This window comes from Drosophila kikkawai, chromosome X, assembly GCF_030179895.1.
Source record: "Drosophila kikkawai strain 14028-0561.14 chromosome X, DkikHiC1v2, whole genome shotgun sequence".
NCBI lineage: Eukaryota > Metazoa > Arthropoda > Insecta > Diptera > Drosophilidae > Drosophila > Drosophila kikkawai.
This window is the reverse complement of record NC_091733.1, coordinates 20,076,386-20,146,787: the sequence shown is the minus strand read 5'-3', so window position 1 is coordinate 20,146,787 and position 70,402 is coordinate 20,076,386. Positions and strand designations below refer to the sequence as shown.

The 70,402-nt window shown below is 41.6% G+C and overlaps 5 protein-coding genes across 7 annotated transcripts; 1 reads left to right on the top strand and 4 right to left on the bottom strand.

The window, feature by feature from the left end:
* Positions 1-27,823: 27,823 nt before the first annotated feature.
* LOC108084315 (uncharacterized) lies at positions 27,824-29,066 on the bottom strand. The gene is made up of 2 exons (XM_017180481.3): positions 28,909-29,066; positions 27,824-28,855 (listed from the first exon to the last, which is right to left on the bottom strand). Exons 1-2 carry the CDS (start codon positions 28,937-28,939, stop codon positions 28,047-28,049), a joined length of 840 nt encoding a protein of 279 aa, XP_017035970.1. The 5' UTR covers positions 28,940-29,066; the 3' UTR covers positions 27,824-28,046.
* A 5,319-nt stretch (positions 29,067-34,385) lies between these two features.
* Positions 34,386-39,487, top strand: B-H1 (homeobox protein BarH1). Of its 2 annotated transcripts, none has more exons than XM_070288270.1 (3): positions 34,386-35,648; positions 38,187-38,415; positions 38,502-39,487. In XM_070288270.1, the coding sequence occupies exons 1-3, from the start codon at positions 34,739-34,741 to the stop codon at positions 39,151-39,153; spliced, it is 1,791 nt and encodes a 596-aa protein (XP_070144371.1). In that variant the 5' UTR covers positions 34,386-34,738; the 3' UTR covers positions 39,154-39,487. The 2 variants fall into 2 exon arrangements, with proteins under 2 accessions (XP_070144371.1, XP_070144372.1); XM_070288271.1 differs by lacking the exon at positions 38,502-39,487 and having other exon boundaries at positions 34,386-35,532; positions 35,614-35,653; positions 38,187-38,316.
* An 11,837-nt stretch (positions 39,488-51,324) lies between these two features.
* Positions 51,325-58,507, bottom strand: LOC108084810 (probable ATP-dependent RNA helicase CG8611). The gene is made up of 5 exons (XM_017181173.3): positions 58,345-58,507; positions 56,442-58,282; positions 55,948-56,375; positions 52,183-52,372; positions 51,325-52,123 (listed from the first exon to the last, which is right to left on the bottom strand). Exons 1-5 carry the CDS (start codon positions 58,411-58,413, stop codon positions 51,883-51,885), a joined length of 2,769 nt encoding a protein of 922 aa, XP_017036662.1. The 5' UTR covers positions 58,414-58,507; the 3' UTR covers positions 51,325-51,882.
* A 608-nt stretch (positions 58,508-59,115) lies between these two features.
* Positions 59,116-67,624, bottom strand: X11L. Of its 2 annotated transcripts, none has more exons than XM_070287959.1 (10): positions 67,552-67,624; positions 64,668-65,715; positions 64,481-64,600; positions 63,503-64,423; positions 63,088-63,436; positions 62,600-62,739; positions 61,955-62,335; positions 61,423-61,899; positions 61,218-61,358; positions 59,116-61,155 (listed from the first exon to the last, which is right to left on the bottom strand). In XM_070287959.1, exons 2-10 carry the CDS (start codon positions 65,577-65,579, stop codon positions 61,084-61,086), a joined length of 3,513 nt encoding a protein of 1,170 aa, XP_070144060.1. In that variant the 5' UTR covers positions 65,580-65,715; positions 67,552-67,624; the 3' UTR covers positions 59,116-61,083. The 2 variants fall into 2 exon arrangements, with proteins under 2 accessions (XP_070144060.1, XP_070144061.1); XM_070287960.1 differs by lacking the exon at positions 67,552-67,624 and adding an exon at positions 65,839-65,966.
* A 340-nt stretch (positions 67,625-67,964) lies between these two features.
* Positions 67,965-69,646, bottom strand: LOC108084262 (nucleoside hydrolase). The gene is made up of 3 exons (XM_017180416.3): positions 69,015-69,646; positions 68,440-68,883; positions 67,965-68,373 (listed from the first exon to the last, which is right to left on the bottom strand). Exons 1-3 carry the CDS (start codon positions 69,255-69,257, stop codon positions 67,987-67,989), a joined length of 1,074 nt encoding a protein of 357 aa, XP_017035905.1. The 5' UTR covers positions 69,258-69,646; the 3' UTR covers positions 67,965-67,986.
* Between the last annotated feature and the right edge of the window lie 756 nt (positions 69,647-70,402).

Here is a 70,402-nt window from a genome sequence, read left to right as displayed (position 1 = left end):
TGCGTAATTCCATAAAATGTTCTTTAGATTTTTAGGCAGTGCCTACCAACATGCCACCGTTATGCATCTTACTAATTGTATTGCCCCCTGTTCCCCCCTGGTTACTTTAGTTTCTGAAGAAGCGGTATTTATAAACTGATTAATTATGCAAAGTGGCTTCCTGTCTTGAGCAAAATATTTCATAGGTTTCCATTGTCTATCTCGCCTTTTATGAATCCATAATTTTTTTGGATAATTTTTCCCTCTATGTTTTTTTTTTTTTAATTTAGCCTACGGTCGCGTCACGTTTTCTTAGGGGAGGACAATGGAGGCCATTCGATCAGTTGATCCATGGCTATTATAAAATCGTTAATAAACGCTTGTCAATTTCCAGCAAAGTGTAGAAAAAACGTTTACAGTCATTAATAATAGCAATTTCATAACTTTGTATAGGAAATCGGAGTTGAGTTGCCTCTGTTTATGGCTGCCTCGTTTTTGAAAACCCCTTCGGGTGTTAGAGACAGATCTCGAACCTTTATCAGTCTCCAAAGAGGTTTTTTTGTTTTTTGTATTTGTCTTGATTTTTGGTTATTTGAGTTTCAACTTGATTGCGTCAAACAGTAGCCAGGGAATAATTAAAAAAAAAATAATCGTTTAGGAATTTTTACAATAAAAAATAGAGTTACCTGAAATCTAATATAATTTTTATATAATTTTTTTAAGGCCTTAATTGAGCTTTAAAAAATCTTGGAAAAATATAAGCCAAGTACCTTAAGAGCCACCTGTTTGAGAGATGTTTTCAAAAATCTAACCAACTCGTTTAACACGTCGGTAGTCGGCAGTCGGCAGTCGGTAGCCAGTATCCCAAAGATACTTTTGTATCTTTGTATATTGAAATGGATCAATGAACCTGAGCGGCCGACCCGAGGCGTTGCTGTCGGCAAAACTCAAAAGTAAAATTGAGAAAAAGGAGGGAAATGCCGAGGATGAGGTTTATTTTCAGTAGTCCACGACGATGCCAAGGCGCCCATTTAAAACCTTTTAAGTCATCGGCCACGCCCACTCCTTAAATGCCGCAGCGGCAGTCGCAGCAGCGTTGCCTTTGCGCAGGCGCCACCCTGACGCCGGCCGGAAACTGAGAGGGGGAAAGGGGCAGACGGACGGACGGACGGACGGACGGAGAGCCGGACTTTGGCCGAATCGAGGTTTCTATTTGACGCCTTGACTGCGGGTGTAAAAACCGAAAAGCAAACTGAAAACTAATACCGAAAATGCCGAGGGAAAGTTGCTGAGCTCCTTGACTAATTCGATTGCAATTACAGTAAAAACTGGCTATGGGAAACTAGTTTAAAAATTTAAAAAAATATAAAAGAGGTTTAAGATAAAGGCTTAAAACAAAAACTTGATAAAAACATGAAACTACAATATGGATATGGGGTTTTTTTAAGGGAGAAGATTTAAAAGGAGAAGATCTTTGTATATATTTTCGTTAACAAATTTAGATATATGTATATACCACCTAAAAAATATATATATAACTTTATTTATATCTAATTTATTTACAGTTTTTTATGTGAAGTTTGACTAAGATTTTTCAATCATTTCATATAATATTTTCCAAAAAATCCTTGAATATTCCAAAATCCATGCATCTTGGCCTCACTGTAGCGGTCTATGTGGGCGTAGGAAGAGAGGGATTTCGTGGGGGTGAGACTGTGACAGGACTTAACTCATAATCCAATTAAAGGGATGGCAGTTGCCTCACTCCCTAAATTCCCTAAAATCCGCTTCCTGTCCGCACCTGTGTGTGTGTGTGCGGCCTTTGGTTTTTAATTTTCTCTGGTGGATTTTAAGTATTGTTTTTTTCGATTTTTATTGTTTTTTTCTTGTTGTTTTGTATATTTGAATATTTTATTTTTTTGGCTTTTTTGGCACGGCAAGCGGCGGCTGGCTATTGATCGATCGACCAATGATTTTGCATAAATTACAGTGGCTTGGAATAAAAATGTTAACTTTGATGGACTCGAACAAAGCCCCGCAAAGTTGAACCCAGCGAATAAATATGAATTACAAAAAGGAAAATAAACCAAATATCAAATGCCCTTTAAAATATTGCAATCAGGTAAGGGAAAGTCAGAGCTAATTCTGACTTTAATTAGAACTGAAATATCGTAATAAATAATTAAAATAATTCTTTTAATGTCTGGAAACAATTGAATAGCTTAAATCTGAAAGTTGAACTCATCTGCGGGCTTAGTTTTCATTGATTCCACCCATTCCGATTCGATTCAGATCGATTCGCTTCGTCTTGCCGCCTCGACTGATGAAGCTGTTATGCTCGACTCATAAAAATCAGTTTGTATTTGGAGATGGGGCCTGGGCTTTTGCTCGGGATGCCACCCAGGCCGTAGCTATTAGATACAGATAGAAATACAGATACAGATGCAAACCGTACCAATAGATACACAGTCGGAGGAGATACACATTCTATGCGTTACTAATTGCTGTATTTTTGCATGCGACAAAACCGTTGAACAATAATTATTCAATTGTGCGTCATCGTGAGTCAGCGGCGGATATAAGCCGGGTATATATACATATTTACTATATATATATACATATATATACTTGTGTATGATTGTTGTTAACAAGCTTTATCTGGCAGTGCAGATCTGCAGCCTTTGTGGCCTTAATTACAATCTTTTGAATACATTTGGCGCTTAATCACGAGCCCATGATCCGCGGCCTTTTTCAGACCTCATCTCTCACCTGCCTGGCAACTTAATTTCATTCTCTGTCGACTGAATCCCTATACATATGTGTATTTATTTGTGCATTTCCTGTATTATTATTGCCACTAAATGGTGGCTTAAGGGGTATGATAGCCAGGTTCATCTCAATAACTTTGTTTAATAATCAATAGATTATTTTAAAATAAAATATGTACTTAATGGCAATTGGCGGGTATCTTGTAGTCGAGGCTCTGCCACGTTTTTTCCTGTTTTTGTCCGCTTTTTTTTTTTTGGCCAGTTGAAAGGCAACCCTGAGCTGCAATCATCAATCAAAGAGCCTCTCTTTGAGCTTTCGGCTTTCAACACATTTAGCCGCGCTTCAGCGGTTTGAAATTTCAACTGGCGACGTCTTGGCCCAGGCTGTACACTGAAAACAACATTTGTAGGTGCAAATTTACCTTCTGCAGAGTGTAGTTATTCTGGCAAAGTCTTTTCTTTCAGTTTCAAAATGTGTGTGCGTGAGCAGCTCCTTCTCTCGGCCAAGTCTAAATGCTTGACCACTGGCCATAATAGTTGAAGTTGTTGCCGAAGTTTTACGGCCAAGCGTCTTCGCTTTTGCGGCTTCATCTTTGCCTGTTTCTTCTCCTTATCCTTACGCCTCCCTCCCTGCCTCCTTGGCTGGCTTTTGTCAAGTGGAAAATGCTGCAGAAATGTGGGGTACTTAAGACCGACACCACCACAAAAACCACACAATTTAATACCAAACAAGGAATTAAAAAACTGAAAATATTAACAAAAAACAATCGAGATATGTGGCGATATTTTGTAACTCAAACAAGGGAAGCTAATTTTTGGAGAACCGAAGTTTATATACTCTAGGAGTTTCCTAATTACAAAATATAAAAAAAAAAAAACTGAAAATTAAAGTTGCTTAAGCTTTCCTTTAGCAACTACTATTACTCTATAATTTTACTTTAATTTATAATTTCCCCCCCAACTATTTAGATGTAATTTAAGTCTTTATTTACATAACTTGCAGAACTCTTACAGGACTCATGCCAAAGACACCCGAGTTGAGGCTTCCTTGCTGAAGAAACCCGATATCTGAAACATTGTATCAGAGCGTAGACCACTTTACACCGATGGGGGAAGCCAAAAATCTAGTAATTCAACTAAAAATAATTAATAAATATAAATTTCCAATGATTTCTCCACCCCAAGCTAAGCTATATTTTGATTTTTTCTCAATTATGGAGAATTTTAATGATGGTACCCCTTGCATATTTTTGAAAAAGTGGTGCGATTTATTTTTGGGGAAAATAACTAATTTTCAAAGGTTCATAACTCAGTCAAAAATGAAATTCAATTTGGAAAGCTGTTCTAAGTTGGTTATTCTAAGCTTAACAGAACTGCCTACTTAGTTTTGCTTTAATACTTACCTGTAATTTTTAAATAAGTTTTTAACAAAAATGAGCAAGAAACTGATTTTCAAAGGTTTATAACTCAGTCAAAAATGCCTCAAATTCAATTTGGAAAGCTGTTCCGAGTTAGTTTTTCTAAGCTTATAATAGCCAACCTTTTAGGGCTAACAAACCGCTTCGGCACTGTTCTTTATCAATCCGCTCAGAAGCCCTCGAACTTTTTTTTGTTGTCGAGAGCTTCGCTTTCAGGCCTTCTTGCCACAAAAACCACACACTTCATCGACAACATCAACGCCCTGGACACTGGGCAGTTACCCCCCCGCTCCGCTACCCCTGGGCCAGGCCAGTTCCATCCCCCTCGGCGGTTGGCACTTCGGACCCCGCTCCGCACTAAATTGGTAACTAAATACTTAAACTAATTTTAAGGTTTAACAAAGTCTATGGGGAATTGTCGCTGACAAGAGAGTTGACCGCAAGCGGTGAGGTGTCTTGGTGTGCGTGTGTGACCAACACCAATACCACAGGGGCATGCCTGTGGTCAAGCTGGGAGACTGCTTACACTGTAAGTTATAAATTTTAACAAATTGAATTGAATTGGAATTGGAATAAATTAAATTATATTAAGGAAAATGTTTTTTTGGTAAGTAATCAAAATATATTGGTAAAGTGTTTGGAAATATTTTAAAATATTTTGTTTAATTTTTTTTAATAATTTAAAATATATTTTTATTTTGGTAAAATATTTAGAAATATTTTTAGATATTATATCCCCTTTTATATACTTCTATAAAATATTATTTATTTGGGTAAAAAACCCATTGGGAATTCAAAATCAAGTTGAGAAATTCAAAGAAAAATAAGCGTTGAAAATAAGCAAATTGGAAATTCAAATTCATATTCTTATTATTTAATTTAATTTGTTTTTATTACTTCATTATTTGAGAGATTCAATAGATTTCTGACCACTGTAAGTAGCTCCTAACAGTTATTTACATTGCACACTAATTTCGCATACGAAATACACATATTTCTATGGTTTCGCGAATGCTCAAAAAAACAAAGTCGAAGAGGAGCACAAAAATTCCAAATATGAAATTCAATAGGGCAAACGTAAGGCACACTGAGGCGCAAGAGATCACAGTTTTGGGTCGTTCTGAGAGATACATAATTACAGCAATGCTTGCATTTAATTCAACATTATTTAAGGCCCTAAGTCGTTACAATTATTTAGAAAAATCACCCTCGCCAGAGTCACATTTTCTAATTCTCGCTGTGATTAATGGCCAGTCACTGTTGGCGCTATAACTACATACATATATAACCCCACCGATATCAGCGCACATACATCTTAGGGCCTGCTAATTATTCATCGGGTTCATCACGTCGTGTGAACTCGGTTTGTAGGTTTTTGTTATAAGATGTTCGTGCACCTTTTTCTCTATATATTTTTGTTGTAATTTTACCGAAGCTTTTTACCGCAAATGTCTAATGAAGGTGGTCCGCTTTGATTGAGTGGGAGCAATTAAGGCTGCTGCTGGTTGCTGGGTGAATGCATTAGATACAGATACAAGTACTGCCAGATACTGGGAGACACTGGGGATAGATACAGTTGCTTGCCGCGCATATTTCTCACTCATAATTAAGTCGTTTTGAGCGCGTTTAGAAATTGTTTTCGCTGCGTGTTCTCAGCCTTTCAGACTGCTTCTTGTTTGCAAAGTGAGCAGCTAATTGCAACAGATTTTCCCATGGAAAACCGAACCACTTGCCCAGGCGAAAGTCAGAGGCACACAGAGAGAGAATCGCGGGAGTATTAAAAGAAGAATTATTAATTTTCGAAAATAAATTCACACAAATATAATACCTCTTCTAGTTGAAATACAAAATGAATCTTTTATCCAAGGTTCAACTATCCTTCCAAGTTTATTTATTTGATTTATCAAAATTAACTTACCGTGTACCTGACACTGCCTCTGGCAATCCCAAATTGGGTTATTATGTGCATAGTTATTGCCAAGATGCCAACGCCTCCGTTCCGTTGCATGCGACACTTAATTGGCATAAAAAAAATGCAGCCTGCTGCACAAAAGGTTTTTAGCCAAGATTAGGGTCAGAAACTGGCACAAATCTCAGCGTAAATTTCCTTACTTAATTAATGGAACCACAAAAACATTAAAAAAAAGAGCAGCCAAGATAGTAAATTCCTATGCTAATTGGCTAGCGAGTGAGTCTTCGGAAGAGTTTTCCCATTGATGGGATTTATTAGGTCACCAATGTAGGAAGGTAAATAAACAATAAGTAGAAAGTTGTAGTACTTAGAGTACTCTTTTTTTTTTGTTAGTTTTTAAATATATTGTTTGTCTAAATGTTTCAAGAGAAATAAATGTACAGGTGAGGTTTTTTATTAACAAAAGAAGTTTAAGATACTGATGAGGTTTCTTGATATAAAACTGATATATTCTTTAACTAAAAAGACTAAGGATTAAAACTAGCAAAGAAAGGCTTTAAAAATAAGTCAAACTAATAATAAATATTAACAATTTGTTTTTGTTAGCATTGACTTATATCTGGTTAGAATTTGTTATCGTTTGCTAACTATTGCTAATTTTTTTTTGGTACTTTTTACCTTCCATCTAAGCTAGAATCCGTTGGGAATCCTAAGCGTCGATGCGTCAAGTAGCAGCTGGGGTTACGATCGTTTCAAATCATCACACCACTTGCTAACTATTGCTAATTTTCTTGGTACTTTTTACCTTCCATCTAAGCTAGAACCCGTTGGGAATCCTAAGCGTCGATGCGAAGGCAAAAGCAAACCTCGAAGAAAATCGGCGATAGTTCTTTCTGCGCTCTGATTGTAACTCTTTTTCTATTAATCCCACATCGTGTAATGGCCTGCGTTCACCCTGTTTGCCACGCATAATTATGCCGAAAGTTATTATGCTTTTCAGAGTATATATATGTGTGGTCATTATCAAAATTGGCCTGAACACGCACAAAAGATCCAAAAAGATACAGGTCGATGCTGTTGGCTATTTTAGTGACATGATCAAAAGCGGAAATCCCTGTTGAAATTTCCATTTAATTTCAGTTACTTCAACTTTTCAACTTTCAGAAAATTGGTCCAACGCATAAATTGTTATGCCTCATAAAGAATACAGAAAACTGTAGCCACCAAGCGTTTCGTGACCAAATATGCTAAACAGTGACAATTTCACAAATACCCATTGTTTGAGCTAGTTGTAATTATAAGCGGCAAATACGGGCACACAGATACAGATACAGATATGTACATTTTCAGATGCAGATACTTGGATGGAGATAGGGTTTGCAAATTCATTTGCGAAAACAATAGGAAATGGGCCTTTTTAAAACTGTTTTTGTTGCCATAACTATGTAACTAGTAAGTCATAAAAAGTACAGTGCCGCCAAAGTAGAGATAATTTTTCTCTAAATTTAAAATAAGAGGAAAATTAATAAATATAATAACTTGTAAAATATTTCACCAGTCTTATAAATCGAAAAAATTGCACAATTGTTATTGCTGTTATTGAATTTCAAAATATAAATATCAAATATTTCCGAAAATATACAAAGCCCACTGTTGGGCTGATGAATTTAATTGAGTTGGACGATTCCGAACTGAAACCCAAACCGAAACTCAAACTCAATTATGCATGCACCCCCGGCTTTACTTTATCTATTGTTTTAATGCGACTCTTTATCTGCTTTAATTAGTTTTCCACTCGATTTTCAGATCTCCCCCATTGTGATGCGGAGAGCCTGGCCCAAGTAGTGCTTCCCCTTCCCGTTTCTCTGTGTGTTTTTTGTTGTTTTAATTTTTGTTTTTTTTTTTTAGGCTGGTTTCGAAAGAAATTTTCGGTTTGGAAATGATAATGTTATAGTTACGCCATTATACTCGCCTGGAAATAACTTCCGTTTAGGCTAGACTTTTGTTTTAATTCGGGCAAACCTCTCCAGCCGGAAGTCTTGTAATCACCTGCGGATCGGAAATACATATAAAGCATAAATATGGTAACACGAAAGGCCAGGGAAGCTGTAACCACATGCTGATGGGTTTATAAACTCAACGTTAGTTTTTCTATTTCTTTTTTGTTACTTGGATTTATCTAAAATTTAAATATACCTATATTATATATAGATAAATATGTATTTAAGGTTCTACAAATTATAAACAATATGTTTTATTTGTGTGTTTCTTTGAGTGTGTCACCCTCACTTCCCTGAACCATTGAAATCCCACATGAATTGTTGGCTAAAATGCTTGAATTTCTCTACTTTGCCAGGCACTTAGCCAGAAATTTTATTTTGAATGTTACTCTAATCTTCGATAAATCACACACACACACACACGCGAATAGTTGACTGGGCACTTCCTATCCGATTCCAAATCCGAATTCGAATCGGATTCCAAGTCCCCCGCCACCCAGGTCCATGTCACATCAATTGAATTTTAATGGAAATCGACGAGGAATAAAAGAGACTAAAGCGCTGTAAAAAGAAAATTTCAGCAACATTCAAGGAGCAGGGGGAGAAAATAGCAAATAATGTATGTTGGAAAATGGGAAAATGGTATAAGAAATTAGAATCAGAATGGCCATAAGCAAGGGATTTTTTTTATTGGTTTTTTAAATGGTTTAAATTGAAGGTCCTTGGGGGCGGTCAAGGGGTCTGGGGTTGAGTCAAGGAATTTGTTAAATATTAAATATAAAGTTTGAAATAATTTCAAATATTTAATTTAAAATAAGGAAATGTAAAGTTCTTCAAGAGAAACTAATTTTGAAGAGTTAAGTTTAAAATGAAGACACAAGCACTTACTTACTGTGTATATTTATGACTTTTTTGATACAGCAAACATTGGTGATATGTTTTCCAAAAGCCTTAGTAGGGTTTTTTTATGTTCTTTACTAAATTTAGAACAGTGTACCTTTTAAATTGCATCTCGCCTGCGTCCCGTTCATTTGTCAGGGATTTTTTTCCAGCCGCTCAGCGGCTACGTTCTGCTTCAATTCAGCCAAATGCTGTTACAGGGGGAGGGCAGAGGGTCCCCTCTTCTGGGTGCCAAACCCCCCACCCCCCGCTGGAAAAATAGTCTAGCCAATCGGCAAAATACCCCAGGACAACCAGGACATCCTATCGCCATTGCCCAGCGTAACCAACAACCTAAAATGGCCAGTTTTACAATTTCAAGTGTGTGTCTGTGTCTGCTACGTTTTTCGGGGGAAATTTCCACGTTCCGGGGGGGAGGGAGGGTGATGATGGCGGCTTTTCCGTCTATCTTTCCTTTTTTTTTTTGTATTTATTTTTGTGTGTTCTTTTTGCTGTTTTTAAATGGGCTTTTTATGCGCGGCAGATCAATAATATATATAAAAGGGAGATAGCCGGGCCGGGGGAGGATGGGATGGGTCAGGAAGCGTGGACAGGATATGCGCGCCAAGCGGAAATGTGCACATTTATTTATCCTGTTTCGATTTCGCTTTGATTTCGGGCTTCTTTTTTTTTTTTTTTTTTGTATGTTCCTGATTGTCCTGGCAACGCTAAGCGAAATTTTCAAATGGTTTGCCCATGGGGAATTCGGAATGGAATTGGGATGGGCATCGGATGGATGGGCACACTGTTTAGTGGCTTGTGACCAGGGCGAGGCCATACCCCCAGGATGCCAGCAGGACCAGGACTTGCGCTCAGGCAGGCACAAAAAATGCTGTAAAATATTTGATACGAGATTTTTCACGGCTGGTAGTTTGCATGTTCAGCACCGTTACTGGCGGCGCCGCTTCGCCATTTGCATAAAGGAATATCTACGGTATATAACCGGGTGGGATCCTGCAGGTCCTGCGTCCGCCTATTTCGAAATTGGGAGAAATGCAATTATGCGGCCCTAAAATACAATCAAAAATTGCCAGGTCGCTGCACAAAATTGATTTTTTCACTTTGCTACCCTATAAAAAGGTGAATTTGTGGGCGTGGCCTATTATGCGAAATATATATAAATTTTAAAATAATTACCTGTCTAATGCTGTTTAAATTATTTGATTATGTTATTTGGTTTAAAAGTTATCACAGAAGAAGCGAGACTAAAGGTCAAGGAGAAGGCTATATCCTTTAGGTAAACGCACTGTCAAGGACTTTTTGAAGGAAAGGAAGTAGGAAAACCCTTTTTTCCATCAGAAATTCAACTTCTTCTTCAATTTTTAGACAATAATTATGAGCAGGCACGTGCCCTGTGCATTTTGTAGCAGCCTCGTGGCTTGTGGCTTCTGGCCTTAACTCCTGACTCCTCAGCAGGCTTTGGGCCTGGCCAGGAGGAGGCTGCTTCCTTGCGCTGCGGGACGATTAATGAAAGGCGGAACGGGGAAATTAATGATCAATGCAAGAGTTATTAATGAGAAGGAGCTCTCCTAGCTGCCACCTTGGCAGCTGCTGCCCTCGGGCTTATCGGAATCTTTTAGCCAAAAGTGGCTACTGTGCGTTCTTCGACTTGGCCCGCCAACGCAGTCTAGAGGAGTTGCCATTGGAGGCCAGCCACCCTGAAGGTGCCAGGGATCTATGATCAATCCGAATCAAAAGGCAATTAGTCGAAGATTGGCAAGGCATGGGCCATGGCCGGCAAACGTCAAAGAGACCACATCCCCAAAGACAAGACAATTAATATGGCCAAGAAGGAAGTAGCTTCTTGGGATTATCATCATTCTCATGCCTTCAATCGAAAATAAATGCTTTCAAAGTACAGTTGAGCATTGAGCTAGTGATACTGCTACTGCTGATACTATATATATTATAGAAATCGATATGGAATATCCAACTTGCCCAACCGACTCGCTTAAGATCAATAGTCACAGCCGCAGTTTGCCAGAGCATCGAACCTAACGCTCTCCAATTACCCAGTGTTGCCTTTTGCCGCCGCAAAATGTTATAAATTATTGTAAATTTGTTAATAGTAAATGTTTAAGCGCTTGATTACATAAAAAAAAACTATATGGCAGACCGCAGATACATATGCTGGCAGAGCTCCGATTGCGAACTAAAGTGTCTAATGAGCTGCGATCGATTTGCGAGATCATTATGATCATTAAAACCGAACGAACCGAGCCGAAACCGATAACCGAAGCGATCTGGAAGCCGCAGGAACAATTACAACAATGAGATTTGTTAGCCATAAGATGGAAGCTGGAAGCACTCTGTGACACTGGGGGAAAAAGGTGTTGAATAATTGAATAAAAATGAATCAATTGGGAGACTTGAGTGTGAATACTGCCAATATTTTACCTTCTCCTCTAGAAATCCTTTTTATTAAAATTATTTATTATATTAAATACTTATTCTTGAGCTTTTAACATTTATATTCAATACTTTTTCTGCAAGTGCACCCTTTTTTTTTTTGGGATCCACACCCTAGTCCGTTCGCCGACTTCGAGTGATTAATGCCCGGCAATCAGAGCCTTGACTACTGCGCAGCCGCCTCCAACTCATCCGGGGCAGCTCCTGCTCCTCCGCGATCTCTGGCCGGAGATCCATTACAAATGAAGCCAGTTGACTTGTTTTGTTTGGCGACTGATGAATGCAGATAAAGCAACTGGCAGAGGAATGCCTTTGAAGGCAGCGCTGTAGGACAAAATGCAACAATGAGTCCGAAAACCACTTGACGAGCGGCTGTTAATAAAACCGCTTCTGGCCAACTGACGAGGGGCATCTGGGGGTAAGCTGGGTGCCTGTGGATCAGGGCATATGAGTGCCACAAAATACAGAGAAAAAAATCAAGGGGAGGATATGTAGGGTAGAGTGTGTTAGACTAGCGAGATACCCTGTCATAGATGTAAGTTGTCTTCCTGTCTACATATTTTCGGTTGCCTTTTAATTAATTATTAATTAATTAAATTAATGAAGACTTCCGGCTGAAATAAGAATACCCTACAAGGGTATGACAACCTGAAAACAGCCTTATTTTTACACAGAGTTTTCACATTTTCACTCTCACAATAGTTCTAAAAAACAACCCAAAAAGTTCAGAAAAAAAGGTATTCAAGAGTCGAAACAATAAGTTACGACCTTTTAAGTTTTATTCCAAACAACTTGGTGGTGGAGCCAGAGCAGAGGAAAGGTATCTGTGGCCGGGTGATTGATGGACTGACTGTTGCCGAGATGAGCAGCAAACTAAATTGAAATTAAATTAACGCATCTTCGGCGCAGTCGTGGAAATGCGATCAAAGTGTGAAATTAACATTTTGCGCTAATCAGGCGGGGCACGCGTTCTGGATCCAGATCCGCAGCTCCCAGCGGGCGATCGCCGGCGATCACACCTTTGGCCACCAGCTGAGTGCTCCGCTTGGAATTGCATTGCCTCGGATCGGATCCCCTGGGCTGGCCCGGGGTCTCTTAAGAGTGCTATTTGTGCGGCGGCTAGAACAAATCCGCCGCTTGATAGGCATCTGGCATCTGGTGTGTTCCAGGACCAGGTATCACCCTGCTCTCTGCCTTTTTTGTTGTAATTTACATTTTATATTTGGCGATCTTATCTCAGCGATCGTATCTGGGGTAATTCGAGAGTAAAAAGAGCAGAGTTAGGGTTGAGCCGGGGTCAGTTGAGTCAGGGGTGAGTACAGCAACTCGAATCTGGATCGCAGGCAGCTAGCATTGCGGTTGCCTCAATAAGAAAGTGATTGCCACAACTCGCTCGCTGGCATTGTCTCCGTTATGTTCACACAATCAAATTCATTTAAGTGCTTAATTACGAGCCTCTCTGCCAGCTGCTCCACTAAGTAAATCTCGTTTGCGACCAGCAACTTGCAACTTGCAACCAGCAACTCGCAACTAGCAGCTTCGTCGGGCCAACCTGCCACTTGCGAGTTGCTGCTAATTGTTGCACAAAGTTTCACCAAACAATCCGCAATGGAAGCCCATCTCTCAAGCGTCATCATCTTGGCCGATTTCCCAGACACAGTTATGGCCATTTGGCTATATTAGACAGACAAGAGATACCTCTTGGCAGTCAAAATCTTTCTTAAAATAAATTAAATAAATTTACTTCTTCTTTATTGATTAATTTATAGATATATTCAAGGGCTTTCTAGTTCATCATTCTCTTGTTTCTCTTAATAACCAGCTAGTGAGTACCTCGTAGTCGAGGCTTTTTTGCTATGACATTCCTACTTGTACAAACAACAAATCTTAAATGCATTTTCTAGGCCTGAAGCTCCTCGGCATCCCTCCTAATTATTATGGTGGCTGTTTGCATTTTCAATTAGAGTGCCGAGGAGCAGCCTTCTCTCCCATTCATAATTATTTTTTTATCGGCCAAGATCTGGCTCGATTAAGCCCAGACTCCATGGCGATGTCAGAGAGAGAGAGAGAGAGAGAGAAAAAATAAAAAATAAAAACTAGGAAAGAAAGCAAACCTGGCTTTATGGGGTTCAAACTTATAATAACCGGTGGATGGACAGGGGAAGCAGGGGGATAAATATATAAATCGAGGGGGAAAATAATTTGAGATTGGCAATTGGCGATTCCCTCATCAATTTGTGCCATTTAATTCCACCAATAAATTCCTTATCGTATTCGAATAATCGCCGTCTCGCAGACAGAGAGCCTCGGAGCATGTCCGACCAATTTAAGTTTCGCTAAGTTTTCTCATAAAAATGTTCGAATATGGGGAAATTACAGTGCCGCTAAATCCAACTGTGCAGCATTTGAATCGCTCTCCCAGCATATTATTCCATTTAATTTCGATTCCATTTCGAGTTCCAGCCATGATGGCCAGTTGCCAGTTGCCAGTTGCCAGTTGCCAGTTTCGTTTGATTGTTTGATTGATGGCAAAGGCATTTAATTTGCAACATTACAACCGATAATCAGTACAATGAAGAAATATTGCAGCGGTCCGGGCTCTACGTTTTCATCCCAACCCATCCTCCATCCTCGAACCTTCATCCTCCATCCAAAATTGTTGCATTTGCAGCGTTGATGGCTGAAACGTGATTTCTATGTTTCCCATTCGCTGGCGATTGCCAGTTGGCCATGTTAGCAATGCCATTGAGGTCCACATCCAACATCCAACCTCCGCATTGGCTTCCAGCAACAACGGTCTGGCTTATAGCAGCCCAAGACTTGGCTCCTATAGGGGTTGTCAATGCCAGCTCCAGATTCGGCCACAACGAAGGAGGAAATAGCTACTCCTTTTGATGGGAATATACATATAATTTAAGGGATATAGTTTGTCTAGAAAATATAGGATTTTTACCAGGTAACCTTTGTAGACAATAAACTATATCAAGAAAGGCAAGGACAGGCTTTGTTAACATTTTTTTTAAGAGAAAAGCAGCTTTTACACATTTTACTGGAATATATTTATATTCAATTTGTAGCAATTTTTAAATTATAAATAAAAATTATATAATTATGACATAAACCAGTTAAAATTAGCAATCTGTTCTATTTTAACTCCCATTAATAGTTTAAAATTAAACATTTAATAAATATATAATTTTAGAAAAATAGTTAAACTGAAGCTTTAGCTTTCCCCCAAGAATTCTCTTAACAATAAATATGAATATTATATTTTTTAAAATTCATAAACCTAAGGACTATTCCCAGCATCATCACCTGTAAAATAAAATAATTTTTCGTCTTATTTTTTTGGGGTTTTGTATTTTGTTTGGTCGTTTCCCTTTTGCGATTCCTTATATTTCTCTAAAAAAAAGCTATAAATGTGGCTATTTATGTTTAATTTTTAAAATATTAAATTACTTAAAACTTGCTGGAAGTAGGATGATTATTAATGTAATGTAACAATGTTTGTTAGCTTCTTTCTTAAATAAGTTTAATATTTTTAAAATGTAACTAGAATACTTATAAATATTCTAAAAAATTTTGTTTTCTATAAATAAATATACAAATTCAACTCTAAATTATATTTAATTTTAAAAGTCACACTTTTTGCTCTCTCTGCCTGGAACGAAGTGCATTTTATTTGACTCCTCGAAAAACAATTGGCCCCTCGCTGGAAATTATAGACGGGCCAAAAGGAAAATGTCTGCAAAACGTGGGCCAAACTGCCCGAGGTTCGACAATTTCCAGGCCAGACTATCGATCCGCTGATCGATCGACCATTATGCGATCCTCTGGCAAGGCGGAGCATGGAAACCATGGGCCAAGAAGTGGCTGCTGCTGCAGTTGGCAATCGGCAATTTGAGGCCAAAACGCTGGACGACCATAATGCGATTGGTGCATTTACTTCTGGGGCCCCGATCCCCGATCCCTCGGACTTGCGAGTCCCCCATTATGACAACTGGCAGGGCGGCCATTTTGGAAATGCCACAGGGGCCGCACAGCAGCTGGAAATGTGGAAATGGCAATGGAAATGGGTTGGGAAACGGGCTCCCAGGAAGCTGAGGAAAAAAAGGGGAAACGGCGGATATGGCTGGCCATAAAATTAACAATTTCCGCGCATTTACAAATAAAAAGATATCTGGTAGGGGGTACACTGGAAAAAATATAAAGGAAAGCAATGCACAGGCCACAATTAGGTATATGTAATTGTATATTGAGCCAAAGAACCTTCTTTCTGTGTACTAAAAATACAGAGTTTGGGGATGCACACAAAAAGGAAAGGAGATCAATTCGTTTTTAAACCAAATTTTATGCGATTTTTGGCAAACCGTAAAGCTTGACTTGTAGAAAACTACAAAAAATAGAATTTATGTTTTACAAATACCTGAAACTCTTTTAAAATATTTTTTAAACTTAAGTTTACATTTAAATTAAATTTAAAGAAGACTTTTTGAAACTTAACATACTGTTTATCTATCAAAAAAATATATTCTGAAAACATTATTTAACTATAAGAAATATTTAAAATTTTGGAACTTTAAAAATATTGTTTAAACTAAAGGTATAAAACAAATTTAAAGCGGAAAATGTATTTAAAGCTATAAAATCAATGTGGCTGACCGATTTTAAATAGATTTTTCTAGTAAAAAAAACCTCGATATCTAATATTTTCTTTTTTATTATTATTATTTTACAAAAATGTGTCCTTACTGTACATAGTTTCCACCCATGGAATCCACACACATATTATATTCGATCAAGTGTGCCAGCAAAAGAAAAACTTTTTATCAAAAATATCAATTTCCCGTCGTCGACGACGACGACATTTTGTGCCCCATGAAAAGAGACAGAGAGCGACTTGGAAAGAGAGGGAGAGAGAGAAGGATACCCATAAATGTTTAGCTTTGAAACGACAGTAAATTGTATGTGAAAGAAGGCTAAAAGCCCACAGAAAAGCCAGGGCCGAGAGGGTTGGCATTAGATAAAAGCCAAAGCCAAAGCTAGAGCTGGAGCGAACTTGGCCAAATGCCGGAAATGTGCGCAAAAACGAGATGGCACTCTCATTGTTGACGCGTGTGAAGGCGGCAGAAGGGGTGTCCTTTGGGAGCCAGAAGATGGGTGGTTGCTGGGTGGGTTTGGTTTTTTTGCTGGCTGGTTTGTTGGTTCTTTCCCGGCTTGTGCGTGCGTGAAACCCCGAAATCCTTCCTCCTGCCAAGTTTTTGGCAGCCACCATTTACATACAGATTTGAGTGTGTGTGTGTTTGCATAAGTGTTATTTTTCTGCGCTAGAAAATCGGAATAATAAACGTAAATGACGACAAAGACGTAAAAACAAACTGGCAAAGTCTGTCGCCCCTAACCTCACTCCCTATATATATATATATAGCTATCTCGCTCTGTCGCTTTCATAAAACTAAATCAGCGGCACTTTGTGCAATTTATATGTTAATATTATTTGGCTTTGTTGTCGAATTTTCGCCCGTAATTGCCAGGAAGTTGGAAGGAAGGCAAAGGAAGGACACACAAGGCTATTTGGGAATGTACATATATGTAGCACATATCATATATATATATCTTTATATCTATAGATATATGTATATATATATATGTATGTATTTGCCTAGCCGAGTTGATGAGCTATAAGATTTCGTTGCGACAAAGTTGCGGCACTGCAAACTCACTTAGCTGCTTAATCCGTTTAAAAACAAGCCAAGGATAAAAGGATAAGCCACATAAATATATATATATAAATAAATATAGACATACATATATGTATTTTAGTTTGCCTTGAAGAACAGTTTATTGATTATATTATAAAATAATTATGTTATAAAATAAAATAAAAATATGTACAATACTTCAAGGTTAGACTTCTTGCTTATACAAATTTTATTAAATTATTTTCTACCCTTAAACATACATTTAAGCTCCTGGCTAATTGCCTACTTAACAAACAAAAGTATAAAATAAATAAACAAAAGCAAAACAAGAGTCTCGAAAATAAATATATGTCCGGAAGTTGCGTATACGCCGTGTGGTACCAGCAGGCAATAAACTATTGAAATGTATAGAAGCGGGCGCCATATATGTATGGCTATTAATACTGGTGACGAGACTACACTGAGAAAAACTACTTGCCCAGACAAGAATAATCCGATTTAAAGGGAATTTCTATTTTGATACCCAATATTTGTGTTTTAAATACCAAAAAAAAAAGAGTGAGAAAAGAGCCTGGCACTCCTTTTGTTCCTTCTTTTTTTATATCAAAGTGTACGGACGGGCTGAAGGGGGTCAAGTGTGCGGCCAAGAACGTGCGGGGCATAAAATGTCAGAGAGACACACACACCCGCACACACACGCGGCAGGAAGTCAAGTGGTTGGTCATAATACGGCTGACACTCATAAATCTAAACAAATGCCGAGGCAGTGTGTGTGTGTGTGTGAGAGGGGTTAAGAGGGGGTGCCTTTGCATATGCGACGGCGACGGCGGCCATGACTAATTTGCATTATGAGCCAAGGCAACGGGTCGGCCATAATCTGGCCCAAATCGTTTTTATTGTTCGCACTTAAGTTGCGTAAAATAAAAATCATGTTTCTAACGCCAGGCTCCAGGCTCTCGACTCTCGTCTCCCTTAACCCACCATGGCCGGGTCTTCTTCCGTCCCATAAGCTCCATTTGGCTTGAATGCCATAATTTTTATGTGAAAGCATCACGCATGGGTCCTGCAACCTCAGCTCGCCATCTTTATCAGACTTAGTTGCCATTGTTTGGGGGGGCCAAGAAAATCTGAAAATCGGGAAATCACACACACGCACACACACACACACTTTATGGCCATGTTTGTGTGTTCTTTTCCTCTTCCTTCTTTTTTTTTTGCCCTTTTCGGGCACAAAGTATTTTTATAGCTCAATTAGCATATGCAAACAGGGATTGGGGGTTAAAAGGGGACTTAGACTGGGCATGGGAATGGGAGTCTTTCTCCGGCTTTTACTTTAACCCTTTCAAAAAGCCATGCCCACACACACAAATTCTGGCAGTCAATTAATCAAAGTGGAAATTTTGTGTCCTGAAAGTATCCCTTTGGGAGCATATTTAGATCTACGATAGAATACAAATAAAGAAATTATTGTATATTTTATAGGTACATTTTCAAGGGTTTCTTAAATTTATAAAATTTATAAAAATTAAGAAAAGTGGTAAATATATTTTTAAGACGAAATATGAGTCACACGCTTACACACACACACATACACACTTGTTTGCTTACATTGCCTACATTTGTGCGCAATTAGAAATTAATTTCAGCTCGCCCCGTGCGGGCAGAGTGGGTTAAATGACTTTAATCACTTCCCATGGCACCCCGAAAGGCACCACACGAGCCACTCGAAAGGCAATGGCACTCCACTGCCCGCCACTTCAAGCCACTTCACTCCACTCCACTCCACTCCATCCAAGTGGCCCGTTCGAGTCCTTTTTGTTTCTACACGCAAAGAAATTTATTGAAAAATATCTTTAAAATATCTAATAACGTGGTTTTTAATGCTTTTAATTAAGAAATAATAAATGCTTGGCTAATAATTAATTATTGTTGATAAAAATCATCATCATCAGAAAATGTATTTAAATTTTCAATTTAAAGTAAAGCATTAGACTAACATATTTTGTATATTTATTTATTTTAAATAATAACAAATTCTGCATCTAAAAATAATTTTTAACCTGAAAGAAACTATCATAAAAAAGTATTTAAAGTCTCATATTTACTTTTAATTTTAAGTAAAACATTAGACAAACGTATTTGTATATTTAAAGTCGAAGATAAACCACTTATTTATTTTAAACTTAAAAAGAAAATATCACTAAAATGTATTCAAATTTTACACATTTTTCATTTGCAGTATACCCCTTTTTGTTTTCAGTGCAGCGTGGCTGGAATGATTTATGCCCGACGGTGGAAACAATAACAAATCAACGACAAGCGACGGCGACGTCAGAGAAAAAGTACAAACGGAAACAAAATACCGTTGGAAACTACTTAAGGACCTTTTCATTAAGTGGCCCGGGTGGTGGTGCAGGGTGGCGCAGGGTGGCGAGGGCGAGCATATAACTTGGGAAACTTTGGACATGAACGTTGAGCGCTGAACGTTGGCGTAAAATTTACTTTGAGGCTGATTTGACATGTTCACAGGCAAATTAGTGTCGCCCTGGATGGCGGCACATTAATTTCAACGCCCGGCCAGGCGGTAAGCACTGAGAGAAATAACTCAGTTAAAACAAAGTAAAACTAATCAAAATGAGGATTTAATATCTTGAAAACATAACATAGATCTCTTGAGAGATACTCTTTTAAATATAATTAATTACTATTATATAAGCTCGATATTTCTTTTTTATTTAATCAGCTTTATTTTTCTCTCAGTGCAGCCGAAACCCTGTCTCCCTTCCTGTTTTGGTGACCAGCCTAAAAATGTTATTTAGCGCATGTTTTAGCGTTATTTATTAAAGCGAAATTATTGTTAATGAGGCAAAGAGTCGCGACTGGAGTTGACTTCGGACGCCTTTTCGACGTCCACAACAATAACAAACTAATTGCGTGAATTTTCCCGGGGCAGCGCAGGTCCTTTTCGATGGCATTTCCCCCTTATCGCTCGTTTAAACGAAGGCATTTGATTTTTGTGCCGATAGTGCCACGAAATGATTTAACGAATGCCTTCAACACAGGGCCAACAGGGCGGCAGGACACCGTCATTCTGCCGAAAGTGGAACAAAAAAAAAAAGGAAATTCAGTTGAGATATTTATGAAGTACTTAAGTCCAGAGTTTCGGGGAAAGTTTATTTAATTACTGGGATTTTTTTGGAAGTATTTATATGGGTTTAAGGGTTATAATGCTAATGAATGAATCTTTATCTGAACAAAGAAAAGATTTTAGAGGTGGAAATTGAGACAATAAATATTTTATTTATTTTAATAAATATTTTAATGATGATTTATATAGCTCAAAACTCGTATTTTGTATCTTTTTTGTACAAAATTCAAAATAAAAATACTAAATAGATGTACTTTTGTATTTAGGTTGGTGTTAAGCTTCTCTAAAATTAAGAAATAATTCTTAAAATATAATTAACACTTTATAGGCCTTTTATATTGTAGTTCTTTATTTTATTTCTGAGAGATCGCATATCCCCGATACCCTTCTATCCTTCTATCGATCTTCCTCGCTTACTATCGATATACAGATGTGGCTACTTATTCGTAATAGATTGCTTACACTTGTGCTACAAGGTGTTCCTACTATGTTCTTACAATATTATTCCAATCAAATCAATGATATTTATAGTTCCTTCGATTGACTAGTGAAGAGCTTACATCCTCCCTTTTAGATCCAAAATATATTTCAGGAAACTGTTTTGACAATTAAAAAACTGCACACAAACAAGCAGGAAAATTAAGGGCCATAAAACCAATGCAAAAAAGTAAAAATATTAACAGCTAGCGGGAAAAACTTGCCGCATCACTTGAAATTCATTACGAAGGGATGGCTGGAGGGATGGAGGGATGGATGGATTGTTGGATGGTTGGATGGATAGATGGCTGGGGAAAAAAGGCGTGGTGGCTCTGAACAGCTTCCTTTTTCGGTGTGGTTTCTGTACTTTCTGTTGCTTTTGTTTTGTAATTTTTTTTTTTTTAAAGGTCATAAATAAATCAACAGCCTCGCGTGCTTGACAGTTGTTCGTTGGAGAGACGGCCACCGCGGAACAGAAAGAGACGTCGTCAATCATGACAGCTACATGGATGTGTCATGGAACGTCAAAGGAGAGCGAACCTGATCCTGGGCGACAAGCTCTGGACCTCGCAGCCTCGTCAGCTGTCACAGGACATTGCGTCCAGGACTTTTGACTGATGATCCGGCGATGATTTGTCACAAATTCAGCCAAACACGAGCAGAAATCCCCAAATAACGCCCCTAGTAAAATCATTTAATAATTGCTGCTCCCGTCAAATATGGTCCTAATTACACAAGAATTTAGTTTATCCGTATATCAAGGCATTAAAGGGTATGTAACATGGTTAGTTTTAGGGGGAAAATTCAAGGTAAACCCTTTTATAATTTATAAAAAAAAAGAAAATATATCAGGAATATAACTCTAGCATTTATATTTAATATATTTCTTTTTAAATGATATTTATTATTATTTTCAGAGTTCCCCTTTTGTAATATATGCAGTTTTTATACATTTCGCCTTGCTACCCGGCAGATAACAGGTGCCACATTTCGTGCGGCATCCGTTCTTATCGCCTTGGTTCGTGTTTCCTTCCTATCGATATCTATGCGTCGGCGCTTTTCCGGCATACAAGCTGAAAAGCTGGAAAAACGAAAAGCGAACGTTCCACAATGGAACAAATTTTAATGTGTTTCATGCGTGCCGCTGAAAATGCTAATCAGACAAATTAAATGCCACGCAGACTTCAGGGTCCACTAACCGTCGGTTTGTTGTTGCTCACCTCACGATCCCTCCCCTTCCCCCGCCCCCTGTCTACCTTCTTGGCTCCTAGAGGCAGCGAATGGTAAGCGGGGGGAAAGAAATTTTAAAGGTTTCCTAATTTATTTAAAAATCAGGAACAAATTGAAGAGTAAAAATTTGAAATTAAATGAAGAAGAAAGCCTCGGAGACTGGGTACTTGAATTTATTCTTGGTGTAAGCTACGTTTATGCGGAGATGAGAAAATAAATAAATAAGAAAAATAATCCTTTATAACAGATTGAAATATACCACAGAGGATTTATAATAATATTTATTAATATTTTATTATTTATTATAAAATAAAATCAACATTTCCTAATCTGTTTTCATGAATTGAGCTTCGCATAAACGCAGTTCGTGATAAGCCCCACCAGCAAATCGTTTGTTTTTGAAACTGCTGTTTGTGTATGAATTATTTTATGTACATTTGATTGCGAGCGTTTATGGCGGAAAACGCCAAAAAAACCGCAAAAGGCTGCCCAAAACAAATAAAAGCCAGAAGGGAAGAAAATTTCAGGAGGCCGAAGTCTGTAATACCCTTAAAGTTTGCAATTGACTCAGGGAATATGAGTCATAACTATGATAAATATAAATACTATTTGTTTTTTGAAAATTTTAACCCCTTATAAAATATTTAATACTTGAGTAAATTTGTTTTTCTTTCAACTATCGCTAGTTCGACTCGGCTGTTGATGCTGCTCAGGAATATATATGATTTATGGTGTCGAAAATGACTCCTTCACTAAATTGCAAGCTTTAGAGTGAATTTATAATACCCTGCAAAAGGGTACAATGAAACTGGAAGAGGGAAGTACTTCTTCCCCTACTTATACATACTTTTTATTATTATTGTGTTTCATTTTTTTTCCAGCCCACAAACACGAACTTTTCCTCCGAATGCACTCTCCCTTGAATTCCCCCCACCGCCTTGCTGCCCCCGTTGTGTTAATCATAATTATGCAAATTTCGTTGGTTTGTTTGAAAAATTTTCCACCTTTTATAGTACAGTTAATTTTCGTGCTCGTTGTTTTTTCCCCCTCCATTCTGCTTTTGCAGCAAAGAATTTCCCCATTTCCCTGCAGGCGTTTGGAAAACGTCTTTACGCAATTAATTCGAGTTGCGATTAGTTTGCGATATTCGCTAATTTAAATGAAATAATTAATGGGATTAGCGTATTGGTAATTGGTAAATAAAACCTGGCTTAAATGCTTCTTTTGTAATGGGTTTTTTCCAGAAACTGAAAAGCTTAAGTTGGGGAAAACAGTATATAAACAGTTGGTTGCCACTCTTTTCAATCTTTTATTTTATTCTCAACTTATTTAGGTTAATTAAGAAACTATTTTGAAAGGTGAAACGTTATTTTTCGAACAATATGTATACTTTCCAATAAAACTCGACCAATTTCATTTGAATTTTTCCCTCAAAACGGCTTTAAAGTGGCAGAGAGTGGCAGAGCTCGAAAAAACCCTAGGCAATAATAGCAAATAATAATTAACTAATTAAAAGCCAAATGCCAGGCAGCCAGAGGGGAGCGGCTGTAATGGCAAATTATAAATTATGGATTAAGCTCTTCCCGCAACGGGAAAACAATGTATGGCAATATTTTAGTGGGATGTGTTGTCTGTGAAAATCATGAAGCCAACGGGCAATGTTCACACAATTTGCAATGCGAACAACACTGGCTGAACCGAGAGGTGGCTTATTTCCCAGCTTGGATCCAAATCGCTTTTGAAAGTTCACTTTTGTAGCTAGATTCTCTTAAAAATAATACATATAATATTTGTATAATTTATGGGTATCCTTGTATTTCCACTTTCTCTTGAGCTATATATAATCTATATCCATTAGCAGGGGTCAAGAGGTCACCGAAAGCGAAACGGAGATGTAAATTCCCTGGGCCTCTGCTGATTGATTGAGTAACTGCACTTGGCCGCGGGTCGGCTAATGCGATTCCGTCATTAATCAAGCCACTCTCCTATCGAGTACAGACCGCCCACCAAACCATGTCCACCCTAGGCCTTAACCCCTAACCACCTTAACCCCCCCTCTAGTGTTGACTGCCTCAGCCTCAGCCTCAACCCCCGGCGAATGCAAAGCGCAACTAAAGAGTGCTAAAGAGTACAAAGTTGAAAGAGTGTGTCCCTGTGTGTGTGTGTGGAAATTTGCACGCGGTCACGTTAAATGCTGGAAATTAGTGGGTCGGGGAAGTACCCCCAAAGCTCAGTACCCGGAACAGTAAACGCAACAGTAACAGTCCCCTTACGTGACACCAAAAGGCCGGGCCGTACTTAGGCTAACAACGCAACGACAATCAGGGTTCCCCGAGTCCTAAAATGCCTATTTTGTAGTGCAACAACGGCAGGATAAAGGCACTGCGAGAAAATAGGGTACAGGATTATTAAAAAAAAAAAAAGAAGACAAGTTTTTTTTGGATATCAAGTCTAATTCTAAGGTTTTTTTTGGGGTATTTATAAATATAAATGAATCGTTTAAAGATTTTTTTTTTTTGCACACCTAAAAATCTATAAAAATATAATCAACATCGATCTAAACATAGGACTTACCTTAGCAGGGATTTCTCTATTTCTTAGGCACTTTTAAATATATAAATCTTATAAAGGTTCTTTTGCACACTTAAAAATTTATAAAAAATATAATCAACATCGATCTAGACATGGGAAATGCTTTTGAATTGATTTTCCTCACTTTTAATGAACTTAAAACAAGTTTTCATTGGTGATCATGTCAAAATTTTTAGGCTTAAGGGTATTTAAAAATATTTATTAGTCTTATAAAGGTTTTTTTTTGACACCTACAAATCTATACAAACTATAATAAGCATCGATCTAGACATAGGTCTGGCTTTTGCAGACATTTCCCTAATGTTAAAGGTACTTAAGTCAAGTTTTCATTGGAAATGAAGTCCAAATGTAAGGCTTAAGGGTATTTAAAAATATATATAAATTGTAAAAATCTATCAAAAATACAATCAGCATAGATCTAGACCTAAGACTCACCTTAAAAGCGATTTGCCTATTTCTTAAGCTCTTTTAGGCACCTTATTTTTCGACTTAGTTATTGATACCACTTTTCTCTGACACTGCAGTCCTTCGAGGCCCCCTCTTAACCCACCCCAGCCTTTCTTTTTTTGCTGTCGCAAACCCCTTTGAACAATTATAAAGCTTGCATGCTAACATTATAATTGATTGCCTAAGCTTACAGTGGGCACTTGGAGGGGCTTCGACGGGCTGGGCCTGGGGGTGGCTGGTAATTTGATTGCGCAATTTACGGGCATTGTGTTGCATAGTTTTTAGCGCGCGAACTTGCCGCCGCCTCGTGGCTCCTTTACCCCTGGGGGAAATCCTTGGAGCTGGAACGCACGAAACAAAAAACAGGCAACGAACATGACATGCATTTATGTCACGTCACATGTCACAGTGGTTGGGCTTGTATGGAGACGCGGCCAAAAATACTTCTAGTTGATTAATCGTTACGAAATTTACACCAAAAATCAAGAAAAATGTTTTAAGTATATCTACAAAAAATTGCCTATATAGCACGTCTACATCATATAGCTGCCATAGAAACAATATGTTAAAAATCAACATTTTGTATGAAAAACTTTTTTGTTTTTCAAAATATCTTAACCAATTTCACAGATTATATGTTTGGTACAAGTTTATGCATTCTTACTAAATTTGGTTAAAATCGGATATCTTTATCTTATAGCTCCCATACAAAATTTTAATTAAAACTTTTTTTCCAAGTCAAAAACTAAATTTTTTTATCTCTTAATGACAAAGTTGGTGAAATATAAGTGCCCAGAATTAAAAAAAAAATTATAAATTTATATATTGTGTATTTTATTTGTCTAGCAACAAAAGTACACAGCTAAAGGGGTGTAAGGTTAATTCGGTGCAAAACTGCCCACTTTTCAAAAAAATGTTGTGACGAAACGGCTGAATTTAGCTTAATGAATTAAATACCATATAATAACACAACATATAAACCATTTTTTTTTTTAAATTTGTGTATTAAAGAATATTTACAGGCCTACGACTAATAGCGAATCACTTAAGTCCCACAAAAAAAAAAGTTTGTTTTCGGTGTACATCCGAACTGTCGACAAAAACATCCGATATCAAAATAATTTATTGCATTCGTTAAAGAATAAGTGCCCCAAGGTACCCAGATGACGTTTTTATTTTTAAAATTCTTTCCCTATTTTTGATCAAAATTATAAATCAACACCCGAATTTTTGCCTAAAAAATTAAGTTAACTTGTTAAAAAAAATATATATTAAAATTAAAAATTTTAAAAAGCTTAACGTGAGTATCTGTGTAGTTAATTTAAAAAGTTATATTCAAAATTTCAAACCGATTGGTTAAGTTGTTTTTAAGTTATCGTGTACACCCATTTTCAAAATGGCATTTTTCAGGAGAGCGAGTTAAACTTTGGGATACTCATACAACGAACACCAAACGACCTCCGTTCAACTACCCATAACTTTGTCAATTTTTTAATAATCGATGTAAAACTTTCACACAATATTTATAAGATATTAAACCTTTATTTAAAAAAAAAAAAAAAAATACGAGAAAAAAATATTAAAAACCTTACCCTCACCTGTGTTAGTATTTTTAAGATTATAGGCACATAGGCAAATTTCGGCAAAATTTTTTTTCACATTTGTCACCTTAAAAGCTCGACAAACACATTGGCATACATATGAACTGTAGATTTTTGTGGGGTCACAACTATAAATTTACCTAAACATAAAAAATACGTTCAAAATATTGGCAAAAAACATGATTATTTCACATTAATATAATGAAAACAATAATTATTATTAATATATAAAATTGTGTCTCTTTTTATAGAAAATACCTTGAACTTCAAAACCCATTACAAAAAATATTAATTTAGACACGTAATAAACGACCGGACCACTTCAAAGTTCGGTTTCGTTGTGAAACATTCGCGATGCGCGTAGCTGCGCTTTGCAAATGAACACGTCTTCACATCTTTAATTCTATTTTTAGAAAGTCCTGTTCGATTTTCAAAAAAATCTGGTATGACACAAGGAAGTTTGGACATTTAAGAGACGATTTTTCTACTTTTCGTACATATTTGTTGAAATAATTTTTTTGATTTTTGGCCTATGGGCGCCACCACTGTGCATGTGCAACACGAACACACACTGGCAGCCACACTCACACCCGGTCGCCGTGTGTGTGCAACAATTTTAATTGGCGACATTCCGCAGTTTTATGACTGGAAATTCTACATATATTCGATGCCCCCTCGAGGCTGCACATGCAACGTGGCCGCTGCACGACAATTGGCCTTTTTTTGAAGGACACCCGCGTCAGAGGCGTTCGAATGGGGTGGCAAGAGGAGGGGGCAAGAAACCCCCCTCCAGGACATGCCTGACTGCCACTAATTCTCCTCTGTTCCACTTCTGTTCTCCTCTCTCTCTGCGGAGTTGTTGTAATTAGTGAGCTGCATTTCTTTGCCACTTTCGGCCATGGCAATTAAGCTGCTAAAAGGAAGAGCCTCCCCCCTTGTCCCTGAGGGGGAGGAGTAAGGTAACAGCTCTGGCAAATGAACAAAAGCCAAAAAAAAAAAGAGAAAAAAAGGAACAGCAGGCAATGAAAGCCAAAGAAACCGAATATGAAATTATGCAATTAAGCAGGGGGGAAAAAACGAATCAAGAAAATGGGGGGGGGGGGTAGTAGATTTTCCCACCTTGGCCAAGGACGAATGGGTGTTGGCTTAAGGAAAGAGCTCAGCTTGGCTTAAATTCAGTAAAATTCCGACATAAAATATATAAGGTTGATAAGTTGGCTTGTATTCAAGGATGTGTTCTCAACCTGCTTTTACACGTAACCCAGTTTTATGCCCACATAGATGCTAGTTTAAAAAATTAAAAAAATTTCGAATGATGTGCGAGGTAACGAGGCTCCAGCAATTGCAATAAAAATAAGTTCCAACTTTGACAAGGAATTTGGAGGCATCTCTCTGGTGGGGTATTCTGTGCGTAAACAATCAACTTAGCAGCGCCACTGAGTCTCCCGGGACTTGGTGTTCTTCTTCTGTGTCGACGAACGCGAGGTCTTCTTGTGGTCCAAAGATCCGACTCCTCCTGACCTAGGCGGGGCACACCAATTGTTTGCCTTGAGGGCTTCGATCTCCTCGAAGAGTTTGTCCAAAGGTGGCACCTGCTGGTAAATCATGTCCCAGAATCCATGCAGATCATTAACGGTCACTGGGAACTGGTCACCGGGCGAGGCGTTTATGTTCTTCTGGCATAAGCTTTCGAACTGACTCATCTTGGAGGTCACCAACAGTCTGACTAGTCCCGAGAAGACCCTCAACTTCTCTAGAGCATATTCCCCGCGGCTTGGCTTGGTGCCCAAAGTGGCGGCATAGTTGTCGGCAGTGTCGGCCAAGGCGAGCAGACGCTTCTGCTCGTCTCGGAGGTTTTGGAGAAAGTACTGGCCATCCTTTTCGACTTCTACTGCTTGCTGGGGTTTGTCTTTGGGGACTTTAGCTGATCCATCTTGCTCGGGGCTTACATTGACTTCTGGCTCACGCTTTTCTTTTGGTTTTTCATTGCGATGCTCGGCTAAGTCCTCCGGGGTAGACTGGAGCTGCTCTAATGGCTGCTGCTCTCCATCAGAATTCTTAAATGAAAACTGCTGCAGCTTGGCCACCAGCTCCGAGACCTCTGAATGCTCTACCTCCGGTTGAACGCAGAGTTCTGTGTCCGACAAGGTGTGATCGAGTTTATGACCCTCGCATTCGCTGTGCGAGGATGAGGCCTCGTCGGAGGATTCGTGATCCTTATAATTGCCAATATCTGGTGGGTTATGTTATGTTATGACCGCGCGATGTAAAGAATTGAATACTTACTAAAAGAAGAGCTCTTATTGATGTTCCACATTTTGAATAATACTGTAAGTGAACGAGAGAGCTGCTGATGTTGTACTGACAGCTTCGATTTTCCAAGGCTTCCTTTACAAATTTCTCAAGTCAAACTGGCTTCACTTCACTACTAGTTTTTTTTTATTTAATGTTTCAGAATGCTTCCACTCAGAGACCCTACCCCAGTCTCTTTCATTGACCTGTTCTTGAACATTTACAGCTTTTACTTGGCTGTTGGATCCAACCAATATTTTCTCCCTTCGAACAGCGGGATATCGGACGCATCTGTCGGCGTTTGTGGCCCCGGATTAAAAGGTTTCCAGCAGCAATGAACAGTTGGCTCCGATCTCAACACCTTGCCCACTTTTACGACTGTCGGCAGTCGTCCTCCCTTCCGAATTCCGTGCTCCTTTCAGGGCACAATGTTGCCTCCGCTGGTCGTTTTATGAGAGGAGCAGGAGCAGGAGCAGGAGGAGGAGGAGCCGGAGGAGATGCATTTTGCATTTCACTTTAATTCAAAGCGACTTAATTTCTTTTTCAGTTTCCAAAGATACCTCTTCGCCCAACCCCTTTTATTTTTTTGATGGGATCTCTGGTTCTGTTGGTGCGAGAAATGCTTATAAATGCTCAATGCGCGAAGCCGATTAATTGCACATAAAAATTAACAACAATCAGCTGAAAGGCAGCCAGCACTATCGGTGAATATAAAAACATAAATAGAGATGGCAGCGTGAGGAACAAGATAAAATTGGTAATAAGATGCGCAACGCCGATATAAATATTGAAGAAACTAAGGCTTAATTGGATTTAGGAAACTGAAATATATCTTTTAATTATATATTTATAATATATATCACTAAAAACAATATCGATCACGCCACCATTCCCAGAGATCACACCTTCGCCTTCGATCCAAGCATCGTTAACGCTCATTCGGCCTACAATGTTGCACTTTGTATGGGTCCCCCCGTTTTATGTGCACCAAATTGAGCCATAAAATACATTTTCACTTCTTAGACCGCTTCAGTCTCTCTCCATTTAAGTGGCTGCACTTTGAGGGGGCATATTTTTATGGTCGATGCAAATGTGGCAAGTGTCGCCTGGGCCGCCGTTTATCCAACTTGCTCTCCTAATTAAGAGACCCATCTGCCGATAAGAGGAAATAAGCGAAATAAGGCGATTGCCGGAGGAAAACATTGGTTTATCTACAAATTGGAGGAACGAAGTTGGTTTTGGCACGAGCTAAGTTTGCTAGGAAAAAGAACCGGAAACGGAGAAAAGGGAAACCCCGTAAAGCGGAAAGAGTTTCTTGAGATGCTATTTTTGGCTAGGCCATTTCTTGACTAGAAAGTTTATCATTACCTTTATTCAAATCAAAGTAAACTCTGATCTCACTTCAAGTTCTACAAGTTCAACTACAATTTTTAAAAAATTACTTTCAATCCTTGAAACACTTTCCACACTCATAAAAGACAAAATCCACACTCCTCCAGGATTACCGGCCTTGGAACCGGAATCATCACGAGGTGTTGATTAGCCAAGCGGGCTAAGCCGAGCTCGTAAAAATTAAGGCAGGTGGAAGGACCGATCGATCCCAGATCCTAGGACCCAAATGCATCCTCGAGCCGATTTATAGGTGCCGGCAGGCAGTAAAAATTTAAATAGCCTCCATTTAGTGGGGTTGGGACATCAATGCCGAAACGAGCGCCGCGCTCCAAGAGATCCGAATCAGGCTTTATGTTTATCCTGTGTAGTTGCCATTGCCGTTGTATATATAGTGACTGATCTGGAGCAGCGATAAATCCCCGGGGGCAGGGTGAACCGGAGCAGGAGAACACCTTTGTTGGCCACGTTGTTGACAAATCAGTTGGCAACAACGTTGGCCATCGACGGCACACGCGACCGACACAAACACAAAACACAAACAAAAAAAAAATTAAAAACAGAGCCAAATAAAACAAGGCGGGGGGAAAAAACGAACACAAATCAGTGGAAGGTGGCCAAAGCGAAGCCGGAAATACCCTTTTTGTTTGGGAAATTCAATTTAAAACTAAGATAAAGCAAAAATAAATAAAGTTTCTTTAATAAAATCTCTGAAAGTGTATGAAAAACTAAGAAAATAATTAACTATATTTATTTTTAATATTATAATATCAAAACAAAGGGCATACGAAAGTGAAACCCAAACCAAGATCAATCGCTGCCAGCCTTAGTCTCGTTCGTGGGCTTGTTTTGGGTCCCCAGTGAGAACCTTTGTCACCTCCAGAGCCATTTACCCCTACCCCTTGCCTCTCCTCTGATCTGGGATGCTGGCTCTTGGATCCTCGGATTGTCGGGCGAGGGCAGCACATTAAAAGTAAATTAACTTATCAGCGACAACGATCAGTTATTTTATTACGTTTGTCCACGCAGTAACACGAACATTATAATATCAAAGATGCCGATTAAGATTCCACAAGCCCCGCGGAAACAGATCAGAAATGGAATTGGTAGGTGGAAGGAGACTTGGTTGCTGGATGTACGGGTCCAGTGGGTTGGAGTGGATGGGCGGGGGAATATATACATATACATATAGGTACCTTCCTTCCTTCCTTTTCTACCAGTGTGACAAGTAAATTTGACACTCGGAAGATGGCTGATGGCTCAAGGAATAATAATAATAATAAATATTATAAGAACATATGTAAGATTAAGACATAAACTCCTTAAAATTTGCACCTTTAAAAGATTGAATATATTTTTAGAATATTTCAATGTTTGGAAAAATATATCTTCAGAAAGTTTTTAAAAGCTTATGGCTATAAATTTATAGTTAATTTTTAAGTTCATCTGATATTTAGAAACACAGATAGATGAATATATATACATACATATATAATATGGCCAAGGAATATATACATATATGGACAGCTGGTGAGCAGGCAGAAAGACCGGAAAAACGCTGCCAACTGTTCAAGTTTCTTTGCTGGCATTGGCAACTGTCCAGTAATCGAAGGAAAAGGGGGTGTGGCATTTGTGGGACAACTGCGCATTGCGGTTTCAGCATTCGTACATTTCTTTTTCATAATTTCCCGCAGCCTACACTTGAAGAAATATGAGCCATATCACCCATCATTTTTTAAATAAAATAACGATTTATGAGACATTTATTCAGCTTATTTTGGTTTTAGAGTTGAGCTTAGTTAAAGGTTTTTCAAATATATTATTTTATATAGAATTAGATCCCCTATATTTGATATTTTTTATATTTTAGTATTAGACATTTAAAACATTTATTTTTTAATAAAATAATGACCAAAGTCTAGAACTCTTCTCTTTATAATTTATGCAAAATTAATGTAGCTTATTTTAGTTTTAAAGTCAAACTTAGGTTAAGGGTTTACAAATATATTATTTTATATATATTTTATATATATTTTATATATATTTTATATTTTTTATATCTTTGTATCCCCGTTTTTCCCCAGTGTTTCCCTCACTCTCCCAATTTTTTTTTTGTGCTGCAGAAGTGCAATTATTTTAAGCATTCAATTGGCATTGGCAGTCGAAGCTCGAGCTCGAGTTCGAATTCGAATCCAACCGCAGACCGCAGGATATGCGACTGGGCTGGCAATTATATGCATTTAAGTGCAATAAGCGTCATCAGGACGAAGGACTCGTACTCAGACTCGTACTCGGGTGACTTTTCGCCGCATTTGATGCTCCGCCAGACGCTAATTACTTTAATGCGCCCGAAAACGCCATTGAAGCGCGCGCTTGAGTCCTTGGAAGCCGCTCTAATTTCCCCACCACTAACGACCTTCGCAGGTCACCTGACCTTTTCCCCTCCTCTTCGCTCTTCGCTCTTTCCTTTCCCATTTTCCACTTCCATCTCCTCGACCAGAATCAATATCAATCAAACGGAAACCGCCGCTCCCGACAAATTGCATTTGTTTACCTCGCTCCGCTCCTTTTCCTGCAATTAGTCCTTCGGCTAACATGTGGCCATCCAAACCCATTGCGATCGGCCCAGGCCTGAGCTATTGGCGTGAAATTTTAATTGTCTTCTTGTTGTGGGAAATTACACTGGCCTCTGCCAGGATGGAGGGGACGGGGTTTAAAGACAAACAAGGAAGTGTATCGCATTTCTGTGCATTAAAGGAGCATTAAGGAGTCATCTTCAAGATAGTTTTATGAAAAAAGGATAAGGAAAAGTAGTTATGGGAGTCAAGTGTGGGTAAAATATATATCAGTTGAATTTTTAAAATTTATAATATTACCACAGGACACTTATTTATATTAAAAATTCTTATTAAATCATATAAGTAACTTTATATAAAATATATACTTAAAAAAAAAGATTAAAAAAGTAGTTATGACAACCAAGTTTGGGTATTTAACCCATTGCATACATTTTTAAATTTTATTATTATTAAACCATTATTAAAATAATAAAATTCTTATTAAACCATTTAAATAACTTCATAAAAAAGATATAATAAATACAAATTTAAACGAATCTTCCAAGTTTAGGCAATCACTTACTTTTTAGGCATCTTATGCCCTTCAGAAGTCCTGAAATATTCTCTTCTTTTAAATCTATATTTACAGATATTTTTATTTAATATTTATTCATATTTTTTGTTAACAAATAGAAGCTTAAACAATCCAAAACTAACTAAAAAATTCATTAATCTTAGTTTGGAAAACAGTTTTGTGTTAGTTTAAATGAAAGCAACAAATCTGTATCTGTACATTTTAAAAAAATTTTAATTATTAACAATTATTAATAATTTTAACGAGAAAAAAAATGGGCCAAATTATAATTAAAAAACCATAACTTAGTAAAAACAGCATTAACTTGGCTAACAAATCTGCATAATTAATTTAACACCTAAAACGATTTAAAATTTTGGCCATTTTTATAATCTTATATTATTTTACTTTATTTTAATATTTAAAAAAAAACCACAACCTGGCTTATAAATTAAATTTCATAAATAAAATTTTAATTTTACCCTATTAATCATTAAATTTAAAATCTAGTGAAAATTATAAAAACTGAATCCGACGCATAGAAACTCTCAACTTCCAACCACTTGACCGACATTCGCTGCTATAAAAATCTCGCGGGCAACCGTTTCACCACTGTGGTGAGTTTAATGGCGCCCGCGCTGGCAACATGGCGCTGCGTCAGAGCGAAATGGCCGAAGAGACGGCAATACTAAACAGAGAGAGAGCGTGCCGAGACACAGCCGTCCTGGTCTGGCTCATGGAGGCCAGGCGGGCGGCGGCAAAGCCACCACTTCAATGCCACCCCGCCCGTGGCGAGAGCAACAACAAAGTGGCAAAATTGTTGCCACCGCCGAGCGGCGCTGCCGACGTCGCCGTCGTCAGAGTGTGTGGCAGCGAAACGCCGGCAGGTGCGTTTCATACACAAAAGCCGCTCAGTCTCGTTTTGGCAGCCAAGCCGTGCACGACGTGGATGTGAGAGTTAAGGGGAATTTTTTAAGTGCTGAAAGCTCAAAGTAAACTTGCAAAAAGTGCTACAAAGTCTAGTTAATGCGAAATAAATCATTAACTAAATTAAAGTATTTATTAAATCAACAAGGAAATCTCCTAGAACTAAAACTTACTGCAAAAATCCAAAGAACCCTTGAAAACCCAAGTGAAAACTCAACAATTTGGACGGAGAACCTCTCGGAAAACCGCTGAAACCATGAAAAACTAAGCCAAGTCGGTGAATGAGTTTGAACTTTTTTTTTGTGAAGTGCTAAAGTACCGGAAAGAGTGCCCTGGAAAGTGAGCTGGTATCGGCTTTTGGGTGCCCCGGCAGGACATGAAGGACTCGATGAGCATACTGACACAGACCCACGCTGAGACGCCTGCGGCGGCCGCCCATCCGCTGCATCATCACCTGCACCATCACCCACTGCAGCACCTGCAGCACTTGCAGCACGCGCAGCATCACCCCCCGCCGCTGCAGCAGCACCTACTGCAGCAGCATTACGCGGCCCAGCAGCAGCAGCAGTCAGCGCCGCCGGCCAGCATCGGCCTTGGCATTGGCATGTCCGGCAGCAACACCACCACCACCACCCCCTCGAAGCCCAGTCGCTCCCGCTTCATGATCAATGACATCCTGACCACCACCTTCTACAAGCAGCAGCAGCAGCAGCACCATAACCGCAACAACAACAACAACTCGGGCTCCAGCGGCGGCAGCAGTCCCGCTCACAACAACAACAACAATAACAGCGAAAACTTTGAGCCACCAGCAGCCTCGGCACCTCCACATCTGCCACTACCGCTGCACCACCCACATCCGCATTCGCATTCGCATCTGCATCCGCACCCACATCCGCATGCGCATGCCGTGGCGCATCCGCGTGCCACCAATGGGTTAAATGTGGCCCAATATGCGGCGGCCATGCAGCAGCATTATGCCGCCGCTGCAGCCGCTGCTGCTGCGCGAAATAACGCAGCAGCTGCTGCAGCCGTGGCTGCCGTGGCAGCAGCCGGCGGTGTTGGAGGAGGAGGAGGTGGCGTGGCGGGAGGAGCTGCAGCGGGAGCGGGAACGGGAACGGAACTGGATGACAGCAGCGATTATCACGAGGATAACGAGATCGATAACGAGCATGAAAACGATAACGATAATGATAACGAGGAGTGCGACAGTGACGAGGCGGGCAGCGCGGGAGGCGGCGGAGGAGGCAGCGGACACATGGACGATCACAGCGTTTGTAGCAATGGTGAGGTGAGCCTCTGTACTATGGGGGGTGGGCTTACAAGAAGGTCGCCAGGCAGGTCTGGGGAGAAGTAGGAAAAGCTAGGGTTGATTTTTGAGGGGTTTTTCTTAACATTTCTTGGAGAGTTATTAGAAAAATACTATAATAAGACTTTATTTATGTTTTTAAGCAAAGCTTAAGCGTCAAGTGTCTGTTATTATTTTGTCCGTCGGTTAATAAACCCGCTGTTATTTAACCGCTACTTCTTTATACTTAAAATCACACTTTTAGTCAATTTTAAAAATGGTTTCATAGATCTGTCTTTAAAAAAAACACTAGAATGTGAGAGTTCTCAAAGAAACAAGGAAAAATAAATAGCCTTAAGTGTTGATATATTTATGTTTGAACTTTAAACTAAAGCCAGATCACAGTCTCAAATAAATTCTCATCCAAAAACCGTTAGTATTATAATAATAAATATTATTAAAAAACCAAGTGAAGCCTCAGCCAAGTTTCTCATGAAAAACGCTGGGCTTCGCTTTTCTTGAGTTTTTCATTGCAAGTTTTTCCCGGACAACTGTGCAACTCGCTGTGAAACCGCATTTCCCCATACTGAAGCCGGCTTGAGTAAATCAAAAAACTTAATTCAATTAGGTAAAAAATAAATTACAAGTAAATCGGTTCCGCAGTCAAGTTCGTTGCCTAAGTCTTTTGTTTTTTTTTTCATTATTTTTTTTGTGGAGCTTGCAGGGTGCTTCGAGGTGGCCCTCGTCGATGTCGCTTTGCTAAACAAACTGTAAAAATTATTGCATGACCATTTTACATTCTCGACCCGCCGCTTTTGTTTGTTTTTTTTTTTTTTTTTGTGGTTAAAAAATGCATTTTCACGCTTTGCTTGCGTCATGGCGATGCTTCTCCGCCAGTCTATACCCTTGCCCCCACCACCCCTGGGGGCATGCACCTGCGAAGCCGACAGAATGGCGTGGGGCGTGCCGCAGAGAAGCATCAAAACTGGAGAAGAGAAAAAAATGAGCAAAAATCTTTAATAATTGCATAGAAGAGCAAGCCTCGCTCTCTCTCTCACGCACTGCCTCCGCCCGCCCGCTCTATCATTTAATTGTGAAAATTGTTATAAAAATGCATTTAACCCCTTTAATAGATGCCCCCAGGCAGTGGATAATAAAAAATGTTGCAGGCAGGCAGGCAGGCAGGCAGGCAGGCAGGCTGCTTGCTCATCTCTCCGCTCCGGGTTCGGGGCTCCATCTGGGGCCCTGTTCTGTGCCATTTATTACAGCAATTTCCTGTTTCCAATTGCACTTTTATAAACGGTAGTCGCTTTTATCTCTGCTCCCCCCTCCTGGCAACCTTCCTCTGGCTGATGACCACTGCGAATGACAGCGAATAAAGTGGCAGGCTGGGGGCGCCGAGGGGCTAAATGATTGGCCAGCCGGCAGGCAGGGAAAGCTGCAATCGGTCAATTCATCAGAAATGCGTAGGGATGCCAATTTGTGAGAAGAAAAACGATTTGCGAAGGGCCACAACTTGAAATAATTTCGGTGATCGAAATCAAGGAAAACCCTTGAGCTTTTTAAAACAACAAACAAGGCAACACAAGTTAAAAACCCGATCAAAGGTGTCAATTAATAGCTTTCAATTCAGTTTATAATTCGAGAACATGGCCTTAATTAGGGAAATTTAATCACACGAACACCCGCGAATAGCGTTGGAAAAAATGCTCATCAACAGATTATCGCCCGCAAATCGATAATTTTAAAAGCCAATTCAGGCAACGTGAGTAATTTGCTTTAATTGAAAATTCATTTAATTCAATAGCGGCCTCATTGGCCACTTATCGCTGCCAACAATCACCCAACGTGGCCTTTCATGGGGAAAAAGGGAATCAGGTGTAGCTTCTTGTTCATCTTGATGTTAATATTTCTGATACTGATGTGGCACGGGGTCTCCTTTGATTCTCCTATTTATTTTTTATGAAATAAATTATAACATTAATTTAATTTAAGCTTTAGTTCAAGTTTTCTCTTAAGTAATTCCCAATATTTACTTTCCGGGACCATTCACCTTCTCCACTTTGCAGACTTCATTTAAATGCGGAACTTGGCAAATTTTCACTTTAAATAATTTAACGCTTGAGAGTTTGCAGCCCCCTAGAACCCCTCCACCGCCTGACCATGGCCCTAAAACACGCTCTCACTTATCGGGTAGCCACAATCGCTTCAATTTACATAAATTGTATGTACCAAAGGCGGCAGGAACCGTTCTCTCTGAAGGGGTGAGCCAGCTCGCCGACTATCTTAGCACTCTTTTGGCCAAGTTTAGACATTTTGCTACACATTTTTATTACCACCACCGCACTCGAGGCGATAGGAGGGGGGAATCGCTTTGTGAGCGGAAGAGGCAATTGCGTGGCCATAAACGAGCCTTTAGCTGTGGGTGAAACGGTTTCAAGGGATCGCAGACAGATCGAGCTCTAAGTTTAAGCTTTAAAATTATATAATAAAAAACCCTCTAAAGTCCCGCTCTCTCTCTCTCTGGGTCTTCCAGGCGGCAAGGACGACGATGGGAACAGCATCAAAAGCGGCTCCACCAGCGACATGAGCGGCCTGAGCAAGAAGCAAAGGAAGGCGCGCACCGCCTTCACGGACCACCAGCTGCAGACATTGGAGAAGTCCTTTGAGCGGCAGAAGTACCTCAGCGTCCAGGAGCGCCAAGAGCTGGCCCACAAGCTGGACCTGAGCGACTGTCAGGTGAAGACCTGGTATCAGAATCGCAGGTGTGTGTCTAGTCCTGCTTCCTTATTATTTCCTTTTACCTCGCGGAAATTCTTTAATAAATATATTCCTCCTTGATTCTTTTCAGGACCAAATGGAAGCGCCAGACGGCTGTGGGCCTGGAGCTTTTGGCCGAGGCCGGCAACTTTGCCGCCTTCCAGCGTTTGTATGGCGGATCGCCCTACCTGGGCGCCTGGCCATATGCAGCCGCTGCTGGCAGCAGTGCCGGAGCAGCAGCCGCCGCCGCTGCTGCCGCTCATGGACCGGCACCCCACACCAGCATCGATATCTATTACCGCCAGGCGGCCGCTGCCGCTGCCATGCAGAAACCGCTGCCCTACAACCTGTACGCTGGGGTGCCCAATGTGGGTGTGGGCGTGGGTCCGGCGCCCTTCTCCCACCTGTCCGCCTCCAGTTCGCTGTCCTCGCTGAGTAGCTACTATCAGAGTGCGGCTGCTGCTGCCGCTGCTGCGGGGAATCCCTTGCCACCGCCGCCAACGGCTGTGTCCGTGTCGGGAGCGGGAGCTGGAGTCGTGACCAAACCCTTGGGTGGTAGTCCCAGCCCGGGACCGGGAGCAGCCTCTTACAGAGCAGGTCCTTCAACCTCGCCGCCGCCGCCGCCGCCACCGCTGCCAAGGCCACCGTCCACACCCAGTCCAACGCTGGATCCGGGCAGTCCGCCGGGCAGATCTGTGGACAGCTGCTCACAATCGGAGGATGAGGACCAGATCCAGGTGTGAGGGGGAGGAGAGAGTGTGTGTGTGTGTGTGTGAGGGAGGGATGCCAAAAGCGTGATTTCAAAGGGAAAAGTAATCCGATTAGACAATGGTTTTTTTAGTTATTCAGTTTTGGTGCCAAAAGGTTACTCCGGACAATCACCTAAAGCTTCTATTTTAAACTACGTTTCTCACATTATATTTATTTATTTATTTACATTTTTTTTAAATTTAATAATTATTTTTAAACCCCCACAGAGCACCCTTTCCATATCGCGCCTTTGGCTTAGACCCCCTCTTTTGTATATAAAACCATATCTCAGTGTCTGTGTGTCTGCTTGTTTAATTTATTTAATTTGCTTTTAGTATTTAACAATTAAACATAAGAACAAATGTTCAGTTGAATGTTGTATAAACTAGCAGCCAAAAAAAAAAAAACAAAAGAAATCATGAATTTTGTATAGTTGAGCTTAGCCACGAAATGTATTATCTTAGACGTCGACTAGAAATGTAATCATAACCTTTTTTTTCATAGCCTAGAACTACCCATAAACGTTGTAATGTAAAGTGTGTGTGAGTGTGTGTGCTCTCTTTTTTTTTTTTTTTGTCTGTGTTTAGTAACCACATATATTTGCCTAAATAAAAAATAAAACTACGGAAATATAACACTACCTCTTGTGCTTTTCCAGGCTGTAGGATGGGCGGGGGGCGAGGGGTAGCTGGCCATGTCCCCGGGCAATTAAAATAATGACCAACAGAAACAATTTCCAAACGATGTCTGGGGCGAGGGGCGGGGGCGAGGGCGGGTTAAGTTGGAGGGGAGGATATACGACGACGTGCCAGCCAACCCCTAATGATTATAATTGCATGCAAAATGCATTTAACCGCAATTAGTGCATTTATTAGGCCAAAAGTTGATATATTGAATAGCTGCCACCAGTTGGCCAAAACACACACTGGCCTCGGAGGGTTAAGAGGTGTGCGAGTGTGTGTGTGTGTGTGTATGTATGAGCTTGCATTGCGTGCTCGCATGCAAGCCCAAAAAAAAAAACCCAAAGGAAAAAAAAACGATATAAAACGGCGCTGCAGGCAAAAGCCAGCAAACGATCCTTGAAGTCCCAGGACCAAGGACCAAGCCTAAGCGAGGGCCAGCTGACCCGAGATACATTATGGCCAAAATGAGCCCCTGAAACTGTGGGGGGAAGAGAACTTGGGTAAGATAACTTGGCTAAGAGAAAAAAAAAACAAGAACTAAAATTGTTTATATTTGGAAAATTTAAAAAAAATCTTTCAAGTGTAAGAAAATTTAGATATTATATCTGTAAGAAATTAGAAATATTTTCTAATAATTTAAGGGAAAAAAATATTTAAAAAGGCCAAAAATACATGCCCATGAAGGCCACCTTTGACTTGCTTTTGTGTCCTACTCAGGCCTCTAGGGATGCTCCTAACCTGACATTCAGTGTCCTTTTCTGCCTTAAATCAAGCCAACAAACTTTCATTTCAAATAACTTGATTCTCCCCAAGAACCTTGACAATTTCAAATCTATTTTATTATTATTTTTCATATAAACAACACTCTTAACATATTCAAACTGCCTGCATTTTTTATTGAACCTCCGTTGATATTTTTGTAATTTTGTTATTTAAAAAGAAATACTCCCCTGTATGTTTTTTGCTCTCTTTTTTGTTTTAGCCAGCAACAAATGGGCCTCAGCGTTTAAATTGCTGTTTGCTTAAAACAAAGGCCACGCGACGCTTGGTAGGACAATGGTAATAAGTAGTGGCTGTGGGGAGCGAGCGGTCTGTTTGGCCAGCGGGCAAACCGTTCATTAAAGGCAAATGACACAAAACAGAGAAACTGCACCACATATACGCTCAATTAAACACGATCGGTGCTTCGGTGTGTTCAGATGTGTGCTAATTACGGCCATAGTCGTCGGTAGAAACTAAAACCGATTCCAACGAGAATCCCAGAAGCAGCTGCTAAAATTTATTTTGGCATAAAATAAAATTAAATATATAGCTTAATTGCAAATCTAAAACCAACACAAGCCTCGAGCTCTTAAATAAATAAAACAATATAAATATATAAATAAATAAAGCAAAGTCTCACTAAAGCTATAAGATGCGTAACGCGCATACATTTGAATGCTTCTTACTTGCAGAATTTAAATGTTTACAGGCCTTCAGATCTAGAATGCTCAAAAAAAAATTATTAGGTCTTTGTTGTACTTTTACTTTGATATTTAATTTTGTATTATTTTTAATGGAATTATTTTTATTGGTATTCAACGTGTAAGGGGCAGAAATAATCTTTGCTTAGTGAGTATTGCTAATTTTCTAAAACTCATTTGTGTAATTTGTTCAATTTTATTTTATTATTAATTAATTTATTTCTTAAATTTTATTTATTTATTTTTATTTACTTTTCTAATTTTGAGAGAACATTGTTTATTTTCTTAAATCTCATCTCCTTTACTATTTAATTTTTGACACTTTATTTTATTATTAAATTATTTATTTCTTAGATTCTATTTATTTATTTTTATTTACTCTTTTATTATTATTTTTTTATTTTTTTCGTATTTATTGCTAATGTCCCATCTCCTTATTTATTTAATTGTTAACACTTTATTTTATTATTAATTTTTTTTTATTCTTCAATTTTATTATTTTATTATTTTTTAAATCTCCTACAAATGAAACTGCCTGGAGATTCATGTTTAATTAAAGACACATCACCGGCATGACGTGGCGTCGGGCGTTTGATATGCAAACGCGCCAATCCAAGGAGCTCGATGGACGCCTGCCATCGGGGATTTGGTTACGATGCCAGAAGAGGGGGGTTGATGATGAGGGGATGCCCCGGACGCATTTACGAAATGAAGCAGAAATATTGCCTGCTTACTGTGCTGTAACATCAATTTGCATAGAAATCAGGCGCCGACTGTCAAAGTACCTGCCACATATCCACGTCCTCGCATATAGACATCCAATTAGCCGCACATTTTTGTGGGTGGACCAACAGCAGCAGCAGCAGCATCCGGCAGAATCCTCCACCGCAATTCGCTTAAGCAGCCAATCAACGGAACAGGGTGGCTGCTGTGGATACTTCCGCCTGCTTTGGGGTCGGCCAAAGCCGGGCATTCTCTTTATTTTCTGATATTTAAGATGAAACTTGGCTTTTGGGGGTAATTTTAATGTACTTCTAAGAGAATATATATTTTTCTAGGGTTATATAATGTTTTTTAAGAAGAGCAGGATTTTTTAGAAATATTTTTTTTGCTTAGAAAAATATTTAGAAAATTAAGGAAAGTAAAGTGAAGCCAGCTTAGGTATATTCACAGATACCAAAATATTAATTCTCTTTATTTTCTGATATCTAAAATGAAACCTCGAATTAGGTGATAATTTAAATTTTCTATATATTTCTAAAGGGTTCTATAATGTTTTTTAAGGCCAACAGGATTTTTTAGAAATATTATTTTGCATAGAAAAATATTTAGAAAATCAAAGAAAGTAAAGAAAAGCTTAGGCCTCTGCACATATACCAAAATATAAAGTTCAGTCCTATCAAAGTGCTTATTCTCTTTATTTTCGAATATCTTAAAAGAAACCTCGAATTTGGGGATAATTTAAATGTTATATATATTTTTACAGGGTTATATAATGATTTTTAAGACTAGCAGGATTTTTTAGAAATATTATTTTGCAAAGAAAAGTATTTAAAAATCAAGGAAAGCCAGCTCAAGCCTCTTCAAAGATACCAAAATATTAAGTGCAGCCCCCGGAATTCAGGCTAATTATAGGCCAGAGACCCTTCAACAAAAACGGGGGCTGGACGAGCGGACCGGAACAACGCCCACGATTCACGGATTTTCCCCCAAAACAAAAAAAAAACCGAAAAAATTGAAAAAGAAGCAAAGGAGCTCGCCTGCTTTTTCGGGGAAAAGTGTAATAAACAAATAGTGGCAGGGAAATGAAAGGAAAAGTTAAAAGTTGCATCAACATCAACTTTGTTTGCCTTTAATTTAAACTCCTGTTTCGTTTATTTATTTGTGATTTTTATTTATTACCATTACCATTTCCAGGTGGCTTCCGCTTTTTGTTGACTGACGCGAAGCATATGCCGGGCGGAATTAATAAAAGTCTTGTTTTTTTGCGCTGCCCATTTAATTCAATTAATTTTGCTTAATTTTTTTTTTTTGCGACCCAATTCCCGATTCTTGTAATCCCTCCCCCGCTATATATATACATATATATATAATTTATATCATTGGGCAAAAGGCCGCATCAATTATTTAGCCCCAAACACATGGATATGCATTTCAAATAATCAACTGACGGCGAACGGAAATTGCGCTTAATTGCCGGCAAGTTGAATTTTTTATTTGATTTTTGCCATCTCTCTCTTTTATAATAATTGCGCTTAAATAAATATTTGCTTGAAAATTGCGAAAAATGTTGTGCTGCCTTTAATTCGATGAACATTTTAGGGAGTTTTTAGGAAATGCACATTAAACTTGCTGCAAGTTGGGATTTTGAAATAATAAAAATATACATATATTTTATAGGGCATTCCCTCGCCTCTCAGAAACGCCTAAAAGGCGGCATGAAATTTCTCGTGTTTGTTTTCGCTCCTCCTTTGCCTTGGCAGCGATTATATTCAATAATTGTGTTCATTTAGATAAGTTACAAGCCCCGAGGGCTCCAGACACACTCGGAACGGGGAGACACCGAGGCAGGTGGAACCCAGGGCCACCTCCGCGAGCGTCGGCCGGCCAAATGGTGGCCAGGCACGCCATCGTCGTCGTCGTCAACAGTTGGAACTCCTCCGTGTCGAGTGCTGCCTCTTGAGTTCTTTTCCAGTCGGTTTTTGGCTATTTTTCCATAGATAAAACCCAGGAAAAGGTTCAGCTGGGGTCTAGACTCTCCACTCTGGGTTTTCCTGGTCAACACTGGCTGCCCCAGTGGTGTGTAGGTGTTGACAGGGCCGGCGAGTGGAGTCTGAAGTGGTGGGATCCGGGATCCGGGAATCCCCAGGCAAATTGCCTGCCGCAGAAATGTGTCGGAAGTCTTTAGTAAAAGTTAAATAGAAAGCATATAGAAGATTTATGCCGCTATAGTTATGCAAATTCTATGGGCCAGCGTATGCCTAAAGGCTCTCAGTAAGGATATATATATATATTCATGATATATTCCTCTGTAATAATTAAAATCGAATTTCCAATGCCGAACTTGGGTTTATATTTAGGCGATCGTATCGCCTGCAAAACGCTTTTCACAACTGGCCGCGTTTTTGGTCCTGGCCTAATCCTTCGAACGAGAAAAAAAAAATATATAAATTAAAACATTTGTTGCCATTTTCTATCGGCTGCCAAAGATCTCGGCTATTTGTCCTTCGACGGGAGATTAAAATGCGGCAGACGGGGGATTTGCGCTTATCAGCGATGAGAATTCGAGCGGTGCTTGAAAAGGACAACAACAAGGACGATGAATTTGTCACATTAGGCATATGTGAGAGCAGGCTGCTGTTTTTTCCCCGATAAGATCCGATTTTTGTGAAAATTTTGGTGATTGGGCTTCCATTTTGGTGGTGGGAAATCTTTGGAAAATATTGTTATTGTCAGTGTAATTGGCAGGATATTAGCAGCAGGGGTTGGTCCTGGACCAAGGCAGTCAACGGATTACGTTGGGCATTATGAGCAAATTAAGTGTGAAGTGTCATTCGGGATTTATCCACACACACACACACACATAGAGAGAGAGAGGACCATTAAGCGCTTTAAAATCGCACACACTCGGGTAGTAGCGGAAAAGGACAACGTCTAACAAAACAGGACACGGCACAAAGTCGACAAAAGGTGTCACATGTCAAGTCGCAATCCCCTCATCCGTCCATCGGAGAGAGCGGAAAAACAAACTAACATTTAACCCCATGGAACGCTGGGTCCTCCCCCCCTCCCCCCCACCACCACATCATCATCCGCCCACTCAAGGCCGAGCTTATCATTTACACTTAACGGTGGCCCCGGCACGTGCCCCTGCATTATTAACCGCAAAATGCTCATAAAGGATCAATTTGTGCGCACACGTGTCCAGGATAATGCGTCGGGGGAGGCGAGGCCAAGCGTGAAGTGCACATAAATCAAAGCAACGGCTGCCAAATGGACAAAGATGATGACAATGCGCGGAAAAGAAAAATCCGGCAAAAGCCGTACTGCAACGGGGTTACTGGTCAGGCCGAAGGACCAAAAAGGAAATGCAATTTAAATCGCCGGCAAAAAGGAAACCATTAGAAATGCAAAGAGCTTCGGGGGGCAGGGCTCTCTGAGTGTGTGAACCACCGGAAGCCACCTAGATTTATGGCCAAAAGGGAAGTCGGGAGGAGATTGAACCTCTTAGATACTAATTTAATTTCAAAACACAAGCTATATTTGGGTAGAGATTCAGGGGATTATTTATAAATTAAGCCAAAAATATGTTCTTTAGAAAGATAGAGATATTCTTTTTGAAGAACATATGTTTGGCTTTATTTATTAATCAATAATAAGGCTTTTAACTGGTGAAAAAGAGAGTTTAATATAGTGTAGCTGTTGCCAAGAATAGCCAATCTTTATGGCCAAAGACTGGAGAAATGCAAGTCGGAAGGAGATTGAACCTCTCAGATACTAATTCAATTTCAAAACACAAGCTATATTTGGGTATATATCTGGGGGTATATCTCTATCTTCTTAAAGAACATACTCTTGGCTTAAATCAAGGTATAAATATTAATAAATAAGGATATTAACTGGTTAAAAACAGAGTTTAATGTAGTAAAGCAATTGCCAAAAGCTAGCCAATCTTCTTTTTGGGCCAGTTTGAAGCTCAAAGACTTAGTTCCCCTTCATAAGAGAACCCCCTATATTTCCAACCTTTTAATAATCACAACAAGAAACGTGAAAGCCTCCCTCAATAGCAGTTAATAGAGTTCACAAAAGAGGCACCAAATGTGAGAGGCTTTTAATATTTGATTCCTGGCTTTCGGTCGAGAAGCGCTCTTATTTTGTATTTTGTGAGCGGATTTTTTTATTTTTTTTTATGTTTGCCGTTTCATGGCAATTTCCAATTTCCAATTATAATGCAATGCGATTGCGTGCCACAAATGACAAGCTTTCATAAAATCGCGAGACGTTGCCCTGGAATTATGATTTCATATGGCCGTCGTCGTCGTCGTCGTCGTCGTGTCAGCCTTGACTCTGCCAGTGACTGACTGTGGGAAGCACCCACATAGGAAGGGGATCAGGACGCGACCAGGACAGGACAGCACTGGTCAGGACAGGAAACCCAGTAACGGATGAACTGAAATTATGCCTTGGCCACATCCTAACCAATTATGGTCATTAAAATGGCATTTGAAATGAGCAGAGACGGAGACGAAGATGGTCAAGAAAATATTGCCCCGTATGTTCGTCCGTTGGTTCGTACGTTCGTCCGGGAGTTAAACTATTTAATTCTGATTTAATTCGGCAATGTTCAGCAGAGCAGAATGCCACCCGTACGGTGAACAACTGTCATAAAAATCACGCAGCGGAAATTATTTTGTCACCATTTATAATTGCATTGTCACAGCGCCAGTCAATAGTGCTCTGTTTCTGCCGTTTCTGGCGTTTCAGCCGTTTCTGTTATTATTTTGATTGGAGGGTGTTGAAAGTAACACCCCGCGCATTAAATCAAGTGCTGCTGCCCCCGGCCGCACACCCCGCCGCACCCCCTGTGCCGCCATGCTGTTGGCTGTCCTTGTTGTCGACAACGTCATACATAAATTATTGAAAAATCATTCTACAAATACAAACCGGAGCCAACGAATCAGCCGGGACGGGACTCGCTAGCCGCCAGACAAGTAAATAAAATCCACCACCTCGGCCCAAGGAGGTAATGAGGGGACACAGGGCGGGGGTGAGGCAGGAAAAGGACACGCTCTGACTGTGTTGATTGCTTTGACAAGACCGCAAATAAAGCAGTAAATAACTGGGAACTGGGAACTGGGAACTGAGAACGCAATGGGTGGTAGTGGCTCTTTTGGGGCTCGTCGGGCGGTTGGGGATTAGTGGTTAAGGGTGGCAGGGAAGTGTGGCAAGTGGGGAGGGAGTGTGGGGCGAACGCCGGACTTGGTTACATTGCGCATACGCCGCTTGGGCAACCGCAGCTTAGCGAGAATACAATCCGAATGTCGAAGCACATCCTCTGGCCAAGGATTCAAAAAGCCAAGGAAAGGCAATAGCGTTAGTAGTTGTTACTCTTTTTTAGTTTGCCTTTCTAGAAATTAAAATTTATATTTATTTATATTTTTAAAATTGAAATAAACGCAAAAGAAGAAGATCCCTAGGCTCTCTCCCCACTGTGCTCCAAGTCCAATTAATTTTCCGGCGCCTAAAAACTTTAAGCGCAGGCGTTGAAGCACAGCTAACACCATTCACCCTCCTCCCCCAACCCGGCCCCCTGAGCAACCCCTTGCGGCAGGCAGGCTTCGTGGCTCGTCAGCTTCCGTTTCCGTTCGAACGAGTGCCCGTCTATTTATTTGCAAATGCAACTTGTCCCGTTTGACAGATATCGCTTGTAAATGCCAGCACCGAAGGGAGGGATGGGAGATGAGGATGATGAGGAGGACTTCCTAGGGGGTGGCTGCCGCACAGTGAAGCGGAAAGTGTGAAGGCCTGTAACGAGCCATATTGCTATTGGATTTGTGTAAATTTATTTATGTTAATTAGTTCAAATTTGATTTAATTTGCCAAGCGAGCCGCGAGCACTGAGAGAGGAGAGGAGGGCAGGCAGCCAGCCAGCCAGCCAGGGGGGCAGGAGGAGCGGACAGCTGAGGTGGGGAACACACAATTAAAAGCACGTTAAAAACGCATTTCGCAAACAGAGATCGTGATAATGGCCCATCGAAGGGGGAGGCAGATCTCTGCACAGAGAGAAAAATCACATACAAAAAAAGTAAATATAAATAAGACAAAAAAAACAGGCTAATGTATTTTTTGTTATATTTTTTTCAGCCAATTGTTTATGGTTTCTATTCTCAAAATAGTTGTATGAACTTTGAGCACAATTTCCTCTTGAAATTCCTAAGAAATTCCTTTCAAATCCTTACTCTTTTGCCGTATATTTTTCTCTCACTGTTGGGTCCCGTTTAGGCCGAAAACGAAATCGGCTAATGACAGCCGCATCAATCCGGTGCGCTAACAAAGCGTTGAAGAAATCACTTTACCAGCGGCGTCCCATAAAACGTAGCTCCGATGAGAAATCTTTCCGAAAAGGATCCAATCCGAGGCATCTCCCCCCCGGAAGACCCCCATCCTTGGGCCCCAAAGAAATGACAACAAGACATGCGAACAAATGAAATCAAATCAAACCAAATGACCCGGCTCTGGCTCCAGGTTGCAGCTCGAATTCGTCGGCTCTTTGGACGAAAAGTCTAATTTGTTGATAATTTGCGACCGCCGCCGCAGCTGAATGTGTATATGAAGCTGGGGATCTGGCTATATCAGCGGTCCACTGACCGCCAACGATGCCCCACGGGTGAGTCTCCTGCTGCCTTGGCGGTACTTCCGCTGGTTAAGTTTGGAGATGCCTATGGACTTTGGGATACCTCGCACACAGAAAGTAATGAAGGTTACATATGGAATATTATGTTGCTGCTTAACTTTATTCATTTTAAACTAAGAGAATTGTATTGCAAATTAAAGAGACATTTAAACATAATTCTATATTCTACATTAGATATTCTCTATAATTTATAATCTAAAATTTTAATTATATATTCTCAATCATTTTTTTGTATGAAACTCAACAGGTTTTCCCATTATTGTTTTGCAATTTTTAAGAAGTATCTCTGGTTTCATAGTCTCTCAAATTCCCAGAACTTTGAAGACATTTCCAGCTAGAAAAGTGTTAAAATAACAATTTTATAATGGAACGACATCAAATGATACCTTTTTATTTGAAAAACCCGGTTCACGATCTTCCTAAACAATTCAAAATCCCAAAATAAAGCCTCAAAACCTTTGTTTGTTCTTGCTTCTGTTGTACGCATCCTGGGAAGCCTGGGCATTCCCATTAGGCCCATCGTCGCCTCGCGTCAACTCCCAATTAATTTCAACGCTCAACGGGGTCGATATTTTATCAGTACCGAGAGGATCATCTGTCATAGCTGGGATGCTGGGATGCAGCTACAGGTTCGCGAAAAAAGCGGCTAATTGTTTGCATTTGTGATGCAATTTATGTAGCTGAAATCTCGCCTCTTGGCCAAATTGTCTTTAAATTGGCAGTTGGCGCTGTGCGCCATAAATCCAAGCAGCACTCCAGCTCCATAACTTTCCGATGCTACCCTGGACCAAGTCGCGGGGTATATACATTAGTTTGTTGAATTTAAAACTCAAAGCTGGCACTTCCTGGGGAGCAGCCAATCGCGTAACGTAACCCATACTTTGGTGAAGGGGGAAACCCACAACTATCTGGAATAATTGTCACCTTTCTGCGTTTCCCTAAGCCCAATAGAATGCTCGTTCCTGGACGAGCTCCGCCCAATTGTCAACGCCGAGGGCCACGTTAGTTTTATTCTTTTTAACGACGACAAAAAAAATGCTGACAGCTGAGTTGGGTCGTGATTACCCCCACGAAGGGAGCAGGAAAATAGGAAAACTGTATAGCAAGGGAGGGAAAAAACGGACAACATTTGCACCTGACCAGCCAGCCAACAATGGCAACTTTATTACAACCCCCAGGACGACCTCCTCGCAGCCAGTTGAGTGAATGATTTTAATTTACCCTAATGCGTCCATAATTCAAGCCATTAGTGCAATCACATTACCAATTTTCCACGGCCAACCCTTTTGGGGGGCTTACACTGGGGGTGGGGGGTGGCGTTTTGCGGTAACGAGCCACTTTCTCCGGCACATCCTTGCCGGCAGCAGGCAGGACCTCTGATCCAATTAAGTTGGCTCTAATCACACACATGCGAACATTGGTCTCGAATCAATCGAATGAGTGTAATACCAACAGATGTTGGATGTCAGTGGCGTTTTTTTTTCAGCCTGCATGTATATGTGTATGTGCTTGTTATGTCCTTGCAACTCTATTCCTTTTATCTGCCCATAAGTGGGCACAAGCCGAGGGGTATACAATTGACCTGAAAGACTCTTTTTTAGACCTAAACAAGCCCATTTTTAGCCTCGCTGTCTTGTTTTAATTAATTGTAAGTTTTAATACCCCTGCAGGATATTATAATTTCAGTCAGAAGTTTGCAACGCAGTGAAGATGATGAAAATATGTTGAAAAACACCCAAGTTATAATTATTTTTCTAAAAATTAGTCAATCATTTGTATGACAGCTATATGATATAGTCGTCCGATCCGGCCCGTTCCTACATATATAGCAGTGAGAGTGTTCAGAAGTCTATATCCAAAGTTTCATTCAGATAGCTTTAAAACTGAGGGTCTAGTTTGCTTATAAACGGACAGACGGACATGGCTAGATCGAATCGGCTGTTGATGCTGATCAAGAATAAATATATATACTTTATAGGGTTGGAAATGTCTCCTAGTGTTCATCTTTTTGACTCAATGAAAAGGCAATAGACGAAAGTAAAAATATGTCTTCCCCTTAATTTTATTTAAAAAATTAAAATTTACTCGTAAAACCTGAAATATATTAGTTTTTAACGATTTTAAAATATTTTAAATTGAATCAAAGTCGAAGTATTATTATCTTTGAGGTTTAGCAGTGGCTTTTTACTTGTTTCAGCTGCAAACACCAACCAATCTTACTTACCTGGACGAAGTAAAGGTGTGAATCGCTCCAATATCAGAATATAGATATAAATATAGAACATCGATAACCCATTTCCACGCCTGCAAGGGGGTTTCCTTTTAATGGCCGCATTTATGGGAAAATATTATTTCATATGTTGACACTCGCACGTAATTAGGAATCGACTTTTGGGGCTCCGATTGTTCACGCTTGATTGACTCTCGACTTTGAGTGACAGACGGAAAGACAGACAATTAAAAATCAATCGCCGAGCGCCTAATTAGAGGTCCTTCGATCCCCCAACGAGAGAGGCCTCAATTAAGTGCCATAATACCTACTGGGTAGACTGCCCCCAACCCCCAGGGTCACGTGTCCTGGAAAATGAATGAGAGCCGAGAGTGTTTACATTCAAGTATTTGATATTTATTTATGCCTTGTCCAACAAATTATGCGCTTCAGTTGCATAAAAAGGCAAACAGCGACACAGCCATCGGGCAGGGCAACACGTGCCGATGGAAAACCATCATCCCTGACATTTTCAAAACTGAATGAATCTGCAGTGAGCGGAAAATGGATTTCTAATATTTTCCCCTACAAAATTATTACAACAAAAAGAGAAAAATCAAAAGTATATGTATAAGAGAAAAAAAAAGGAAGCAAAGTTTAGCTTAAAATATGCTGGCAGGCGGGAGGCAGCTGCTCCTCCCGCAGGACGTCCGGGCTTAAAAGTTGAGAAAAATGAAACTTTTATGATGCGCTTATCCTTGGGTTTTCTTTTGCCATTTTTTTACTTGAATCTCCGCGCCTATATATACATCAACTTATACGTATATATATATACGGGGCAATTTTCTTTTCGATTAAACGCTTGAGCAGGCTTGGGCAAAATGGCGCGCATAAAGCGCCATTCCATCCGGACAGTTCTCCTGCTCCTCCTCCTCCTCCTTGGACTCCTTCTCCTACCCCATCTTACGTCGCTTGGCCGGTCCCACTGGCGGCAATCCGCTATCGAACTCGGATGTATGCAGGGCCCTGGACTTGCTCAGGCTCTTCAAGAAGCTGCTCCGTCCGCCCACGGAGTTGGGAGCTCTTCCTGACTCCTCTCGCGGCTGTTGCTGCATCTGGCGTCCATCTTCGCCGACCTTGGTCGTAAACATGCGTCGCTTGGCCCGCTTCTGGGCCTGTACCTTCTCGGGATCCCTAGAAGTAGGCACAAATTTTAGAAGCCTCCAAAGAAAAGTCCCAATCCGTTCGCTTACCGCTCCGTGTAGGTCAGCCGGTTGGTGGGCGGGGCCGCCTTGGGCGCGGCATGCTTGGCGGCAAACTTGCTGGGCGCCTCCTTCAAAGCAAAGCTCTTGGCAAAATGGCCCATGTGGGCGATGCGAACGTTAAAGACGGGCTTCAGCTCCTTGGGAAATGTCGAGTAGAACTTCATCCAGGACACAAAGGCTGCGGGGACGGAAGAAACAATAAAAATGAAGAGCGTTTCGGGGTAGGAGATGGAGATGTTAATGCTTTTAGAATTAATTGATGTCTTGGCTTAAGTGCCAGCACTGAATGCATGTGTGTGTGTGTGTGTGTGTGCCGCATTCATTACAAAATAAATTCGTTAAAATGACAAATGAGCAATGTCAGCAAAGGATTTCACATCCACAACCCAAGCCTGGCTGGGGTCTATTGTGTGTGCATACATATAATATATAATGTATACGGCGGCGGTTGTGGCTGTCACTGTCGTCGCTGCGGTTCGCTGTTGTGGGCATGTCCTTGCTAATTACGCAGCACTTATGCCAGGCAATTCCAAATTATACAACAATGATATCAAATTACCAACGGAGCTGGGAGCCGGAGCCGGAGTCGGAGCCGGAGCCACTCGGCAACAAAGACCGCAATTGTTACCCCGATAAGGATCTCGCGCAGGGATCAAATTGACAGCGACAGAGTGCGAGTGCGGTGCGAGTGGAGTGGATATGTAAATTCAAAATGTATCTTTGTTGCAACAATAACTATGTATATGGGGATGTGTATCTAACGTTGTATAGTTTTTTGTTTGAAGTTCAATTGCTGCAGAGGAGCTGGAGAAAAGCAGGGATCTTAATAATAACTAAATGTTAAAACCATTAAACTCAAGTTATACAAATATTAACATTAATGTATATTCCCCCTTGATATAAAAGACAACATAACTATGTTAGATGGTCTCTGAAATAATTCCCAAATAAATTCATAATAGTTGCATTTGCTTCGCCCAGGATCTAAGCTCATAATTGAAAGACGAAGAGTAACCGCAGACCGCACCGAATCCTCCTGCCCTGCCAGAAGGACATCCTGAAGAGGAAGCAGAAACGGCAGAGATGGATGCAAAGACGATCCTGCCCCGGCAATTAACTCACAGCAGTGTATTCTGTATCTGTGCTGACTTCCTTGGTCCTGCCAAAGTCAAGCCCTTGGCTTTTTGGTCTGGCTTAATTGCCGCAAATGCGATTACAGTCAAGTGGCAGACATTAGGCAAACAAAAAGTATGACGACGACGGCGACGGCAGCGGATGTTTAGAGACGTCTGTCAGCCGGAAGTGGCGAATAAAATAAATGTCATTTGGGATTCGGAGGACTTTCACAAATCCACCGCACAGAGAAACCGCACAAAATGGCTTTTTATGCCACTTTGCCTTGCCCTCCTACCACCCAGCCATTGTCTCGAGGCAAAGCCAGGAATGTCCCATTGAAGTGGAGTGGGTGAGGGAGTGGATGTGGGTGTGGTTGTGGTTGTTCCTGGATAGTATCCTGCCTGACTTGGCTGGGTGGTTGCAGCAGCGACTGTGGCTAATGCGCACGTCGGCGTCTCAATTCTGGGTCTCACAGAGTGCAAGCAGAAAACACAGTAGACACCCCAAAAGGTCGACAAACGGACACCCAAATCTCTAAAGCTAAAATTTAACCTTACAAACCCTTCAAATAAATCTAGAAAACTCTATAAAATTTCAATTTACATTTAAAGTTGGCTTCGATTAATCGAGAACCCACTGTACTTTGCACAGAGCGCGTGTCCATGCGGTTTTCATTTGTGTGTAGGCGTGGCAAATTGTTGTGATTGTTTTTCCCCGTTGTCTCAGTTCCTTTAGCCACCCCTGCAAGGGGTACTTCGAGGGCTTCCCCCATCCGCCGCGTCGGATGTATGGGTTATAGAGCTAATCGGGGGTGTCGTGGGCGGCCTTATGAGCCATCAGAGGCTTAAATGTGAAAGCATTAGCTCAGCAGCACTTCTCGGCGGGATAATGCGAGACAATGGGACGGATAAAAGGCGGAGAAAGAAATACGCTAGTAAGTCGATAATTAACTCCCAGGATCAGTGCGAATTGAGGGGATTATCGGTCACTGGTAACGTGTATTCAATGGCAAATGAATGATTTTAACAAGCCTTTAAAGAGGACATTGGAAAATGGAGACTAAGGAGGGAATATTCAAGGAGGGGTTTGGTTAACTATTGAACCTTTGTTTCCGTTTTTCTTCTTGTCTCTCAGCTCAAATATTAAGAGCTACCTTCGGCTCCAATCCTGATGCTTCGCTTTATCCTGCTGCTGCAGCTTCATCCCTTTTGCTAGCCAATTTTCGGTCCTTTTCTAGCTGCTTTTATCTGCTGCTTTGTACAGTTTTGTTCAAGCGTAATACTTTTTAATGGCTTTTTGATTGGACGCAGCAGAGCAGCAGCAGCAGCAGCAGCAGGAGCAGGAGCAGGCTGCATCCCTCCTGTGGCACCCTCTCCTTTTGGCTCTTAAGTTCTGCCAAGAGTGGCTTCCTGTCTTGACGCTTGACTCGGCGCTTAAGTGCAATTTGAGTTGCCATTTTGACCAGACCTCCCTCCGTCGTATCCCCTTCTAGGCCCCGTCCCTACCCATTTCCCTTGACTTGGTCGTATTTATCTTGGCATTTTGCTATTGTTTTGCGCTTGGCCTGAAAGCCATTTGGGTATTTCGTTCAGTTTCCGCTTCCTGTTTCGAATCGCTTAGCTTTATTTCTTGTTATGATTCATGCATGGAGCCTCCTTGGAGACTTGATGGGAGGAGACTCCAGCTCTCACACCTCTTTTTACCAATGTTTCAATCGAACGGAAGCTTGCTTTTGGTACTTATCTAGTTGGTCTTTTTCTTAAGCATCCTTTTTGGGCATTAAAATTACAACTTTAGCGGGATAAAGACAGGGATTGTACGAGTTGTAAAAGTAGGGGAATAAACTAGCATTCCCCAGTTAAATATATATCAAATAAATTAAAAAAAACAAAAAAAAGTGTCTTTAATAAATAATTACTAAATGTAAAAAGAAATCTCACCAAAAACCCCACTCTTTAACCACCAGTAAGTAGCTTTAAAAAAACAAATAAAATAAAACCTAGAAACGAGTGAAAGGCTGGAAAAAAAAGGATCGGGGCGATGAAAGGAGTCGCTGGTGGTAACTGTCCGCGTTGACTGATGGAGGTCCTGGCTACAGCCCGGGACGGGGAGCAAGGCGGAGGGCTGTTCATTTGACACGCAATCGAAATTAACTTCAAATATGAAATAATTTTTGTGTTTTTAACGTGCGCCGGATGATAACTGGACCTGGACGAAGTGGGCGGTCAAACTTATAATTGGAAAAATGTCAGAGGGTTTGGTTTGTGTGTTTTTCCCTCGCAATATCTCTGTTTTTTTTCCGCCTCCCCCTGGGCAGTGTTGTAAAAAAATCGTAATTACAAAGTTAATGTTCTTTGGTGAAAGGATTAAATTGCTAGTTTGTTCGCCGGGAACCGAGGGTTGGGGCAATTGGAAAAGTAAGTGCCATGGGAACCCGCCCAGCAAGGACGGTGGTATTATTCTTTTAAAGGAAACATTGATTCGGGATTAAAGCAGAAGGAAGAATATGTTCAATTATTACAACAAATGAGTTAAAGCTGCATCTTCCTAAACAGGAATATCAGCAAGGTTTAGGTCTCCTTTTCGGCTAGATTTTCCCTATATATTTCCCAAAATTTTCTTGAACTTGTCACTCACCTTTGCAGGACTTGTCGTGCAACTCCTTATCATCCTCGAGCAGCGACTGAAACTTGTGCTGCAGATTGGAGGCCGCCTCCTGCACTGTCCTCGCCTCCTCGTCCTTGGGCAACAGCGTCTGCAGGTAGGCATACATGTCGCCCTGCTGGATGCGTATGCGCTTCTTCTCCAGATGCCTCACATACTGCGCCTCGCTTGGCGCCAGGAAGAGCACCGCCCGACCCTTGCGTCCGGCTCGAGCCGTGCGACCCACGCGATGCACAAAATCCGCTGTGGTCTGCGGCGGAGTGTACTGCACCACCAGCTTAATGTCCGGCACGTCAATCCCTCGACCCACAACATCGGTGGCCAGGAGAACGCAGGTGTCGCAGGACTGGAAGCCACGAAAGACGCCCTGCCGCTCCGTCTGCGTCATGGAACCGTGTAATCTGCAGAGGAAATAATTTTTTGGAATATTCAAGGACTCCTCGTTCATCCAACAAACAAACACTCACTTGAAGAAGCGCAGTCCCTCCAACAGAGGCGTGTCGCCACCGTCGTCCGAGGCCTCTTGCTCCTCATCCTCCTCGTCGAGCACCCTTCTGGTCAGAGCCTCGTTCAGCATGTCGTGGTGGAAGTTCACCATCTCCGTGGTGCTCATAAACACAATGGCCTTGAAGTGCTTCGGACTGGCGTCCTTTTCCTTGGCCAGCAGCGAGGAGAGGGCCACTAGGCGCAACTTGGGCGGCACCACCACATAGCTGAGTTGAAGGTTCTCGGGTATGCTCAGCACACCGGTGACATCCTCCTGATACTCGCCCAGGCCGTCATCCTCCGCCTCCAGTTGGGCCTCTATGGACTCCTTTTGGTAGCCCTCCCTGGACTTTAGAGCGGCACTGGCCGCCTCATCGCTGTTGTCAATGTAGAGGGGATTCCGCAGGGTGAGGCCGGCCAGCTCCTGGACCTGGGAGGTGAGCGTGGCGCTTAGCAGCATTCGTTGCAGCTGGGGCACGTCCTTCTCCTCGGCGCGCTGCTTGTCGATGGCCTCCACCAGCTGCTTGACATCCCGCTCGTAGCCGAGCTCCAGCAGGCGATCGGCCTCGTCCAGAATGAGGAACTGAAGCTTTGTCAGCTTAAAGTTGGCCGTGTGCAGCAGGTGATCCACCAGGCGACCCGGTGTGCCAATGAGGATGTTAAGGCCCTTCCTCAGTCTCGCCTTCTCGCTCTTGCGGCTCTCGCCGCCCAGCAGAGAGCCCGGCACTATCCACGTGTAGGGCTTCACCAGCTTCTGGACGAGCTCGTAGGTCTGAATGACCAGCTCCCGGGTGGGCACAATCACCAGAGCCAGTACGCCGTCCTTCCTCTGGACCTTGGGACTCTTCTTCTGCAGCATCTCGACCAGGGGCAGGGCGTAGGCCAGGGTCTTGCCGGAACCGGTTTGGGATCGCACTAGAACGTCCTTGCCCGCCAGCACATGGGGTATGGCCCTCTCCTGGACCGTGGTCAGTACCTTGATGCTGAGCAAATCCTCTAGATTCTTTACAGCGTGCGGATGCAGGCCCAAGGTCTCTATTTTCGAACCCGAGAATATGGTCTCCTTCACCGGCTTGACGGCCCTTTGTCCCAGTTGTTTGAGGGCTTCCACATCGCTCTGATCGAACAGGCCAATCTTCTTGGTGCGAAAACGATTAATGGACGATGTTTCCTCCTTATTTTTGGGGTCCTTTGCCTGGGATTCCTGGGATTTCGGTGATTCGGATTGTGTTTCTTCCACTAAAATGCCGTCAGCTATTAATTTCTTTCGCCTCTCCTCCTCCATTTGGGCGCGGAAAATATCGCCAGGCCGTGGCAGTTGATTGGGATTCTTAACGGCTCCTCTGGAGCCTCCCAATGCCTGCTTGAGCTGCTCATCGGTGAGCTTGACCAGGGGCTTCTTTTCTCGTTTTTTGCTCAATCTCTCGGCCCTTGTCAGGGGTTTTAGTTTTGGTTTCGGGGGCGTTATCGAGCTACCTATGGTCACGTTTAGGATAATGTCGCCCGTCGAAGAACTGTCTTTTGTTGGCATGGAGTCGCCCGTCGAAGAACTGTCCTTTGTTGGCACAACACTCGACGCTGTTGGAGTCGCATGTAGCTTGGAGTTGTCCTTCAAAGGAGTGGCTTTTGTTGGCTTTAACTTAGTTTTCTCGGAGGGATCACCTAGAGGAGTCGAATTTGGCTTTAAAACCGATCTCGTCAATGTCGCCTTGCGCCGCACAACAGTCGCCTTGACCTTCGGCTTGCCCACATCAAATTTAAACCCCAAATCCTGCATGTCGGAGACACGCTTCTTTGCCGCGGGCAAGGTTCCCTTTTGGCTCTGGAAAAACCAAAATAAAAAACTTAGTAAACAGCGATTGGACAGGAGAAGAACCCGCTTACCTGTTGAGTTTTTTTGGCCGCCTTGGTGGGCGGCTCAACGTTCACATTCAGCGTTATGTTATCCACCATTCTCTCGCATTTGTTTATTGGCAAAAGGCACACTGTTTCGAGATTTTTGTAAACTTAAGAAAACGTGCGCTCGCTCAGAACAGCTGTTGCACGCTGCCAGTGCAGCCCATAAACTCTATCAAGTGCTGCCAGATAGTTGAACAATTATGAAAGTGCGCGTAATTTGAAAAATTAGCAATGTTATGCAATTTTGACCATTTAAGTAATTAAATGAAATATCAATATTTTTAAACAATATTTTTGGCCCTCCTTAAAAGTTAATGGTGTGTTATTTTATATTTCATAAGTATTTTTACCGGTTTTATTTTTTCTTTTTACCAACAGTATGGCAGCCTTGGCGATAGACTTATCGAACTTCTTACGAAATCGAAAACGGGAGCACCGGTTTTGTTATTTCAAAATTGAAAACGAAAAATTATTACGAATATTTGTTACCATATTTAAAAAAAAAAAATGTAATTTGTATTTAAAAATATGTAGAGGTTTAAAGGTAATAGAGAATACGTCCACAAAGGCAGCCAGCCTCTAAAATCATTTCTGATTTCTGATTTTTTATCTAAATTTGAATTTAAAATTACAACAAAAAATATTTTGTAAATTAAAATTAAATACTGTACCCCCCATGACTTATCCGATCCATTAAAAATCTTTTTTAACAATTCACTGAAAAAGAAACGCAGGAAATGTAAAAACCAAGTCATATTGCTTTTGTGTATAAATGTAGTTTATTTTTGTTTTGCTGCATTTCGCTTTTGTTTGTATTCGGTTGCGTGTTAAATATTAATAATGAAATTGCATTAAGTAGTATACGATTAGTGTTTGGTTTTAGAAGTTAGTTAGAGGCGCAGTAGCAGAGAGTTGTATGTGGGTTTCTTGACGTTTTTTTTTTTTTGCTGTGTAGCAAGTAGCTTAAGAAGGTATTAATTGGGTTTTTTTCTGGCCGTGTACTGTGTTTGTGTGTCATGTTTTGTTGTCTTGCAAAAATATTGCGCCTGCGCTTCCGAATGGCGATCAGAAGTTTTATATTTAATTATTTATTTATGTATATATTTATATAAATATTATTAACTTGCGTTTGTTACCTGCACTTGGAATATTTAAAATATCTTTTGTTAGTCGCTTCGTTTTTCCCTTTGGATTAATTATAACATATGTATACATATTAATTTAAATAATATATTATTTGTTCTTTGCTTTATACTTTTCGCTTGCTGCTTTTTCTTTAATCGCCTTCTAAGTTATGCAAAAATAAGCTCTCTTCTCCCTCACTCTATCCCATGATGCATGTGTATTTGGGTTTCATCCCAAGAACTGATCCTACCACCCTATACATCTGCATCGTGCTCTGGGCTCCCTTCCAGCTTTCAATTTGTGTGGTGGCTCCTTATCTTCGCTCAACAGAAACTGGAGAATGCTGAAATTATTGTTCTTCGTATTACTTTTGCTGTTTTGCTTATTGTTTCTGCTTTAGATTTATCGCATTTAATTATCGTACGAGTATATATCGATCGTTATCGATTGGGAAATGTGCAGATTTCTTGTACATACAATTATACAATTAGAATCGAAATTTCGCTTCGTTTTTGACGCGCTTTAAATGCATTTTATTTTGTTAGTTGGTTTGTTTGTTGTTTCTGCAGGCATGGCTTCGTTAGCTAAGGCTATACAACTATAAATATCGGTTTTCGGTAATCGGTATTGCAATAATCCTCCACAATCTCTTTATACAATAATACAATAAGAAGAAAAAAAAAAACGTTTAACGAAATCTCAACTGATTGCATCTCTTAAAAGTTAACTCTTTTTTTGGCATAAGGTCTTTTGTTTCGTTTCTCTTCATCGAAATTATAAATGTAGTCAAAGAACTAAACAATTAACTTGACAAATAATGTGAAAATATCATATTATAAATATAAATTGCTTGCAATTAAATTCAATCGAACGCTTAAACTATTGTCTTACATGATTTTTGGATGCGAGGGAATTTGGGAATTGGGGTTGGTGAGGGAACTCTTTTTGGGGATACATTTTTTTCAAGGTTTTTGTACAATGTTTGCTCACGCACACTCGCCCACACATGCTTTAAATTCAGTCTTTTTCATATTCAGAGAATGGAAATAAAAATAGGTAGCAATGCAACCGAGAACATTTTGCTGAAAGATTGAATAAACTTTTAATTTCTAAAAAAAAATAATCTCAATTAAAAAAGTTTATATCCTCTTTGATATCGAAATCTTTCCAGACTTAAAAGTCCATCTAAATGAAGACAATCGTCATACAAATCGATCAACAGTCTATTTGGCTCATGAATAACACAAATATTTGATGAAATATAACATAACTATCGATTTCTGGGCAGTTATCATTTTGATAAATTATCGAGCAAGCGTTCTCACTAGTTTTTATCGATTCTGAAGATTTTAAAACTGCTCATAAATGTATTAATGAATACAGATTTCAGAAACATGTAAAAAAAGACCCAGTTGAGTTACAAAAAATGTACAAATGTTTGAAAACAGCAATTGAATCGACCAAATCAAGGTCTCGAGTTCAATTTTTCCCTTGAGGCTGATCGACTGCTGTGGCTTTTCGGCTTTGCAGTGTGTGTGCTTCGTTTCAGCGAAGAAGTGCGGCTAGGTGTGTGAGCAGATAAATTATTATATTATATAATTATATATAGATGGGCGTTTCCTGGCCGGTGAGCAAACGAAACATGGACGTGGGCATCGTCTTCATCAGGATCTAAGAGGGAAAGAAACAGAATTGCAACACAAATCTTTGGAAATTATGGAAATGGCAAATACCTCGCCCACTGAGGATGACAACAGCTTGACAATGGTGTCATGGGGAACGGCCACAACGCTTTGATTGTTAATCTCAATGATGCGGTGGCCCACTCGTACTCCGCCCCTCTCGGCGATGCCTCCGCGCAGGAGGCTGCAGATCTACAAAAGTTACAAAAGTATATCTTACATAAGCCGAAACAATTAGTCGATTTTTAGAACTCACCACACCGTTCTGGACACTGAAGCCCAGCTGGAACAGCGCCTTGGGTCGCAGTATCTTCACCTCGACGACGGGCGGGCAGGGCACAACGGTGAACTTGACGGCAGTTTGGTTCTTGGCATTGCGTATGTAGCTCTGGCAGGTGGACAGCGGCAGGCCCACCAGGCTCATCCCGTTGATGGCAATCAGCTGGTCACCGATATTTAGCTGACCGCAGCGGGCAGCCGCACCGGTGGACATTAGATTGGCTATCACCACAGTTGGCAGCATGGAGCCCCATCCACTCTCGACAATGACCACGCCGAGGATTTCGCCCTTGGCCTTCGGCACCACCACCTCCTTTTGGAGCTCCTTCTTGGCGAAGATCTCCAGCTCGTCGCCGAATATCTCCTGGCTGTTGAGCACCTCCTGGTAGTCCATCTCCTTGGCCAGGCTCTCGTTCTCGATGCCATTTGCCTTGAGGAACTCCATGTAGGCCACCTGATATGGCCAGTTATGAGTGAACCAAAGGCTATTGGGGATGTAGTTGGCTTACCTGGAAGGCCTGTCCTATGGACTGGGCGATAAACTGCGCCTCGTCGCTCTCGAAGACGTGGCAAATCATCTTGGGCGTGCGATTATTGTGCTTGCTGTGCTGCTGCTGCTGCTCCTTGGGGGGCGACTCATCCTCGGCACCCGGCACCACCGCATCACCAGTGGTACTGGCCACCACAGTGGGCTCCGTTGTCACACTATTGGGCACAAATCTGCGACGCGCCATCAGCACCACCAGGTCACCGATGTCGGCTATGTAGGATATGGTGCGCAGAGCGTGGTCCATCATGATCTCCTTGAGGTCTGTGTTCAGCACCATTATCTTCTCGGTTGATATGAACAGGTCCACTTCGGTGCTCGGCTGGCTCTCGCCCTCGGGAGCCTGGTTAAGAAACGGAAGGTAAACATGAAAAAGGACTCGAATTTCGGGGGATATCTGGCACTAGGTTCTTAATGGGGGCCAACACAACGATCGATCGATCGATCTCTTACCAAAGCCTATACAGAGTGATAGAGGAATGCGCAGCAGCAGGGAACGAGAAAAGCGAACGAGAAATATTTTTAGACAGAGACACATAGAGCATAGCCTAGCGGGGTTGTCGGAGGGGCTCTTGATCTGTAGATTTAGGGCTTATTTTGCACATACCTTGATCCTGGAGACGGCCTCCTCGGCCTGCATCATCCTGGTCGACTTGGTTGGCTGGCCTTCGCACACCAGCTGCGTCGATCCAAGATATCTGGCACGGAACAGCACGCCCTCGATAAGAACTTTGGGTTCCAAAAGACCTGCACAGGACAGGGAATATTGTAACCATTGTTTTAGTTATGAGAAGTAAATCATTGAATCATTTTTGATATAATTTTAAGAACTAAACATAGCTCGTTCTCAAATTTAACCCCAAAAGTGCCTTAATGCTCTATTCACTTATTGCCTTATTCAGAATTCTACGCTCTTTCTACGTTTTTCTACCCACATCCCTTCCTCCCACATCTCTCCCTCTCGCAAGCATTTCGAACTCAACTTACATGGCATCACATTCAAAAATGTTTACAAATTGCGCAGCGTGAAATGTTCGTAATGGTAATTAGTAAGCTGCAACGCAATCTAATGCTAGAAAGCCAACTATTACTCACCCTCCTTGTTGCGCGACTTGGCTTTTTTGTCGGAGTTGGCCGAATCCTTGAGCGACTTGATGGAACCCGTGGGACTTTTGCTATACTGCAGCTTCTCGGGCGAGCTTATGGATGTCCTGATGTCCGCCGCCGACGTGCCCACAATCTGGCATATGTCTGGCGAATTGGGCGTCAGTGAGGTGCCAATACCTTGGCGTATGGTGGATGTGGAATAGCTATGGGGCTTGAGATTGCACACGGGATTCGAGTTCAGATTCGGGTTGTTGTTGTCCAAGGCGCCATTGTTGAGGTGACCATTGCTGGCGGCAATCTCCGAGTCCTCATTCGCATTGCTGTCCGCCGCCAGAGGCTGAAAATGTCACAAAAATTTATAAGTTGAGAAGGCAGAAGTTGAGAATATATTCAATTTCCCCACCTGATCGGCAAAAAAGTCCTGCTGCTGCTGCTGCTGGCCCAGCAACCGATCCGTCTCCAGATCCGTGTCCGGTTCCTCCTCGGTTGGAACAGCCGGAACCGCTCCTTTGCGCGGCACCCAAACCGGAGAATCGGGATCCGGCGGCAGGACCTCATCGCAAAACTTGAGCTTCTCCGGCTGCGTCTTGGCACGCTGCAATGCCGAGCGTATCTCCTTCATGGCCTCCTGGATTTCCTGCAGCGGCTGTGGCTGCGGCTGTCCTGATTTCTCCACAACCGATCCCGAGTCTCCGCCCAGAGCCGCTGCATACACCGCGCCGTAGTGACTGTCCAGGGGGTTCTCGCCATCCGAGGGTATGACCACCGACTCGCTGGGATCCGCAATCTCTATTTGGGGCGGCGACGGTCCCGGGGGCATGGGCATGGGCAGCGAGGCAAAGTCACTTATCAGCGCCGATTGGGAGGCATCTGTGGTCAGCGTGGCCATGCTGGCACTCATGGCATTGTACTCGTTCTCCAGTCGCTCCCCCCCGTTCCCGTTGTGCTCCAGGACCGCTGGCTGGGATTGGGAATGCGACTGGGACTGGGACTGCTTATCGCAAATCACCGACACATTGTTCTCGGTATCGGAGGCATGGCCGCTGCTCAGGCCGTCCTCCAGCACCGGCATACTCGTGTACAGCTTGCCATAGTCCGTGGGGCAGTTGATGTCGTTGGACAAGCTGTCCAGATCGCCGCAGTTCGAGTCGTAGTCCGTGGTCTCCGGGGACAGGGTGAAGTTTCGCGAGTGTCGCCTCAGATTGGCCTCCAGCTCGGTGTCGGCCAGATCGCCGCTGCTGCGACTATTCGAATCAATGTACAGCTCAATGTCGTTGTGCTGCTCCTGGTAGGGATTCTGCAGCGATGCATTCGGGTCACTGGGCTGAAGATTCAAACTTTAATTTTTTATACAAAAAAGTTTCATGGAGTGATAACTCACTGCTGGCCTTTTGCTGGGCGATCTGTGCACCAGGAACAGCTCATCGTCCTTTGGGGGAATCCTCGCCAGACGCTGGCCAATGTACGCCTGCTCCATGGGAGTGCTTGGGTACTCCTGTTGCTGTTTTTGCCAAATTAAAAATGAGATTAAAAAGAGATAAGAGGCGCAAAACGCCATCACAACTCACCGAACTGGCCACATCGTCGCCACTCTCTGTGGTGTAGTCCGTGAAGCGCTTCTCGTCCTCCGGATTGGCCTTGAAGAACTCCTCCAGCACCTTGCGCGTCTCCGAGAACTCGTACAGGTAATCGAATGTTGGGGTCTTCTCCTCCCGCACCGTTCTGGCGCCTCGATCCTCGTGATCCTCGTGGTCAATCAGGTCAATGAGGTTGCCCACGGACGCCTTGGCTGCAGTGTGATTGCTGCTGGTTGTGGGCGAAACCCTTTGGGGAAATCCCGGCGGACGCTTCCGTGGGGGAACGCTGTTCGGCTGATTTCCGCCAAAGCGACGCGGAGATCCCTCGTACTCGGCAATGGGCAGCTGGCCAATCATCTTGGTCACCTTGAGGACATCCTCGTTGCTGCCCAGCGGACGCTGTCCACTCGACGCCTTGTTCATCCAATTGGTGTCGATGTCATCGAACACCACGATCTCGCCATCCCTCAGGCACTGTCCGTCCGCCTTGCCCACATCCGTGGGCGATCCGGGACTGGTCAGTCCCTGGGGCAGGGCATCCCGGGACTCGAACTGGCTGCCCGGACTCCTTCCCAGTCGGATCTGGTGCAAGTGCGGCCGCTGGTAGTAGTAACTGCCAGAGTCTCGGCCCGAAGAGAGCCCGTAGCCGGTTAGTCCTTGACCGCCGCCACCCACGGAGGGACTCTGCCCCTGCATGGGTACGTAGGGCAGCTCGGCATTCAGATCCGGTGAGTTCAGAACGGTGCTGGCCGGCGTGACATTCGGACTGCGGGTTCTCATCTCCCACACATAGCGCTCCTGCGGCTGCTGCTTCCCCGGCTGCTGGCCAAAGCCCATCGGCAGCTGGATCTGCGGATTGGCCATTGACTCGTTGCTGCTGTCGCTACAGGAATTGGAGTTCATGTCTGGTTCGGCTGGGAATCGGAATCGGAACTGGGAACTGGATTGCTAGTGCTCTAATGTGGCTGCTGCTGCTCCGACCGCTGCTGCTACTGCTGCTGCGATGGCTGCTGACATGCCCTCACCTGGGGGCCACTGCCTGGTGGAGAACAAAATGGAGGTTGGATTAGCCGATGATCTAATGGAGCCCATGGTGAATCATCATCATCATCATCATTGTCCATGGCAAGGAGGGGCAGACTGTAATTGGAATTACTCTTACAAAGGGTGCTGCGACTTGGAGCTTAGACTGGCAAAAGCAATGGTAGAAGTTTCTATTATTCTTTGGGGTTCTTAATTGGTTTTTGGAGTTTCACACAGATAACTCTATCTAATGTAAAAAATATATATAAAATAAATTAAAACCAATTCAAAAGGAAAGGCTATTATTATGACTGTTCTTAATTTTTAAGTTTGGCCTACTTGAAACTTGCTTTCAGGGAAACTTAGTATTGGAATCAAAGGAGTTACCTATCGATATCTAATGCAATAATGTAGAATGTAAAGCTGGAAATAAAATCTATTCCATAAGCAATTTTTTTTTCAATTATGCGCTACGACATTTGAGTTTTTAGAATAAAATTACAAATATAATAATATAAATATATCTACAATTTTTTCGATTTTAAATCGATTATAGAATTTTTTAGAAAAAAATCGATTTATTTCTAGCTCTAGTAAAATATATGTATGTTTATACTGTCTTAACTCGAGTTATTGCGTTTGATTGACAGCTTGTTATCAATAATTATTTACGAGCGAAAGAATGATCGAAAATGAGAAAATTGAACAGAGAGGATTGTCTGATATTATCAGCAATTGAGAAACAATAAGTAACTATGACGAAGATCAGGGATTTGACGGGGATATCAACTGCAACTTTCGAGGATCTGCAAAACCAGAGTGCTCTTGTAAGAAAAATCGCCGAATTCTCATTATTATTATATCGAGTTTTATATATCGAGTTTGCTTCGATAACGCAATAAAGCAGCTTACTGTAAATAGACTACAACCTGAACACTTGGATTTGATGCACTTAATATCTGGTAGCTAACTAAAGTTTAGTCACTCTTTTGCTGATAAAACCCTTAAAATTTCTAATACTTCTCTACTTTTCCCTTGGCCTAAGCTATTTGATTATAAAACACTCATAGAATCTCTGTTCGATTCGGCAGTTTGCCTTTGAATACTCCAACTACACTTGTACGTAAGCTCCTCTTGGTGATGATTCAATGATGATGACGATGAGTCTGTGCCAGCGTTCTTTATCTGCCATTGTTGTTGCCCAGGCTCAAGTGGTGTTGTTGCTGCAGTTGCTCCGCCCGCGGCCACTTTGGTAAATCAATGCGGGCAATTAACCCACTCTTGCCAGGCATCTGGGGACACACAACACTTCACACACACACACACACGCACACTACATGCCACACACGTGTGTATTATATGGATAACTGGCGCGTCCGTGTGTGTGATTGCGCACGTAAACTTGGCCTCCAAAAGTCCTCTCGCGCAGGCAAAACAAAACGCAGGAAGCTGCTGCTGATGCACTTCCAGACATAACAACAAACACCCACACGGGGTGGCAGGGGGTGGTGCAGCCTTTGTTGTCGCCGACACGCTGCTAGCGCCAGCCGTGGGAAAACACTAAACTCCTCTTCGGCTATGTGTGCGTGTGTCTATCTATGTGCGTATTGTTAAAAATCAATAGATTTGCCGTTGTTTTTTTTTTTTTGGTTTTTCTTCCGCAGCTCCCTCTTATAGCAAGGTGAGGGGGTGGAAGGGGGAGCGAACAACAACACACGCGAGAGAACAGCGCCAAGAAACACCGTGACAGCGGCTACAACTTTTACAGCAGCGGCCTATGAGCTAAGGCAACAACAACAATGCGGCAAACTGCATTGGTTACCAACACCTGTCGCGGTTTTTCAACATTTACCATTTAATTCATATTACACTCGCGAATGTGATTTATTTTTATTTGCCCCTTTTGCTATCGATATCGAGCTTCAGTGCTAGCGAGGAGGGTAGGCCGATAGGCCTTTGCAATCGATAGTCTAGCGAACGCAATTGTGAGCAATTGCAGCGGTATGGCCACACTATAAGCCAAACCGTTTTTTTCAAATTTTAAGCTTTGAAAAAAGAAACTTATTGTTTGATTTTTATTAAAAATTGGCGCCATTTAGAAGTTAAATTGTTTATTTTTAACTTAATGAACTATGAACGATTAATTTACGCGACCAACTAGCTCTTGTACTCGGTGATGTGTTGGCTCCTTATCAGTGCGGACAATAAAAATTAAATACGAGCAAATAAAAAATTAATAAAACATGACAAAAAAAAAAGCGGGAATATTACTACAGATATGGATTTATTATGCCGTGTCGCCAAGCAGCGAACAACCGTCATTCAGGCCGGCTATCCACTCGCAAATCCGCTTGAAGAACTCCGCGTCCACGTGCTCAATGATCCGCACATTCTCCGGATACCTTTCCCGCTCCCGCAGGTGATCGAGCACCATCTGGCCGCGGGTGTGGGTGCCCCGGAGGTCGACGGTCGCGTGCCAGGTACTATGCTTGCAGATGAATCGATCTTCAAAGAGCCACACGGCCACCACCAGTGCGTCGCAGGGATTCCACGTCTCGATCCCGTACTGCTCGATCATCGGCAGCCACTGAGCGGTTTCCACCTGGTTGAGCATCGTGATGGCCGTATGCTTGGCATCCTCGGCCCTAGCGGCAAATTCCTTCAGGCGCCAGTCCTGCAGATGAAGGAGTACAGAAGTAATTTGGGGGCATCCTTCCCAGAAGTCGGTGTATGTACTCACTATGGGTATGTTGAATTTCTCCGGGGTGCAGGGCTCCCAGGGCAGGACGGTGACGGGACAGCGGCTCCTCTGCAGCACAGTATGCGCGGCCTCCGGATCCGAATGGAAATTGAACTCGGCGGCTCGCGAGGAATTGCCCACGCCCTGGTAATTACCACCCATGATAAAAATGTCCTTGAAGTTCTCCCCGAACTCCTTGCCATACATGGTATAGCCCAGGGCCAGATTCGTCAGAGGGCCCACGGCGAAAATAGTGATCTGTTTGGGCCTCGCCCGGCAGAGATCATAGATGGCGGTCACTGCATGCTCCGGCCGGACAAAGCTCTCCACTGGATCAGTGGCATCGTCCAGGACATCCCCGAACCCATCGCGGCCATGGAAGTATTTCTTGTCGTCCTCGCTCCAGGGGATTAGGGGATCCACGGCGCCCAGATAGATGGGAACCTGTGGCAAAGCAATGTTAATGTTTCAAAAGAGTTAAATTTAAGACAGCCACTCTCTCCCACTCGGAATACCATATACTTTTCCCATGAATTTGTTTACCGAATGCATATTCTTTATTTATATTTACTTACGTCTGTGCGCTTGGAGGCCTCGAGTATCCGTCGCATGTTCCGCGCCGCACTCTCCCGGCTGGTATTGCCGCATCCCAGTGTGGTCACCGCCAGCAGATGGATGCCATGGCTCTCCGCCGCATGTAGCAACAGGAGCAGCGCCCAGGCATCGTCGCTGCCACCGTCACAGTCCAGGATGGCGTATCTGGGCACATCTCCGCTTCCGTCGCCGCCGCCGTTTGCCGCTGTGCGTCTGTCTGCCATCGCCGGCAATTGGTGAATGGTGAATGGTCATCGGTTTCACTCAGCTCTAGTCGTATCAGGGAATTTCACAACGCCTCTCCGGCCCTGCCCTCCGGATTCGTGGTCCAATCTGTACTCCCGATTCCGTGCCCACATGTGCGATAAGTCGCCGCCATGTGTGCAATGCATATCTGTGCTGTAAGTGCGCTGTTAAGTGAATCAGTTGCGCCCAGCCTGGACGGGGGATGGGGATGTGTGTGTGGGATTCGGCGGGAATCGGGGTGCTCCCTCTCTCTCTCTCTCTGGCTGGACGACAGGCAAATACCCTTATCAGTGCGGGAAAGTTCGAACGTGAAGATTCAAATGGAAAGATAATCCAAACGTAAACACTAATTACTAGTTTTTACATAGTTTTGGAACCTATGATCTGTGAATACCTGAAATAAAAATGTATTTATAAAAATTTACAAAAAATATATATTAAAAAAATGAACCTATAGAAAAAGAATTCAATTTCTAATGGGATATATTTTAATCCCAAATAGTATGACTTTTATTAACCATATTATTTTTCTTTCTTTATACTTAATATTAATTATTATTTGAATAATAATAATAGTTTTGTAATATTTAATTTATGATTTTATCAGTTCAAAGTTAGTTCAACTTTCAAACTAAACTTACTATAAAAAGACAAGAAATACAACCCAAGTGGGAATTCCGGATTATCCACATCCCAGAATGGTGCCGAAGGTAATTGAGTTTACGTTACAATTTAACTTAATAAATCTCGGCGACGAAGGGCAACTGGGACCAGCATTACGTTACGTATATTAATAATTCTTGTGGCAGGTCGTTGCGATAATAACAGGCCACGAGACGAAAGTCGTATCGCCCACTTGCGACACTTGGATTAATCTATGTAGATTCCCCCTGCAGAACCCCAGACATACTATACAGAATACTTGTTTAGTTGTAATGTGGGTGTGGAGCCACTTAACACATAGTATATAGTATTAAGGTCTTTCGTAATCTGCATATTCTAGCTTGGATGATGGCATATAATACACATAGTTTAACTTAATTAAAAGAGTCTTGAAAAAGGGGGAATATATTTTTGAAATCAAGCTGAGATTCAAAGCTGATCTAGGGTTGAAATGCTTTAT

Excerpts from the sequence above, each read along its gene's own strand:
- X11L (XM_070287959.1), bottom strand. The coding sequence starts at position 65,579 with ATGAACTCCAATTCCTGTAGCGACAGCAGCAACGAGTCAATGGCCAAT. Across the intron at positions 63,437-63,502 it reads AGGACTTTTTTGCCGATCAG|CCTCTGGCGGCGGACAGCAA; the intron begins GTGGGGAAATTG and ends TGACATTTTCAG. Across the intron at positions 61,359-61,422 it reads TCAGTGTCCAGAACGGTGTG|ATCTGCAGCCTCCTGCGCGG; the intron begins GTGAGTTCTAAA and ends TAACTTTTGTAG.
- LOC108084810 (XM_017181173.3), bottom strand. The coding sequence starts at position 58,413 with ATGGTGGATAACATAACGCTGAATGTGAACGTTGAGCCGCCCACCAAG. Across the intron at positions 58,283-58,344 it reads CGGCCAAAAAAACTCAACAG|AGCCAAAAGGGAACCTTGCC; the intron begins GTAAGCGGGTTC and ends TGGTTTTTCCAG. Across the intron at positions 56,376-56,441 it reads GAGGGACTGCGCTTCTTCAA|ATTACACGGTTCCATGACGC; the intron begins GTGAGTGTTTGT and ends TTTCCTCTGCAG.
- LOC108084262 (XM_017180416.3), bottom strand. The coding sequence starts at position 69,257 with ATGGCAGACAGACGCACAGCGGCAAACGGCGGCGGCGACGGAAGCGGA. Across the intron at positions 68,884-69,014 it reads AGGCCTCCAAGCGCACAGAC|GTTCCCATCTATCTGGGCGC; the intron begins GTAAGTAAATAT and ends GCTTTGCCACAG. Across the intron at positions 68,374-68,439 it reads AGAAATTCAACATACCCATA|GACTGGCGCCTGAAGGAATT; the intron begins GTGAGTACATAC and ends CTTCATCTGCAG.
- LOC108084315 (XM_017180481.3), bottom strand. The coding sequence starts at position 28,939 with ATGTGGAACATCAATAAGAGCTCTTCTTTTA. Across the intron at positions 28,856-28,908 it reads CAATAAGAGCTCTTCTTTTA|ATATTGGCAATTATAAGGAT; the intron begins GTAAGTATTCAA and ends ATAACCCACCAG.
- B-H1 (XM_070288270.1), top strand. The coding sequence starts at position 34,739 with ATGAAGGACTCGATGAGCATACTGACACAGACCCACGCTGAGACGCCT. Across the intron at positions 35,649-38,186 it reads TCACAGCGTTTGTAGCAATG|GCGGCAAGGACGACGATGGG; the intron begins GTGAGGTGAGCC and ends TGGGTCTTCCAG. Across the intron at positions 38,416-38,501 it reads ACCTGGTATCAGAATCGCAG|GACCAAATGGAAGCGCCAGA; the intron begins GTGTGTGTCTAG and ends GATTCTTTTCAG.